This window comes from Terrapene carolina, unplaced genomic scaffold, assembly GCF_002925995.2.
Source record: "Terrapene carolina triunguis isolate 2854851 unplaced genomic scaffold, T_m_triunguis-2.0 Scaffold33715, whole genome shotgun sequence".
Taxonomy (NCBI): domain Eukaryota; kingdom Metazoa; phylum Chordata; order Testudines; family Emydidae; genus Terrapene; species Terrapene triunguis.
Window position 1 is genome coordinate 4,173,527 of NW_020698066.1, and position 71,216 is coordinate 4,244,742.

Sequence of the window (71,216 nt, forward strand, 5' to 3'; positions counted from 1 at the left end):
TTTCCTGTAGTCCATGCTGGTTTGGTACTTGGAAGCTGCTCATTAAGTTTGAAGCATCTGGTTCATGGGGGATAAGGTTAAACTAACAGCAAAAGAAAATCAAAGGGACAGTGTAAATATTGCTAAGCCCCCAATCTGAAATATTAATATAGGTGCAAATGCTAAACATTAATACTGGATAGAAACTGGTTTATATTTATGTTCTATAGCATGACCTTGAACCACAAGATGATAGTTGTAACCACAGATGCTGGAATTTGAATTTTAACACCAACATTTTAAGAAGCATATCTTGTTTCATGAATGGCTGGAAGAGTCAAGTTACTCTACTGTACCAAAAAACGTACACAGGCAATGTAACCAAAATGGAACTGTTGCTATTAGAATGCATATGTTACTTCTTGAAATTTATACCTTTATTTCTAATTCTACTTATGAAAATCAAGGAGTCTGTCCCCTGACAGTGGGACTTCTGACTTAGCATATTATGGAGATTGTTCCACACTTTTCCTTCTTACGTTTGATAAGCATTATATGGTAATTTGGTGTAAGTAGACATGAATTTACTAATCTCAAATATGTCATCAAGCTGAACTTCCAGTTTCACTGAACAAGTACAGCTTTCAAACATGCATGTCTCATAACTTATCTTAACAGCCCTTAAACAAGCTAACTTACTATCACCAAGCAAACTGCTGAAAAGTAGAGGAATTCATAGCTATACTCTTTCCCACCACAAAGCACACCAAAACTCATTTAGATTCAGTCTTTTTTTAATAAATTAATGTCATTCAAAATACAGTGCCAGAACATGATGCAGCTGAACATGCTAGTAAGGTTGTCATGAAGCACCTGTGTTCATGTTAGATTGGCGGCGCCCCGCTACTGCTAGTGGTTCCTGGGATTAATGCCAGAGCAGCACTAGTCATCTGCTCTCCTGCACACAGCGTACAGAATATTCCTGAACAATTCGCTCCCCCCCCCAAAAAAGTAAAAAACCTGATAGCTAAGGGATATCTATACACAATCACACTACAGTAATGCTTGTTATTAAATTAACAAAAAATAAAGACCTGGTTAATCCACACTAAAACTTTGTTTTACATTGGAAAAATACATCAGCAGCAGGAAGTATTATACATGAGCCAATGTTACTGTAATACAGAATGTGGAGGCATTTATTGATTAAAGCTCCACACAGACCCGCACTATGAGTGGCTAGCAATTCCTATTGCAAGCCCAGCAATTTAAGTCCACATCTGGTAAACCACCAGCTGCTTGGAAGACCTGTATTCTAAACAGACAGGTATAAGTTAGTGAAAATAGAATACATGCACTTAATACACCTTGACTGAACCTGCAGTCATTTTGCCCTGCATGTTACCATACAAAGGAAGATCTACCCTTCCTACCACAGGTAGATCCATGGGATTTGTTTATTTTTCTTTTAAATGGCGTTACTATACCAATACGGATATTGGTGTTAAGTGCAGCACATTCCATTACTTAGGCCACACTGAAAATTATATAACGAGCACTAAAGTAGAATATCCAGAAATAGTTCAAATATAACTGGAAGATATTTTCAGAACAATTGTGACATACCATCCTAGCAACAATAACTGCTTTTGTGATTTTTCTTGAACTGAAAGACTTCATAGAACTAGAAATTAATTCTTCAGACAGTAGTCAGATGCTTAAGCTCATGATATACATATAGGTTTCTCTCAATTATCAGATAGTATCTCAGATTATGGAAGCATATCTGCTTGTAAAAGTCACTGATTCATACTGAATGACTGCAAATGCTAAGTAGGGCATAAAAATACAATTATGAAAGACAGGTTTAATGTTTCAGTTTCCAGCCCTGTTCTTTCATTAAAGTTTCTATTTCAAGGTAATTGAGCCCAGAAGCAGGTGTGCAGTCTCCAATTTGGGAGCTATACGGGTGGCAGGGTAACCATCTCCCCATCCAGCTCAAACTCATCAGCCCCATCTGGTGAAAAGAGATATGTTGGAGGTTTCCATGGGGACTCTTCAAGGCAAGATGGATACAGCTTTCCTACAGTGCATCGGAAGTCTTTTCCTAAGTCCCAGAGCACACGTTCTGATATATGCTGTCGTAGAGACCACCGATCAAGCTCCAGATCATATTGGTAGGTGGCATACTTGGCTCTCTCATTCATGTGGGTTTCTCGTATGAAGACACACAAAGAATTGGAGATTACAACAGCTCTAACACAAGGGTCAGAATATCGCTTGGCAGGGATATTAGCTGCCATCCTCCATTCATTTTTATTCACATCATAGACTTCCACAGTTACGGAAGACCCATCTACAGTGCTAGTTGGGAGTCTTATACCAGAATTGCTGCCAATATGCAATCCTCCAATATAGAATATTTTGTCACCAAAAGCGGCAGCAGAAGCAAAGCATCTACTAGTTTGTCTCATAGCCATTTCTATCCAAGCATCCGACCTGGGAAAATAACAGTACATCAAGTTGTGGGCCATTACATAAATGCAGTTATGAACCGCTACTGCTGTACTCCACTGCCACGCACAAGGCAATGGGCTTACCATGGTCCATTCATCTTTCTCAGTATCATATCTTTCCACAGTTCTTCTGTTGAGTTCTCCACCTACGCTATCTCCTCCAATTGCATAGATGTATCCTTCACAGCAGACCAAGGATGGCTTTATACGAACAAACAGCATTGGAGTCTTTGGAAACCAAGTGTTTTGCTGTGCATCAAACCAGTAAAAGCAATTCACAGTTCTGAAGGCAGCCTGAAGTTTGCTAGTTTTACTGTGATTGGTTTTTGTGTTTTTCAGAGGAACTTGCCCACCTGCTATATAGATATCATTATCAGGAGTTACAAGTGTTCCAACCTTATGCAAGTCGGCAGGAGGATTGCAAAGCTTGTAAACTTTTTCTGCCTGGGGGCTGTAACAGACAGAAGAGTAAAGACTACCAGGGTTTTCAGCAGCAGCTTCAATGAATATCATCATCTCCTCTTTAGTCATACCAAGTCTTGGTTTGAAAAATTTGGGCATAGATTTGTATAATCCTTGCACTACCACCGATTTATCATTAGGTGGTAATCCTTGAAACCAGGCTCGCTGTGTTACTTCTGAAAGTGCATCAATTCTGATTTGGCTAAGAACAGAGGACAAATACTGTGATCGTGATTCTGTGTTGTATTCCAGCCATAACATAGCAGCTTCACGAACTGTCTCCTCTTTTTCCACATTTAAGTTGTCACTGCTTAAAATATCTACCAGTAGATCATGTGACAGTTGCATGAAAGCATCTTGGTGGTACACAGCAGTGAACTTGTGCTCTACCATTCTCTTAGCACTTTGTTTTAACTCTTCACAGCTGAAGAGATCAGCAAAACTTAATAACCGCACACAGTTCTCTGCATTTATTTTTTTAATTAAATATTCTCGACATCGCTGTAACACATCTTCTACCTGTAATGCAAAAAAAAAAAAAAAAAAAAGAAAAAAGACGACTTAAGTACAGTAGACAAAGACCTATTCCTTTACCTATAAACAAGATGCAAAAAATACAAAAAAAAGGAAGAATACTGCACTGACACTGCTAGTCACAGCAGGTTTGAGCGCCAAGAACATGTCATTCTACCCAGAAAGATACATGAAATTTGACTACACAAAAGTAAAGTGATAGAAATTGTGTTTAAATTCCACTCCTTCAGAAATCATAAAAATAGGTTGGCTGTGGGATTATTCTGGTAATGGCTGTCCACACTAATATGAACAAACTTGATAGTAATTTTTAAAATTATTCTATCTTTTTTAAAAAAGGAGACAGAAATGGGTATGTAATTGAAATTTAAGGAAAAAATTAGAACCAGATATTTTGGTACAGAGATTGAGCAGTTATCAAGCATTTTTACTCAAAATATACATGAAGTTCCTACCTGTAAGAAGCAAGCAGTCTCATAAAGCTGTTCTACCGTGCTGTCACTTATTGCCAAGTTACCCGTGTATGCATAAGTTATTATAATTTGTAAAGTGGCTGCATCCACATTCCTCAGATGTACATGTGTTTGTTTACTTTCACTTAGCCCACTCATGAACATGGCCCTGAAGAGAAAAATACTACATTAAGACTGACAAGGACACATACTGTAATCTTAAGTAACTGCTTTTGGTTATTTAGCCACTCCAACCACAAAAGAGAAAGACACCTAAACATTTGTCGTCATTTCATTTAACTTTAAAAATTCCTAATGTGATTTTCCATTTACATTCATGTAGTACTTACCTTAGATCACACAGCATTTAACAAACGTTTTAACAAAGTTTTTTCAATTATATTAGTAACTTCAGTGTTCTCTATACATGAAAATATAGTGCTCAATATTTATGTAAGCTACCACCCCATTTTTACTCCTGGGGGAATTCTGCACCCAAAAAATTCTGCAAAATTTATATTTTGTCAAAACAACAATAGAATCACATCAGTTTCAATTATTTTTGGTCATTTCAAAATGTTTTTTGATAAATAGATTTCTTACTAGGCATATTAATACAGAACTGAGTAATAATTCATTTAAACTACAATACAGAACCATATTTTCCCCACCCCTCAGAAGCAGTGCAAAGGCTTGAGGGAGTAAGGGAGGAGCTGAGGGAGAAGGAAGTAAATTGCTGGGAAGGAGCCTGGGTGTGAACTTGGAGGATTGTTGGGTGTCGGTGGGAAAAGTATGGAACAGATTTTTTTGAGAGGGGGCGGGGAGGGATTGTTAAGGAGCTTCCCCTGCAAACCCTGGCTAACCCCTAGCCTCTCCCATTCAGTCCAGGCACATCTGCCCGTCCCCATGTGTTCCTGCACCCCCATCCACGTGTCTCTCCATCCGCACTCAGACACCTATTCCCTCCATCCACATTTGGCCCTTCATTCCCCCTCCCCCGTTCCCATGTGTCTCTGTGCCCCCACCCAGCCACTCCCCTGTCCCTATGTGGCTCTTATCCCCTCCCCATGTCTCTGGTCCCCTACTCAGCCACCACCTATCCCTATGTAGCTCTGCACCCCCTCCCCCATCACCATGTGGCCTGGCACCTCCCTCCCCCGTGCCTCCACTCCCATTCAGCCACTGACCCAGTCTGTCCTCCTCCACTAGCCCTTATGAGCCCCTGACTGACACCTCCCCCACCCCCCACCAGCATCCCACGCTCTCTCCATAGCCCATGGCCTGACAGGCACTGGGAAGGCAGGCAGGCTCTCTCTCTTTCCTAGCTGGCCAGGAGCTGCTGCTGTGTTCTATTGCCACAGCACCCTCTGGTGGGCAAAAGGGTGAACTGCAGCAACATTTCGGCAGAAGCTTTTTTTCGCCCCAAAAAAATTAAAAATATGCATGGCTCATTAATTATGTTCATGCGCAGTAGTGCAGAATTCCCCCAGGAGTACATTTTAAACCATAAGCAGAGACTGACGTGACATGGTTGCATACTTGGCCAGAAAAATGGAGAAATATTTTACACTGTCATCTTACAACAAGGACAGACGTGTTCTCCAGCAGAAGTTGCTAGAAACAAATGCAGAAAATGCTTCCTGAAAAATACATGTGGTTCTGATTTTGTTTTTTAAAGAAACTCATATGGTTCTACCTTTTGCATCTTATGTAGGATACAAAAGAACTTACGTTAGGTCAGGGGCACAGAGGGTGGTTGGGTTGATAGAAGGGTATAATTGCCTTCCATGTAAGTCTTTACCATTTGTTAAATACAGTGGACTCTTCAGATTTGGAAGTCTGGCATACATTTTTTCTGCCATTTCCCCCCCCCAGAAATCAATAACTGCATAAGTCCCTTCCCTAAGGCTGGAAGGTCAGCTTTAAAGTTTTAAAAAAGTGAAATACAATCACAAAAGAGGATGATTTTGTATCTTTCTTTACATATATAATACATACCACTTACATTACTTGCCTAATTTAATTCTGACCAGTGTTGTAAGCACCACAAGTGCTATGCTTTGTTATTGTATGCACTGGCAGCTGATGAGACAAGAACTTAAGAGTACTTTTATTAAATCAATATTTACAACAAAAGTGTATAATTTTGCTTATGCACAGTTTAGCATTAAGGGTAGTATTGAAAACTTGAATATGTGACTGTTTCTTGTCTTTAATGTTTAGATCAACCTTATCTTTGCATTACAAAGATTTGATTTAAGAGACTATTTAAAATGAAAGCCAAGAAGAAGAAAATAGGGAAAGAGTGACACCACCACAAAATGTGACACCCCTTCCATACCCAGTGTCCAACTTCCCATTCTAATATACAAACCAACCACATCTTAGAAAGAGGTCTGACGGCATATTCTAATCTAATACTTTGAGGGCTTTCATAGTTTCCAACACTGGCATCTTGTGATTACTAGCCATCCACAATTTGTGTCTGACCAAATTTAATGGCTTATTTCTAGAATTGCTGGAACTCTGGAGCCAGTTACAAATACCATCTGAAAACAGACAGAAGCATTATTAGTAGGGCTGTCAAGCGATTAAAAAAAATTAATCGTGTGATTAATCACACTGTTAAACAATAACAGAATATCATTTATTTAAATATTGTTGGATATTTCCTACATTTTCAAATATACTGATTTAGGACTACCAGTACGGTAGTCCTAAATCTGCAAATCAAAAATCTGCCTTTCCTCCTCCACTAATAGCAGGCAATGGGTGGGGTGTGATGAGCCCCCAATCTTTCAGAAGCCAGAGAGATTCTAGGGATTTAAGTATCTAAACAACCAGAAACTGAGTCCATGAGCAAGTCTCAAGGACAGCACCTTGTTATAATTTCCTTTTCCAGCAACTTCACTATGAGAAAGAGAAAAAAAGATTTCTCATATGCAGATTCCCCATCAATTTTTGGATAGTAAATTTAGTCCTTTTAGGTAACTAAGCTTTTTGAATCCTGCATGTGACTGAACAGCTCTCAAGGAAAGGAAAGATCAGAAGTTACAAAACAAAACCCATTATATTCTGCAGGTGTAAAATAGTTGATCTAGAAGTTAAAGGGGTACAAGTAAACAATGGGAGGACGTAGAAGACATTGCAGGAAAAAGGCAGACATATGAAAGATAAGATTGGTGGTATATTGCATTTAAAAATATTTATAAATTAGGTAAAATGTACATATATTTTACCCCTTAAAATTGTTGTGCCTCCTTAAGACATTTCCCTTGCAACCAGTAATTTTCACTGTGGATAATAAGCTTGTTTTTCAGGCTAGAGGCGGTTTTATTCAAGACAATCTTAATTTCAAGACTAGGGTCTGTTTCCTAATCACTTAGAAAAATATCACTGTACTTTATTCCAGTGGACAAAAAACCTCCCACACCACTTTTCCCCCTTCATAAATCAGCTAGCTGAGCAATAGGGGTTGGGGAAGAAGTGGAAGACACTCCTTTAGAGTAGTTTGGGATCTGATATTCCCATTTTGTTAGGAAATATAAGCCAAGATAAAACCATGTCAGGCTGAGTATGAGAGAGAGCCAAACACTTTACAACTCACCAAGACTGCCTCTGACTCCCACAAAGAGAGGGAAGCAGTCACCAGCAGATTTTGTTGCGGCCATGACAGCCTCCAAAGCATAGGCAGAGATCACAAGGAGCAAAGCAGCAGCTCCTTCCTGCAGTGCCCAGCTGTTGTGCCTGAATAGTTGTTACCAAGGGCAGTGAAATGGGCTGCCTTGGTGTTTACACTGGGGGCTCTGGGCAGCTCCTCTGGAGACATGTGGGGCCAGTGTGCGTGGCACAGGAGGCAGCTCGTCAGTGGAGGCAGTTGCGGCATTCAGTTGCCAAGGCATTCCCCTGGGCAGCTCCCCTGCTCCCGACTGGCCAGGGCATGAGGAGCTTGGGACTCCACAGGTGGCTGGTAAGTTCCCGACCCCCAGGGCAGGCTCTCGTGAAGGGCCACGGGAGGCAGTGACAGAGAGAGAGTTGTCAGACCGGCCACCAGCAAGGGTTGGTGGCCGCACGTTAAGGCCACCAAAAATTTTGTTATGAGAACCCCTACGCTATAGAATACTCCAGAAGCACATCTTCAGAGATCACTGCCATCTTTGCCTCAAGTGCCAAATGTATAGAACAGTGGGTTTTTGGGGAAACCCAATTCTAGCAAGCTATAAAGAAAGGAAGGATGCTTGTGACCCCCATGTTGGGAACCAGTGATACAGAAGATCCAAGTTCATTACTAACTTATCAATCAGTTCCAGACTCTAGTTTCAAGGCTTTCACTTCCAGGGCCAGACAGGCAGAAAAATGTTTCAGTGGCATCAACATGCATGACTAAGCCCTGCTCCAAAACCCCAGTATAGATTAGTTTTCTAAAACTAGGCATGGAGAAATCCACAAAGATAGTATGAGAACTAACAAATGCACCTAAGAGAAACCCCTTTTAAGAGGGTAAACACAACAGGACCTAGTGGATTTAAAAGTTCACTAGCACCACAGTAAAGAATTGGATAGCACTGGCACAGTAAGAATCTCAGGATTAAAACAATGCTTAATCCTCCATCCTGGTGGGGGCCCTCTTTGAAACCCAAAGCAGAGGTTCTGGCTTCTGCAGTGCCTATTTTTATTATCCAGCTCAAAACATGAAGTTGTAAGATTCCTCAGAAATCCCTGCATTTAAAAGGAGAAGATACTTGTTCAAGGAGCAAAGAGAACGAGGAGCATGTTGGGGGAGGTGATATGGGGACTGTTTCCTCTCAGTAGGGAATCCCTACTCACCTGAGCCTATTTTAGAACCATGTCAACAGAAAGGACATACTAAATGTCTTGCTTATCTGGAAAAAGCTGTTCCACATGCTGGAGACAGGAAATGAACTGCATTACACAGCCTGAACTAACCCCAGAATGGGGCTGTTGATCATAAAAAATTATTTCCTTTCTCCAAATGCTGGATGGCAATGCAGTGTCTTTGGCTGGAATAAGTCATAAAATGCAAGAAAACCCTACTTTGACCTTTCAATGTTACTATTACTTGAAATATTTAAGAGCTATACTATTCACTTCAGATTTCCAGCACTAAATCTTTAAATTGTTGGGCTGTACATTCATTTTTAACTATGTACATCTAGCATTGCTTACAAAACAGTACAATATGTCTTTACCTGAATGAATGAATCGTGATTTGAACACTTACCTGAAATAAGAGCTGCATGTTGCAAGAACCATCTTATGGCAGGGGAATTCAGTGCCCTCAACAATCAACACAATGTCAGTTAGCAATTGCTGTTCATAGAACAATTTTAACTGCTCCAGCAAGGATACAGCATATTCGGCATTGATCTGCCTTTCATCCTGAGTAGACATGACTGTATTCCATTAATATTTCCAGGACTAGATTAGAGAGGCAAGGATCTTTCTGCAGGAGAAAGGTCAAATGAATGTTTCTGGCGTAACAAGAAGAAGAAACTGCAGGAGCTGTTTGTAGCCTTTAGAAATTATATCGATACATTAGGCAGTGTTATCTTGGACTGCTGCATCAAGAATGTTTCAGACTTCAACCTACTACTAGGTCATCACGCATTGATTTGGTGTCACAATCTGTTCTCTCGAGACTTTTTCAAGAGTGTTTGCAGAGCTCCTGCTGAGATTTGAAATGGCGCAGCACATTAATGAGCAAAAGTGAGGTCTGAGGTAGATTTCGTGGAAACATCTCATGATCAGTGGCTGCAAGCAAGAAAATAAAATTGGTTCACAAATTAGTACCTTTTAAAAGCACAATTTCTTCTTTCACAGTTCTCCTGCCTAAAATGGTTGCCTTGAGTACACATTATTTGAAATACAATTTTAAACATATCACACATTTCTAGAAAGATACTGAAACAAGTGCAAAAATATCTAAAGGTTAAAAATAAAGAGAGAAAGGCAGAACAGTTTATACATGATTTTTCTTCAAGTTAAGGATCCTAGATCTATGAAATAGAACAGAAAAAATAAATTTTACGTCAATACAACTCTACAGCTGAGAAGTGAAAATCAAAGTCAGACGACAAAGTTAAGGTTCACTTGGCAACATTGCATATTTATGACTATATTCCTCTCTCAGAAGTACCTTACATTTTTTTTTTTTTTTAAGTGGTAGGAACTCCTTTATTTACTCCAGCGAATAGTAAAGATAGCTACCATCTATAAATTTAGGATTTGTATTCCATCCCAGCATTAACAAAATTCTTTTGTCTGCATTACGTGCTTCAAACTAACCTATCAATATTTTAACATTAGAGATGCCTTTCCATAGTTAAGAAACTAGCTTCCTATTATTACTAGTCATATTTCCCATATCCCACCCAACCTTCAACAAAACCACACCTGTCTACCTATTTTGCATGCCAGATCAAATCTTTTCAGAAAAAAAATTCTACTATAGGACAAGTGGAACTTGGGACATGGGGTTAAAATATATTTTCTTATTTTTTTCTAATTTTTGTTTGGGTCACTACATATCTCCAAAATGGCTTCACCTAACTTTACACTTGACTTATCTTGCTAGATTTCAAGAAGTGTCTCACTATATGAAGAAAAAAGTTTTAAAGAGCGGTTCAAGGCAAAAAAGTTTCTTAAAGGTATCTCAGGGGAAAAAAATTCAAATTAAGGTTTGAAGAATCACTTCAGTTAAGATGTCATAAGAATGCTATTATTCACAAGAACTTCTCATATTAAAGAGCCTGGAAATACTAAGTTAAGACTTCATTTCACATAAAGAATGTAATTGTATCATTAAGGTCACCTAAATACCCTTAGTATCAGCCTTCCAAATCCCTTATAATCTACAATTTTAAGAAGATGTGTACAGTTTTCAGGTAGAATACTGAAAATGAAAAGCACTGGTTGAATATATGCATCTCCAATACCAAGATGATGCTTTGTCACTACATTAAGTGCTATAATTTTCAGATCTGGGCTTAGAAAGTTTGTATACATAGCCAGCTGCTCAGATGCTATGGTGATGGTCATTACAAAAAATGAAGCTATACAAAGTCAAACCACTAAACTCATGGAAGTCACTGACTAATCCCTGCAACCAAAGTTAGTTGAAGTGTTAAACTAGTTTTTGACAGCAGTAGCGTCTCCTCTGCAGATGCAGAGTGAATATTTATTCAACTAGTTCAGTTCAATGACTAGTTTATAATTCCCAATTGATTTCTTAACTTTGAATGAAAAAGAAAGCTTGTTTTCCTCTTACAGCTTATAAATAAAAACTAGGTGTGAAAGGATATCTACTACTTTATACTTTAAAATCGTGAAGGACATGGTTCAATTCACTAACTACAGATAACACTTTGTTTAAACAGATTTTCAGCTTGCTCATTTAAATCATGATAAATCACAAATTTTAAAATTGCTTTGATTTAAATCAATCCACCTTGCTCAAGTGACAATTGTTAGTATCACTATTTGTGAACAGTCAGACATTGCCTTCAGCAAGTTGTTAGTGTTAAAAATCAGAGTTTTGGAACCTGGAAACAATAAGTGGCTTGAACTGCTCAACCCTGGATTCTTTTAAACCAGGTTGAAGCTTTGCAGAACTTGAAAATTTGTGCTTCAAACATATTAGTAGACTACATAATAAGTGCTGGGATGGTTTTTGTTTTGCTTTTTAAATGCCACAACTGGTAAGTTGTATTTGAATCTTACAAAACTCGTACAAACAAAATATGAAGAATTAAGGCCCCGATGCCGCAGACACTTAATGATATGAACAGTTCTGCTGATATCATGTTAAGCATGGTGCATCAGGGGCTAAAATTGTATTTTTACTGATTTTTGATACCATAAAGTCTTCATCACTTCAAAAAGAAGTGCTTCAGCATTAAGAGTAAAAATTTAGATTTTCAGTAACCTAGGTCATGAACTTTATATACATACGCCAAAATCAGGAGCCAAATTTTAAGCCCCCCAAGCACATGTTTAGGCATGGGGGGGGGGGGGGTTTCAAAAATATCTAATGAACTTAGGAGCACAAGTCCCATTGACTTGAAACTGCAAACCTTGATGGAAAATAGCCTGGTTGAAGCATTTCAGCTTTCTTGATGTTTTGATGTTCAATATACACACAGGTGGTGTTGGCTGCAAATATAGAACTATTTGCTAATCCTCAATTTTGTGTTTTCATTGTTTTCACGGTAAGAATTTTAGTGAGGCTCTGGATTTGTCTCTCTCAGAGATGAGCATTTAAGCCTGAAATTTTAGAAAGTTATTTGAGAGTCTACTTATAATTAGGAAACTAAAGACAGCCATATAGGACAGCCACTGTAAAACTATAAAATAAAAAGACAGTAAAAAACTAGCAATGTAAATATAAAATCTGATTTAATAAATTTACCCATGTTGATCAAGTGAAACATATGTACAGACAAGAAGTTGATGGGTTAAGACAAAAATAAGAAACAAAGATTTGGGGAGCAGTGAAAGTAAAAAATATAGCTAGACAAAAAGTTTCAAAGACTTCAAACAAATACATCTCTACCCCGATATAACGCGACCTGATATAACACAAATTCGGATATAACGCGGTAAAGCAGTGCTCTGGGGGGATGGGGCTGCGCACCCCAGCAGATCAAAGCAAGTTCGATATAACGCGGTTTCACCTATAATGCGGTAAGATTTTTTGGCTCCCAAGGACAGCGTAATATCGAGGTAGAGGTGTATTTCAAACAAAAACTAGGGGAAAATATTGGAAATTTTCCATTTTCCAAACATTTTGCAAGAAATGAGAAGGAAACGGTAAACTGTAGTATAGGAAAGACAGAAGGGGTGAGAGGAGAGAAAGGAAAGAGTAAACATGGACAGTGCATCTTTACTTGGATTGATATGAACTTTTATATGAAAACAGAAGTGGAAGGAAGCCAGAAAGGAAAAGGAGGTATAAGAAAAGCACGGTAATTTATTTTGCATAAAGAGTGGATTGTCAAAAAAGTGTTACAATTTAAATTTCATACACAACAGACAATACACAACCAGAGGAGACATGGTGGCATAGGATTTTTACTCTGGCAAGCAGACGCAGTCTTTGAGCTATTAGGTGCTGGAAAAATTATTCAAGTACCTGCTTGTAAGTAACACCTTGATAATGAGTGATACATAACTGGAAAAAATAACACATTGAGGCTATGTTTACACTATACACCACTGGTGGCAGTTACATGTCAGTGAAAGACTCTGGTAAAGGTAGGCAGCAGGGAAAGATTTCCTCAGTTCCCCAATGCTGGAGCCTTTCACTGCTGCCAGGAAAGGCTGGGGGGAGGAGGATTTGAGGGAGCTGGGAAAGGTTGGGCCTTTTTTTGCTGCCTGAGTCTTCCCTGCTATGGGGAGAGGCTCCAGCAGCAGGGAGTTGGCAGATCCGGTGGGGGAAAGGCTCTGGCAGTAGGACACTATACTGCTATTATGAGGAGATATGACTTGGAGAAGTAGACACACATACAGGGTACATACTCAAATACATACCCACACCCTTCAGGCATGTCTTTACTCACCTAAATCATGTCTTATGCTCTTCACTGCTATTTACAACCATACTGGGGAGAGGATGGACGGGGAGGGGAGCTACACAGGTATGTATACAACACGCTGCTGAAAGCAGCATGCAGCATAGCCATACCTTTAGATTATACCATTAACACACATCAACAGAAACTAACTTTGGAATTAACATGCATTTCTGAATCTACCTAAGGCTGTTATAGTTTAAGTGTCACTCAAATACCAAAGCAAGGTGTGGTGATGTTTTTGTTTGGGGTGAGGGGGGTGGGGAGAGAGACAGGAGACAGAGAAGGGTAAGAGAAGAACTGCTGTACTAACTACCTCCTGTGCTCCTAGACACTAACATGAACTGCTAACTTGATACAGACTTTCAAGTTTCTAGTGAACTTAAATGTGGAAGTCACCAACAGATGTAAAAGCATAGCAGGGTTCTGGGTCAAAAAGCAAAGGCGTTTCATGTCAAGTCACAGCTTACATTATACCAAATCAATATACCCTACTGCTGTATCAACCTAATGAGACTTCTACCCCAGTAGCTAATGTATAGTATGTCTTAATGCACAGCCTAATCCTTTTGAAAAATCTTCCTGCGTTTCAGGGCTGGGGAAAGCTCTTCACACAGTTCCTGGAAAGTGGCCTTACACATTCGAGAGTTCTGCAGCCACTGCTTCTCATACCATAGCTGCATAACGATGTGGTCTCACCAGTCAGTGCTTGTTTCCTGGGCCCAGAAATGGCGCTCAACCATGTCAAGGTGATGCACGACTGTTGCCAGCAACTGTGAACTGCTCCGCTCTATGTCCTCAAGCAGGGCTGCTTGCATGGCATCACATTGTTCCGTGCAGTGCCTCCTGTATCAGCTGTGTAAATACTGCAGGATGAGGCGCAAGGTGTTTGTAATGCTTACAACAACAACAGTGTACAGCTGATCGAGGTCTATGCTTATCGTGCTATGGCATCAGAGCAGGTAACCCACGCTTATGAAAAAAAGGCATGAAAAAGGCTTGGTTTGTTTGCCATTGCTTTCAGGCAGGGAGGGAGGGAGGAAGTACATTATGGGATGCTAACGCCATGTTCCCATAGCCACCTGCGCCATTGCAAGTCCAATCCAAAATTCCACTCAGCTACGTGCACTGTAGGATAGCTACCCACAGTGCAGTGCTCCATGCGTCGATGCAAGTCCTGTTAGTGAGGATGCACTCCGCTGACAAAATAAGCATAGTGTGGCCACGCAAGACAGAGGCTCTATGCTAATTTACATGAAGTAGACTTAACTTTGTAGTGTAGACGTGGCCTTAGATCTATCCAAATAACTCAAAGCCCTACTGACATTTAGTGTCTAGAGCCTAGTTAAAACCCTGGCTAAGAAATAAAGTTTTGATGAGAACACCGACAGATGGAACAGTCTGATTCAGGTGAGAAACTCCAGTACCACCTCTGTTATAAGTCTGAATGAGAACAGATGACAACTTTTTCCATTCCCACGGACGGTGGTGAAAGAAACAACTAGCCTTTAAAATAATACAACTCACTATTCTAATATATTTTAATTTAAAATATCTTTAACAGGCAGAACAAATCATGTTTTTAAGGACTCAAAAGTCAAGTCTGTTAACTTTCACATCACTAGGTTAAGGTTCCATGAAAGAACTGGTTGTGTGCCAAGTAGTAAGATTTCTGAAAGGTCTAGTTGAGGGTGGATGATTGAAAGCCAAACCTATGCAGTGGCAGAAGATACATCGGCAGACCGGTGAACCTGGGAGAAAAACACTTAAACAACATAACCTTGATCACTGTCAGAAATGATCTGAAGATACTTTAGAGGTCAGTTGCAGAAAACGTATATGAAGACTGTGAACCACCTATGAAATATCAGATCAACATTGGGCTCCCCGGTTTAGAGCAGATGGTCAGTCTGAAATTAACTCCCTTCAACACTGTGTGGGAGTTCCTTCCAGAGGGCCATGAGAATCTCTGAAGTACTCAGCCCCCATGTTGTCCACATCTGGACTGAATTTTACTGCCAATGTTGGCAGTTTCACGCTGAGATGTGCATAAAATGTTATATTTGTGGAAGAGGCCAGGAGTCCCACTATCCTCTGGTGGGATCACACAAGCTTAGAATTCTTCTTCGGGAGGACAACTCATTAAGAGTCCATGAATTTCAAGAAAGTGCCCATGACCATGGGAAAACCAGGATAGCATATGTAAAGAAGATGCTTTACATAAGTCAGGACACGCATAAGCATCATGTTTATTGATTAACATCTCATGGCCAGTCATCTAATAATATGGTAGCTCTCAATTTGGCACAGTATCATTATCCCTATTTTACAGATGGGGAAACTGAGGAACAGAGTGATGCAGCGCCTTGCTCAAGATCATCCAGCAAGCCAGTGGCAGAGGTCTCCTGAGTTCCAGTCCAGTGCTCTATTCACTAGGCTACACTGCCTCCCTATGCATGAAGGCCTTTAGAGGTAAAGCAGCCACACCTGATAGGCCGGTGTAACTAAGATCAAAAAGACTGATAGTGGACATTCCCTAGGAAAAAAAGTATTTTCCATAATTTTTTCCAATAGCTATATAGAAATAGATATCTTAAGTCTGAACGGGAAATGGGCATGGATGATGGAAGCTAGCACTACAATATGTGGAACTTGACCTTTCTGAAAAAGCTGCTCTGATTTTGGAGAGACAATGGGACAAAAAATCTTTTTCAGTAGAAGGACAATGAATAAGATTATCCCCTATGTCCAACTGGGACACCTGAATGGCCCAACTCCTTTAATGAGGAGTCTTTTTCTGATCTGCGTCTCTGTGGTCTCATGACAGGAATACCTAAAGAGGCACTGGTGGGGAAGAGTTGAGAGGCTGGAGTGGACTGGATAGCATATTCAAGCAGAATTATCTCAGTTATCCACTGATCCACAGCAGTACCACATCAAGCTGCAACAAAACCAACCAAGTGACAGGATGTATTAAAAATAAGTGATTTTTTAATTTAAAAAATCTATTACACTTTTCTTTTAAAAACTGCTTAACTTTGAAGTTATGACAACCTATGTTAAGACCTAATTTATTAAAATCATTTAAATTAAAGACAGGTTGCATCAGTGACCTCTCAAACTTTAATGAGTTAAAGGGTACTGCTTTTTTAATTATATCCAGAACCAGGGGAAGATAGTTAACTTTTGGTGATCAACTCAAGTTATATAAACACGTCACACTGTTATGGATGGCAGTAAGTGTCTGTTATTTTCAATCTTTATAATGGACCAAGTGCTGTGTTGAACAGAAAAATATTTGAATTTATTACTTTTGGTTTCAGTTTAGGTAGCAGATGCAGAGAAAATATTCTCTTTGTTTGGACAAGTTCAGTTAAAGTTGAGTAATAGATTGGGAGTTGAAAGAGCAGGAAAGCTTGTTTTCCCTCTTCTAATGTATGAATAAAAACCAGGTGGGAGAGGATGAGATCTACTAATTCTAATAACTTGAAAAACATGGAGAGCCAGATTTTTAAAGGTATTCTAGGTGCCTTAAACATCCGCATAGGCGATTTCTCAAAAGCACTTATTCATATCTTTAGGCACCTAGACACCTTTGAAAATCTGGTCCAGGGCGACCAGGAACAGTCAATTCACTAACTACAATGAATACCTCCTCTTCTGCTTAATAAATCAGTTTTAAAAGCAAAATATGTTTTGATCAGCTTAGTTTTTCTTATTATCCAGCACAAATGAAATAATTAAAATAAATTTCAGTTTTCCATTTTTAATAGAATTCCAATTTTCATCCAAATGCAGCTCACAAATAAGCAAAAAAAATCTAGTAAATAAGTATGTCATTTGCCATCTTCTAACAAAATTTAAGAGTTATGTGAATGAATGTTGAGCTACATAACTGCTTAAATAAGCCTGTATAGATACTGTATCCCCCTAGTACACAAAGTACCACCAAATTTGGTATAAAAGCTATATTTAGTTTCAAATCAACATGCTTTAATATAGTTATACCAACCAATAAGAATGAACCTCTCAAGGAAAATACCTGAAAAATGCAAATGCTAAATAAGATTAAAATAGATCATTTAAATTAATCAACCATCCCAAGGGATCTCCACGACAAAAAATTGAACATAGGGAGAAGCAGAAGTTAGAACTAGCTCTGGACTCTTGGGCAACATGTCAAACATGCAGCCTCGCCACTGAAAAATAAATAGGTGATTGATGAAGCAGTTCCATTTCTTAGATGTTTTCCTCTGCCAGTTCTGATGCTGCCATGGCATCAGTTCTTGTAGAACTGAGTCCTGAAACCTGAAGACACTAGGTAGATTCTGATACTGAAGGAGGAGGACATGGAGTTCCAAAGACCTAATATTGGACTTTTGAGACGTCATGAGAGCCAGAATATCTGAAATATTATACACACTGCTCTTAAGACATACTTGGACATTACACAGTGGTTGCCAGTTTCTTCGCTGTCTTTCTTCTCCTCCTGGAGGAGGTTTACTAGAGAAAATATATCTTCACAAACATGAAAACAGGAGAAAACTGACAGCTTGGCGACTGGCCACAGAGACTACATCAAGAGGAGACTTTCTATCTCCAAAAGTGAATCTTCTTAGCATTCTTATCCATGGCTAGATCCAACCTGCCTAGGGACTTATTTCACAGACTGCTGAACACCACAGAGTCAGGGATGTCCTTAGTCAGATCTGGCAGCCCATCATTAATGGGGGAAATTAATTTCTCTTTCCTCAAGCTCTAGGATATTAACAGCCAGTCTCTTCTTGGCTAGATGAAGTTTTCAATTCCAGAACCTCCATCATAGATCTTAACTTCCGGAACTGTCTGAAACAGTATGGTGGTGAGACAAGAAATCCAAACATCTGAGTACAGAAATTCATTAAGATCACTGAGGGCAAAGTTTAAGGTAATGTCCTGGAAAAGTAAGAAGATTGAAAACTGTATCTTACCCTCCCCACAAATGACCTCAGATTGTAAGAGCTAAAATAATTTAACAGCAACTGCACCAACTCAGGTCTTCTTCACGGTCATACAGCCCAAATTAAAAAACTCACCTTAGCAGAGTGGAGTTTGCTATTTGTTTAGTGGCCCAATCTTGTAAGGTACTGAGGGTAGTACTCAGCATCTTGCAAAATTGGGCCTTGTGAGTCCATGAACCGAACAATTATCCAAGTATGATTAGACAAGAACTAAAGTGTCTCCATAAGCATGCCTTCTATAACCAGATCAGGTTATATGACTTGCAGAGATAAGGTAATTTTAATACTTAATATGGAATTGTCAAATGCTTGTTTCTTGATAATTAACATTCAGTATAAATTTCCTGACTTTTTAATGATGATCTAACTGCTTAACTACAACATTCTTGTAAGGCTCTTTACCCTCTCATATCCTCTCAGTCTTAATGTAGTTTGAATAGGAATAACCCTACTTGCTCTCCAGTGGAGCCTTCCCAAGTACATTTCTGAAGTAAAGAGACCAGTGGAAATTTTAAAAATAAATCTTTTGGGCTTTCATTATATCACAAAGCAGCAAAAAAAAAAAAAAAAACTTTTTTTTGGCTTTGCAGCTCACTTTATAAAAATATAAGAATTAGAAAAACAGATATTGTTATAAATCATAACCAAGTTTCAATTTTTTCAAAAGCAGTTAGTACATGTGTCCAATCATTTTCTGTCTGCTAAAGGGAAAACTCAAAAGCCAAATACTTAAGATGGGGAAATAATTTGCACATGATGGAAAACATCAAAACTAGTCTACATCTTGTACTAGGCATATTGTATGTTTAAGCTGTGTAGCCACATCAGAAAAGGAAGCAGTATGTTATATTAAACAGCAATCAATAGAAGCCCAGTTAAAGCTGAAAACTACTAGTAATCCCTCAAGTTATCCTACACTTGAGCACTGAGGGAGGCTAGAAGTCACCGCAAGCAGCAGAGCTGTGCATTGATGCCTTTCGATGTAATGCCGACTCCAGGATCCTTTGGACAAGAAAGTAGCGCCATTACCTCCAAGCGCCCTTCGCCCCAAAGGCTCCTATCACAACTTTACATCCAAGAGGTTCTACAACCAGAGTTTCACACCCTCCCCACCCGCTCCGGACAATGGGCATCAAGTGCAGGGCACCCTGCTGCGCCCGGCCCAGTGCGACGCTGGGGGTTGCGCAGGCACCGCGGAGCCCATCCGTCGTGAACCTACAGCCGACCCGCTAATGGCAAGGATCCCCCGAGGGGCCGGTGCCGTCTCTGGGCGCAGCGGCGGCAGAAGGGGAAGACACACGGAGGCCCGACACACACTCCGCCCCCCGGGGCCCGCCGCGCTGGGAGCCGGGCGGACGCGGCCCCCTGTCTCCCCCGAGCTGGCTGCTGTTACTGCCGGACTGTCCCGGTGCCCCTCGCAGCCGCAGCGCCGGGCGGGGACACACCGAGACTCTCGGGGGCCGCACCCAGCCACAGGCCGCACAGAGCCGACACGGCAGCGGCGCGGGGAGCATCGCCAGAGGGCCCGGGGAAGGAGAGGGGAGGGCCCTGGGCAGAGCCCGCGGGTTACTCCCCGGCACCCAGGAGCCGCTCGCACTGCACAGGCCGCGGCGGAGCGGACGCTGCCCGAGGGCTGGGGGGGGGCTCGGTGCTGCGCGGCGGCAGGTCTGCAGCCTCCTTTCTCCTTCCCTCCCGTGGTAGGGGAGGGGGACAAACGCAGCCGCCGCCGCGTCCCCCTCCCCGCCATTTGCCCGGACAAACCTCCGGCTGCCGATTCCTCTTCAGCCTCAGCGCCCGCGGGGAAGGATCCGGACAAACCCGGGCTGCGGACGGAGGCGGTCGCGCGCGCGTTCGTTCTCACCGCCTCCCTCAACGTCCCTTAAGATCGGCGGCGGCGCGCGCCCCCGCCATCATGCGCGCGCTCGGATGTGGGCGGCAGGGAACTCGAGCCGCGCTCCCCCTGTCCCGCCCTTCCGTTCCTCGTGCACATGCGCGAGAGAACGTCCTCCTCCCATCCCTTTCGCGCAGGCGCTGTTTCTCATGCGCGCCGGGCTGGGACCCAGGCGACTGACGCTGCTGTTGACCTCCGGAAACCGACTGCTTTGGGAGAGTGTGCAGAAGCAGGGAGATACGGGCAGTTCATTGCGGGGGTTGCTGGGACGGGGGAGGTCACGAGAAGGGACGAGTGCGCCTGCGCTCAAATCAAACCGGCGGGCGGGGTAGAGCGGAGAGCGGAGGGCGCCCCCTGCCGGCACACAGCGCTCACTGTAGCCCTGTAGCAAGCGCGTGACGCTGAGGTTCCCGCCTGCCAGCCTCCAGGCTCCCCATCTTCCAGCCCTGCCTGGGCGTCTGGCTGCGCCGCTCCTACCTCCCCTCGCTGGTCTGGCGCGGTCACATGATGCGCAGCGGGAAGGCGGGAACCTGCAGGGGGAGCAGGGGAGTGATAACTGGGGTGGCCTGGAGAGAAGAGGAAAGTCCCCTACAGTGATGGCCCAAGGATGAAAAGATCATGAGCTGGGCTTTAAAACCATCCGATTTTTCAAAATAATACATGTTCAGTGCTCTGTGTCTGCCCTCTAGGGTTTGAGCCTTCAGGTTTCGCATTTTCCAGCTTTCCTTTCTACCCAGAGGAGAGCCAGCAATTAATTTACTTTGGAAAAGAAAATGGAAGCTGAGAGTCTTGCATGATCACACGACTCCAGGAGTTGGGGCTTAAAAAATATCCTGAGACTTGTGGTCAAAACAGCTGGAAACACTGCAACTAAGGGAGAGAGCAATCCAATGGGGAGGTGTGAGCAGAGTGAAATCATAGCTCCTGCCCATACAGAGCTCATTTCATGACTGGGGCCTCTATAGGGGAAACAGCTGACCACCATAGCGTGAGAAGACAAGTGAAAAAATTAGGGAGAAAGTTCCCTACTTAGATATAGGCTTTGTCTACACTGGAACCTGAACAATTTTGTCGTTCAGAGGTGTGGAAACTCCCCCTCCCCCCGAACAACAAAAGTTTTGCTGGCGAAAAGGGCTGGTGTGAACAGTGCTTTGTTGGCAGGAGAGCTCTCCTGCCGACAAAACTACTGCCGCTCTTTGGGGGTGGAAGTTTTTTGTTGGCGGGAGAGCTCTCTCCTGCTGACAAACAGTGCCTACACTGTGTGCCTTTTAGCAGCACTGCTGTGTCATCAAAAGGTGCTTAGTGTAGACATAGCCATAGAGATTCCAATTCATCCACATCTCTCTCTCTCTTCCCATGTGAGTTAATCTCTCCATCCTCACATCATGCTTCTCTTTTTCCTCTCTGTCCCTGCCAAGAATGATAGGTGCTCTGTGATTCATTGAGATGTCTCAATGAAGTGACAGTTAGAATCCCCACATTTTTTAAAGACCCATGGCTGGATTGGGATCCCAATCATTTTTCTATCATTAATTTTCATACATTTCAAGAGTTGGAGTATATTTTGTTGGAGCAGACACACCTCCTTGCTTAAGCAGGTGGGATGTGAATTTCAGCTGTCTAATTCCCTGTGTTGACATATAAAATCATTAGTCTCTTACTTTTGTTAGTATTAACAGTGACCAATAAAATCAATAAATAAAATTTGACAAACTTTTTTTATGCTTTCTGAGGATTTTTTTCACAAAAAGATTCTGTTTTGAACTGCAACTTTAAGTTCAGGACTGATCATATTTTGTTTTTGCCTGCGATCTACATGAGTTAGGTCACAATTCTTATACAGATTGAAAATAAAATGCATGGACGTGTTTGCAGGATTGGGGTACCCGTTTCCTGGAATCTCCTGCCTGGGTGTTGGAACACTTGCCGCTCTTCCTGCTCCCTCCATTGGCTACCACTCCCATTGATTGAAGGAAAAGGTCCCTGGATCACTATTAAATGAGCCGCAGGTGGAGAAGGGAGTGGAAAGTGGTAGTTCTGTTCCATAAACAAGGTGAGATGAAGGCGTGGCTAGTCTCTTGCTGGGCTGCAAGCAGCAGCATGGACCTTAGTTTTGGGAGGACTTTGATGGGGGAGGAATAGCTTACCTTTGTAGGGCTTGCTTTCTTCAAAGGTCAAACAAGCCTTTTGGGTGTCTGGTCTAGAAGAGTGGGTGCAGTAAGAAGAGCATGTAGGTTCATGGTGGCTAGTTAATCTGTGTTGAAACTGTGTTCTAGATGGAATCTGAAGGAAAGAGGACTGTGCCCTGAGTGCTTTTCTTTCTCCTGAGGAGTGAGCTGTGTACCAATCTGTAACAGGTTATTGGTTCAACTTTTGTCATTTACTTTTATGAAGTCTTTAGCTCATCAAAATGTCTGCCTCACTTCATACCAGCTAGTGCCAACTGTTTTACTTTCTAACCCCTCTTTTACCGCTTTGTAAGTTAATTGTGGACAGTAAGGTGCTTCTTGTGCAGGTTGTTTCAGAGGGGCTTGGTGGTATATAGTTTATAAAAAAAAGTTTAACTCTGCTCATCTAGAAAAGAGAAAAATTCTGTTGTGGTTTTGTTTTTGTTTAAAAAAAACAACACCCCAGAATCTAGAGAAGAATGGATGAAGTTGGTGGGTTTTTTGTTATATGCTCATAAGTGGTGTGCATAAAGACTGTCTTGCTTTTTGTCATGTGGCTGCCTAGTGAGACAAATGACAGCTGAGTGCCAAACTTCTTGGCTTGATAGAAAAATCAGGTTTACTATCTCTAGATATTACCGTGGACTTCATATCTTCTCTCCTAATGGGGGCAGAAATGAACGGCAGTGAAAATTTTCAAGATGGAGTCAGTTGCATGGGTGTGGGAGAATGTTTTATTTTTTTAACTTGGACGCTTTTTAGTCTGTTCATCCCTGCAATACTATGATTTGTTTAGAAATGTGATCTGTCATCTCCCTGGGTAGTTTTAAAATGGCAAATCCTGATAACTTTTTGTCTTTCAGCTTAAAAAATGAACACTGCTCCAGCTTCAGAAAATGGACCATATTCCACAAACCACACAAGACCCTTTTTTTATGCGCAGCCAACAGCACAACAACCTTTCCCAAATCCATGGTACCTTAGTCATCTATATAATCCATACTGTGTACCTGCCCCAGGTAAGGCAAAATACAGCCATCTGAGGAAAACATGCTTTTTGAATTACTACCTGAGTGAAGGAAATGCAGACTTTATATTAAAGCTCCTTTTATCTGTTGTGTAACTTTTGTATTTCCCCAATATCATGAAGCCTAGAATTAGTGTATAAACTGAAGGCATCTCTCTTAAAATGTGCTCTCCTTGTCTATTTGTTCAGCTATATTGTAAACTGGTGTTTGATGTCTGTTTCATGAGTGGGGCAACACCAACTGAACTGGACAAGAAGAGTAAGTTTCTAGGAAGAGTTTGGAAACAGAAGCAGGCAGTTTCAGCAACTGGCAACAATAGGAAAGCACATGTATAAAGGGGATCACTACTATATCCTTTGCCTATGAGGAATGTTGAGTAAAATCAGTTTGGCTAACTTCAGTCAAGGCAGAAACCTTGATGTAACTCAGTGCTGAACTGTAAGATAGTGCTGGTTTTGACACCTTAACAGATATGGAATGAGTACCCTTGTGTGGTAAGTGCCTGTTCATATTTACAGTTTGTGGAGAATGGGCATTGATGAACAGACTGACTTGCCCGAGGTTCTACAGGAACAGTGTGGCAGTTTCTATTTCAGCTCTATCAGTCAACTTCCAGTCTCCAACCAGTTTCATGTTTGGGACTCTTCTCTCACTGTGGTGCCTGTTAAAAGGTTCCATGCCAAAGCCTGCATTGTCAGGGATATTAAGTGGAGGAAAATGTCACTTGAGCATTGTCTGGCAGTGGCTACAAAGATTTTTTAGCTAAAAACTAAACTACTGCTTTGACATCATATCAGAAGTATGACATCATAATGCACATTCTCCCTAATAGGCGCAGGGACTACTGTGGTAGGGTTGCTGCTGGAACAACTTCGGGTTCAAGAGAAACTGCAAATGCTTCATTGAATTGTACAGCAAAATCCTCCAAACTCCCATTGCCTTAAGGCAATGAACGATGGGGGGAGGGACTATATGGAGGTTTCTAAAAATTGAGTGGCATTTTTTTAAATAGCCCGTGTACTGTAATAGCAGGGCAAAGGCAGAGTTGAGAACGTTATGCCTGAAGCTTAACTAAATGCACAAGGCAAGTAAAGCTATTTCAATCTTGTTTCTAGCAATATAAATTCTAGCAAGTATAAATCTGACTCCATAATAGGCTTTCAATTGCTTTTTTTATTGGTATTGATGGCTTTCTGATTAGTCTTGGCTAATATGAGACTGCATAGTATCGGAGGGGTAGCCGTGTTAGTCTGGATCTGTAAAAAGCGACAGAGTCCTGTGGCACCTTATAGACTAACAGACGTATTGGAGCATAAGCTTTCGTGGGTGAATATTTATGCTTATGCTCCAATACGTCTGTTAGTCTATAAGGTGCCACAGGACTCTTTATGAGGCTGCATAGTTTCAAGTAGAAACTTCTAGTGAACATCAGATGATCTTATTAAAATGCTCATAACACACCTTAAGAGTACATACTATTGCTCAATAAGTGCTTGCCAATGCATATATTAATTGAATTTCTAACTGTAGTTAGAGCTGTTCTTTAAAAGGCATTCTAATAGACAATAACTTAATAGATAAAAGCTCCAGCAGTTTGGATGGCAAATTAAATCTCATGCTTCAGGAATTAGGAAGAAATGTAACCTATAGGCATATTACCCTGTAATTGCCAACCTATGGAGTTCTTGCACTCTCCTCTTAAGTATTTGGTACTAGACAATGTTGGAGGTGGGATATTTAACTAGATAGCCCACTGGTGTGAGCTAGCATGGAAGTTCCTATGTACGTAATGGATTCTGATGACTTTCAGCTTTTATTTCAGAAGATAGTGCTGTTTATATAGACAAATGCATATCTCTCTCCTTTCCCTCTTCAATATCTCTAGGTTTCAGAAGTGGAAATCCATATTTTCCATTTTATTCTGTTGCACTACATGAGTACCCTGGATATCTTGTTCCACAACATCCCATGCACACAAGAGTTAACAGAAGACCTTATTTTAATGTTCCCCCACCCTCTCCTCTGTTTTATCATGCAACAAGGTTTAGACATTATAGTGGACCTGGGAAAAGAACAGTGACTAAAGAAACACAGACTGATCCTAGACAGCCTGAAAACAAACCAAAAAAGCATCAGGATCTCCGTACAGAAACTAAAGGCTGTGAAGCAGGAAATATAGGCTGTGTTTCTTCTGGTATGGGTACAGAAACTGAAAGTACTTCAGTGAAACAAGATTCATCTGGATCGTCTCTTGTGCCAGAAAGAGACTTTCAAAATAAGGGGTCTTCCAGCTCTTCACAGTATAGAAACATTCCTTCAGGAAGCTATGCTTTTGAGAAAGAAGAGGTCCGAATAGAGTATGGAAATGGCTCACCTGCAATTCAGCTATGGAAGTCCTTTAAGGAAACTATTCCTCTGTATGATGTGGCAAGTGGTAAACCAGTCCCAGAGAATATCGTGCAACGTGACTTATTTTCTGTTAGCTCTTGTGAAGGGGTAATATATAGCCCTCATGAAGGGGAGGAATTGGTGTCATGCGCTTCTTATTCAGATGAACGAAAAACTGCTCTTTCTTTGAAGCAGAGTGGTGAAGATGGGCAGGAAAAAGAGGTCCAAAATAATGAAGTAAAACTAGATGCAGAAAAGCCGGGAAATGCAAGCCAAAGGGCAAAATCTCCTCTAGGTGAAGCCAGGGCAATGCAAATTGCTGAGATAACCAGAACTGTTCGTAATGATCAGCTAGTGGCAAGGCAGGACACATCGTTTAAAAAATCTAGTTTGAAAAGATCTGCTGCTTCAAAAACTTCTGAAGAGGAGTCCAACCTTGATCAGCAAGCAGGATTATTTCCATCCAGTACGGAAATAACACATGACTCAAGTCCACTGCAGAAAAAGCTAAATCAGAGCCACAGTCCAACCAACGTAAGTCAGATAACGGATAAAAGCTTATGGTGTGAAGAATCTGTGGAGAAGTATGTTCCTTCTAACAGCTGGCTAGCTTGCGTGGATGACATGGACGCTAACTACAACTATAATATGTGTTTGCCACAAAGGAAATGTCAAAGTGTACTCAGTCTGTCTTCTGATGAAATGTCTTCTAAAGATGAAGGATCATCGACTGATGATGTACCAGTGTCTTATTTTGTCCCTGATTATGTGCTTCAGAAGAGCATGTACGCTTTCCAAAAAAGTACAGAGGGCTCAGAGAAAGAGAAAATTAGAAGTGGTGGCTCCCTTAATGAAGATGAAGTGGTAGGAAGGGAGCAGACCAATGTTGTCAATAGCCAGAACTTCAAAAGCTGTTCAAAAGTGAAGATTAAAAAGATGGCCAGCAGAGGTAGAAAGATTGGGGTCCTCCCTAGATCTTCTGGTCAGAAGAAAATCTACTCCCTAAAGAAAAAAGCTGCTAAGAGTTTGTCTCTGTCAGAGGCTGAAGACTCTGAAGAATACTTTGTGGCAGAGGAAGAGGGTGACAACGAGGATGAAGATGATGAAGTTGAATATTTCTTTCAAGAAGCCACTCCATATGGACACTTCACCTCTGGTAAAGGCAGTTTCTACAGACCGATTGGCCAGAGGGTGCTTTGGAAACCACCTAAAAATGCCATACCAGCTCACTTGATTAGCTGGCCTGCTCGGGAGAAAATAAAAACAAAGAGTGGGTTCTGTGAACGCACTGGTCTGGCTTATAAGTCAAGTGAGAAGGAACAGGATGAGGTTGTGTACAGTGATTATGGGTACTATGGAAAAAAGAGGCTTATAGCAAAACAAGAGGGATCTGACCATAAGAGAACTTCACAGAAGTCTTCAAGAGGTGAGTTAATATGACTGGGATAAAAGTGCGGTGGGATCATAATTTGGAATACTTTGCAGCATGTGTTAACTCTCTAATTCCAAGTGCTAGCTGTATTCCCTAAAACTGCAAAAGCTAAGAGAGAGAATGCAGTAGCTTTCCTAAGTGACTCTTAAAGAATTGTAGCACTTCTTCTGGTCTTTAGTTAAAGAACTATAGTGAACCTACTACAACAAAAGGAAGTCTTTTTTTTTTTTTTTTTTTTTTTTTCACACAACGCACAGTCAGTCTGTGGAACTCTTTGCCAGAGGATGTTGTTCTGAAGGCCAAGACTATAACAGGGTTCAAAAAAGAACTAGATAAGTTCATGGAGGATACGCCCATAAATGGGTATTCGCCAGGATGGGCAGGGATGGTGTCCCAAGCCCAGTGGTGGGCAACCTGCAGGCTGCACATGACCCATCAGGGTAATCCACTGGTGGGCCGCCAGACAGTTTGTTTACATTTTCACGGCCGCCCGCAGCTCCCAGTGGCCACAGTTTGCCATTCCCGGCCAATGGGAGCTGTGGGCGGCCATGCAAATTTAAGCAAACAGTCTGGTGGCCTGCCAGCGGATTACCCTGACGGGCCATGTGCAGCCTGCAGGCCACAGGTTGCTCACCACTGCCCTAGCCTCTGTTTGCCAGAAGGTGGGAATGGGTGACAAGGGATGGATCATTTGATGACTAACTGTTCTGTTCGTTCCCTCTGGGCCTTGGCATTGGCTACTGTCAGAATACAGGATACTGGGTTAGATGGACCTTTGGTCTGACCCAGTGTGGCCGCTCTTGTGTTCTATTTTTGCCTTGTGTATAGCCAGCAAACTTTTGACTAAGGCTAAATATGAAGTCTTTAATATTAGTAGACAAGGTAGAACTTTTTTTTACCCAAGGTTGAGCTTCAAGTGATGTCGGCTACTAAACAACTTACACTGTGGATTGATCCTCATTTAATCTTTTTGACTTGGATAATACACTTGTTCATTTATTTAACAAGTTAAATTTATTGGAAGTCACTCTTGTTTGCCACTGTCAAATGGCATCTTGGCAATATAATCTCTTAAATTTGTGTAAACACTGGCTACTATACCATACCCCCATGTTACAAAATGGGCTCAGCTACGGTGGGGGAACTTTCTTATAAACTGATGACGCTAGCTGATATAAACCATGTTTCCTGTATCTATAGTAGGGGAGTAGAGGCCACTCAAGTCAGTGTGCTGCCCCTCAAACTTGGCCCAACTATTCCTCTGTGATGACTACAGTTGAGGGGTGGAGAATGGCCAGGCCAGATTTGAGTGAGTGGTGTTGTAACTTGGCACATGGGTTTATAATGCAACTCAGGTTTGGCCCAGCCACCCCCTCCGTTATGACAGAGGAGTGGCTGGGCCAAGTCTGCTGCCCTCAGCAGTTGCTTAGCTTGCTTAAAACTAGAGGAACCTCTGCAGGAGAACCAAAATATTGAAACTTCAGATAAACTACTGCTTCCTTTTAATCTAACTTGTTGAAGACAATTAAACAGTTCTAGCACAATTTAGTTTAAAGTTGTGCTAAACTCCTCTTGGCCTGGGAGAGAATATTTCCTTTAGTTAGAAACAAAGACAAGCAAAGTCAACTTCAGATAACTGAGTTCCTGTGACACTAGCTAGTTAGTGTCACAGGAACTCAGTTATCTGATCAGTCTATTAATTACAGTAATTCTGCTCTTTCTTCAAAAGCACTGCCATAAATTGCCATGATATACTAGTATAATCAAGCAGTAATTGGTTCCATGTGAGGTTTTGCAGCCTTTTCACAATATCTATCAAATTTGGTAATACATAAAGGTACAATATGATAAACATGCATATTGAGTCTAATAAACAACATTAAAAAAACCATGAACTGGGGCCCAGCTACCAGTGATTGGTATCCATATAAATATTAGATTTAAAAAAAAAATCTTCAAATATTGGCCTCAGTGGACTACACGTTTTGCCTCTGTATTGTAGGTCAGCTGTAACAAGTCAGTATGGTAATGTTGCTTACAGTAGATGCTTATTGATATTCTTCCAATGTCTTACTATGTTTTAATTAGTAAGGTTACTAAAGGAAAACATGGGGCTGACAGCTGATGAGTACTGGATTAGAAGTGGTGCTAAACCCAAGTTTGCCAGCTTGATATGTGGTAGCCTATCATCCCCAACCAAAAGCAAAGAACAAGGTACAGCTGATTTCTTGTCACACCTCAGATCCTCTTCCCTTAAATCTTCAAAGAAACTGTTTTCAGCAGAATACTTTGCCATTTTGGTGGGATATTTAACCTATTGCTTTGAAGGAAATACATGTTGGTTGTGGTCTTGCTACTCCATGATGTGGCTCAGATAATCTATAAATCTGGCTGCTCTGCAGGGGAGGGAGTCTGCATATATAGAGAGAGTTGGGGTGGTTGTGGTGGACAAAACTTTTATTTTAAAGCTACAGCAGTATATCTTAATGTGGCAAGAAATGATGCCTTGTATCAATGCAGTCTTTACTAGGACGATGTATTGCTACATAGTTAAGATACTTGAACCCTGTCCTAGCTAGGGACATAACTCTTCTGTGCACCCTCAGCAGCAGTTCATTACTCTCTTGACAAGTGAATTCTACAGCTAAACCTCATGTTAGCACCTATGCAGGTACTGCTTTTAGAAAATGTTGGTTATAGCTGTTGATCCACACTAATTGTATAGAGTGGCAGAACAGTGTGTGGGGAAGAGAGAGAATCCTTGCTTCAGGAAAGAGAGTAAAAGTTATTAAATACTATAAACTTAAGTGAGAGCCTGTTTTAAGTGAAAGCTAAATATTCTGAATTGCTTGAAAAAGTAATAATGCTACTTTTATTTGGTCATTCAGGTAATCTGCTTTTGGATAAACCAAAAAGGAAAAGGATAGGCAAACCCCCTTACAAACGTAGAGACACAAGATGTGAGGCAGAAGACATTGAAGTATGGGAAATGCCTAAACCCAGTGCACACAAAGGTTAGCATACTATTATATGCCATGAACACTAGATATGTTCTAGCAGTAACTGTAAGTTTACTGCTGTGTTTTTTTGTTTGTTGTTTTTTCTTTCCCCTCTTGGATTATCTACATTCCAAACATGAGTACCTTTTTAGATACTCCTTTACTCCTTGGTCATAAAAGAACTTTTTGACCCCGTCACTCTCTACTACAAAGCATCTTTCCGTCCTTAAACTATAGGCTTCCAAATTTTTATTTTTAAAAAACAATGGTTGGCATTTCATATCACACTAATGGTACTAGTTTGTTTTTTAATTTTGTTTGTTTTTTAATGCACTGTATGCTCTGGAGCAGGGTCTTTTATTGTTAAAGACAAAATAGAGATGTAACAAACTCAAGTGATTGAACAATTAAGTTTGCACATGTCTTAATTCCAAGGTCTTTAATCTTATACTAATTAATATGTTCTAATGTGACTTTATGAAAGCATTGTGAGTTAAGAGTAGAGATCCATGGTTGTTAGAAGCTAGCTCAAAGAGGTGAGGCTCTCCTATGGGACATTTGGTGAGGGAGAGCACAGTTGCTTGACCAAATGGAGGAAGAAGACTGTTCATGTGTAGGGAATATCATGAAGGAAAAAACTCTCTCCCACCTGAAACTGGTTTTCCACAATAAACCCTCCTAACATGAACAGTATAAACCAATGGCATGTTTGAAACTGTCTGCAGTCTGAAAGAGTAGTTTAGAGGAGCAAGTGCCTGACTAATCAAAATCATTGTGGTCCCAAAGCCTAACTATGACTTAAGATGTGCACAGTGATGACATTTCACTCCTGATCCTTTTTAGGAGGAGTATTCAGTCAGCTTGTACATTCCAAACTGCCTCCTGTATTTCCCTGCTAATGCCAAAAATGGCCCATGTTTCCAGCCTGCCGCCTTCAGTTTCTGCAATGCATTTATGTATTCCTGATAGTCCTGCACCAAAATTAAGGAACGAAATAAGATAACTTAATATCAAACCAGTAATGCAAGGAATTTTATACTAACTGGTTCAACAAACCATCTTTAAAATAATCGATTTCTAATCTTCTGTACTAGTGTTACACAATCCAGAATCTGTGCTGCAGAACCGAGGTCTGCAGAGCTGGTGGGACTTCAGTATGTCTCAAACTCCTAGTTTACTTCCTGCAATAGTATAGCTCACTTGCTAGTTGCCTATTTTAAAGGAAGACTTTACAACAAGCATCAGTGAAGGGAAAATGCATATGTTTAAAAACTAAATCTCTTAATTTTTCTCTTTTCTTTTAGGGTGTGGATCAAAGAGGTCTCTCTACAAAAGAAGATAATCTGACTATTGCAAATGCAAGGGGAAAATCTGATTACAAATGCTGGGGGAAGAACACAAACATACTGAGGTTGCATGTCTCTTAATCTTTAAAATGAGTCCATAAGTAACTTTTTTGTTTTGTATAAATCTTTCTAAGCTACTATGCACAGTTAAAGGATAAGAAGTAACACTGTAAAGAGTTGGAGTACACCATATAAAATATTAAATGAAAGGAACACTTGAAATAAAGCACTCTAAATTGTAAATAAGTACACTCACTTATTGCTTAAAAGCAATAAAGTTAACAGAATTGCACTGATGTGTGGGTTTTCTTTCCTGAAAACTGTACTGAAGCACAAATCTAATGTAGGGATAGGTTATCTGTACTAGTAAACACCTAAGCAACTGGACTTACTTTCCTACCTTCCTACCATATTGTTCTAAACTCTGTGCTAACTTCAAAGCTTGTTTTTTGTAACCCCAACTTCAATGCTTCTTTTCAGAGGTCAAGACTTCAGGAAACTAAATTTCTCTATCTTCAGAGAATAGAACAGTGGGGATGATTGTCAGAGTGTCCGGAGTGTCTTTCAGGAGTCCAGCCATGACTTTCCCTGAGGTCCCCTCTCCTGTAGGAAAACTAGGTCTAGGATAGTTGAAAGATTAATCCTCAGTGGAGAATACTAATGACAAAACAACTCTTCAGAATTCAGATTTTTTCCAGTTCCTGAACCAAAGAATTTAATATACAGTAAAAAATAACTCAATATCCACTTGCTGCTTTATGTAATGATAGCTTGACAGATGTGGAGACTGTAGTGCTCTATCCAGAGAGCACATATAGTTCTAACAGTTAAATGATCCCCAGCTCTCTGGTTTTAAGGGACAACTTCTGCAGATGTCTTGCTGTCCCTGCTGCTGCAGCTACCGGTCTCATACATCCAATACATTTAACTCTGAATTTGGGTACACCTGACCTGAGCCTAACACCACTTTAACTGTTAAATTCTCTTCTGTTATCCTAAAAACCACTTAATCCTGGCATGGCTGTAAAATGCCATGTCACTACACATGTACTCCAAGTTAAAATACCTCTCTCTGAACTGTCTTGGTGGCAGTGTGTATGGGAATAGAACAAATTACTGGGGTACTTCAAAACATCTCCGATGCAGTAGATTCTGGGAGCTGAGCAGAGACACGTGGAAGAGAGATGCAGAGGGCATTTCAATTTAAATGGCTCGGAACTGTGCTAGTGTGGCTATGGGCCAAAATTGCAGTGGTTCAGAATACAAGTCAGCGTGAAATAGACCCTGCCTACACTAGATCTGCCTCTGCAGCTTTCTGAAGTGTATTTGATTCAGCTAGGTACTTAACCAGCTTGACGTGTCTAAGTTAAATCACATTGTTGACTCCATAGTGTCAGAAAATCAGTTGAACAGTCTGTTTGTACAGACTTCTCTATACTGCCATTTTAGGCAGTAGTGATTCAGATACAGGCTTATAACTATCGCTTTGTTGCATTTTACTTTTGGGGACTTCAACAGACTATGCAAGAAACCCTACACGTGTAGGACAGCTGAAGGAAAAAAATTCCCTTTTTTGGCAAAGGAGGTTCAAACAGACCCCTGAGATTCCAACACTGGATGTTTCGTTGGACAGTTTTGTTGCCTCTGACTCAAATTCTAAAAGATACGTGTTGCTAGCTAAATCTTCTTCTGTCAGAGGGTGGGTTGGGTATAATCACCAAATCTTATGCCAATGGGGGCTTGGCATGTCAAATTTTAATTCTGCATTTTCACATTCGGAGTGCAGAATTCTATGTATGTTTGGTGTTATATAATTTCTCCCACTTCAATGTTGATTTAAGAATTGTTTGTTCTTAGCTTCTGGGTGGAAAAGATCAAATTACAGCTGTTTCCATTAAATGAAGAGAATGTAAGAACCACTTACAAAAATACTCTGTGTGTGCTAACTATGGATCTGCTAAGGAAAGACAGGTGTAGTGCAAGACACAAACTTCTTCCACAGCACATATTCCCTGTAGCTGGTTGGCTATTAATCAATGACTTTGGAATGTCAAAGTCATCTCTGACCTCTCACTGAATTTTAAGTAGCTTGTTATGCTCAGACTTTGTCAGTGCATACAGAACATAGATCTCCCTGCTCCAAACACCTTTGTCTTCTCTAGAGCTCTCTGGTAGTGCCACAACAGTTCAGGAGGAAAAAATATTTAACTAGATAATCAGACCCAAGAAGTTTGCTAGGATAACTCATAGCTCTATGAGCTGGTAGACTTGTTATAGCTACACCCCTCTTGATTTGTATAGTCATGTGAATGTTTCATCATTCTAGCACTCATAAGTAACATGATAAACCAGAATCTACATGCACTGGAGGCAAGAAACTTGTTAAAAGCTTCAGTCTCTGAAGTAAATAATTACCAAGATGTCAAGTGCCTTAAATAAGTAAATGGCTAATCAGAGGTAGATGCCCATTGCTCAATTTAACACTTTATGGAACAGCTCAAATGTGGTGTGTGTGGTGTTTTGCTTTTCTTCTCCTCCTGAGGCTAGAAAGGACCATTAGTTATCTATTCTGACCTGCATCCCAAACCATAGCACTTAATTCAGGAATTCCTGCCTTTTGCCCAACTTGTGATTGAATAGACATCCCATTTTGATTTTTAAAACTCTAAAATTTACCACATACCTTGCCAATTATAATATAAAATTATAAGTGTGTGTGTGTGTGTGTGTGTATGTGTATGTATATATATATATATATATATATATATATATAGCCTACTTATGCTGTTTTCAGTTTGAATTTGCATGACTTAATTTTTCAGCCATTAGATTTCATGTGCTAAAGGCCTATCTAACATCTCCCTGTATAGGTACATAAAAAATGCACTCAAGCTCCCTCTTAACTTTGTATTCAATAAACTGATTGTGCTGCTGTAGCCTCTTGCATTGTGTTTCCTGGACAAGAATTTAGTCTTCTAAGCCTGCTCCAAATTATCCTCATTATCATCATTTTTGGAAGCACAGACACTATAGTCCAGAAAGTAGTATTAGTCATGTTGTCTACGGCAGTCTGTTTACCCTGTCAGAGTATCACACTGGAAGCTCATGTTTGGTTTATGTACAGTGGCTCCTATATCCTTAACTGAGCCACTGTTTTTGAGAATACAGTTCCCTATCTTGTAAATACTATGTTCTCTCTTCCTATAGGTTTCAGAGGGGTAGCCGTGTTAGTCTGTGTCAGCAAAAACAATGAGGAGTCCTTGTGGCACCTTGGAGACTAACATTTATTTGGTCATAAGCTTTCATGGGTTATAACCCACTTCATCAGATGCATGGTGTGACATATAGTAGGCAGGTATAAATACACAGCACATGAAAAGATGGGAGTTGCCTTACCAAGTGGGGGGGTCAATGGTAACAAGCCCAATTCAATCAGGGTGGATGTGGCCCATTCACAACAGTTGACAAGAAGGTGTGAGTATCAACAGAGGGGAAAAGTTACTTTTTGTAGTGACCCAGCCACTCCCAGTCTTTATTCAGGCCTAATGTGATGGTGTCAACTTTGCAAATTAATTCCAGTTTTGCAGTTTCTTGTTGAAGTCTGTTTTTGAAGGGGTTTTTTTGTTGAACTTTTAAGTCTGGCCACTTTTAAGTCTGTTACTGAATGTCCAGGGAGATTGAAGTGCTTTCCTGCTGGTTTTTGAATGTTACAATTCTTCACGTCTGATTTGTGTCCATTTATTCTTTTGCATAGAAACTGTCCAGTTTGGCCAATGTACATGGCCGAGGGGCAGTGCTGGCACATGATGGCATATATCACAGTGGTAGATGTGCAGGTGAATGAGCCCTTGATTGTGTGGCTGATGTGGTTAGGTCCTATGATGGTGTTCCTTGAATAGATATGCGGACAGAGTTGGCAACAAGGTTTGTTGCAGGATTGGTTCCTGGGTTAGTGTTTCTGTTGTGGGGTGTGTAGTTGCTGGTGAATATTTGCTTCAGGTTGGGGGGGGCTATCTCCTAAGGTCTGTGAGAGTGAGATTGTCATCCAGGATAAGTTGTAGATCCTTGATGATGCGCTGGAGAGGTTTTAGTTGGGGGGGGATGTAGGTGATGGCTAGTGGCGTTCTGTTACTTTCTTTGTTAGGCCTGTCCTGTAGTAGGTGACTTCTGGGTACCCTTCTGGCTCTGTCAATGTGTTTCTTCACTTCAGCAGGTGGGTACTGTAGTTTTAAGAATGCTTGATAGAGATCCTGTAGGTGTACAACCAAAAGTAATTTTCCCTCTGTTAATATTCACCCTTTCTTACCAACTGTTGGGAATGGGCCACATCCACCCCGATTGAATTTGCCTCGTTAGCACTGACCTTCTCTCTCTTTTCCCCCCCCCCCCCCCCATTTAGTAAGGCAACTCCCATCTTTTCATGTGCTGTATATTTATACCTGCCTACTGTATTTTTCACTCCATGCATCTGATGAAGTGAGTTATAGCCCATGAAAGCTTATGCCCAAATATATTTTCTTTTAGTCTCCAAAGTGCCACAAGGACTCCTCATTGTTTTTTCTATTCCTATAGGTCAGTGGTTCCCAAACTTTAACAACCTGTGAACCCCTTTCACTAAAATGTCAAGTCTTGTGAACCCCTTCCTAAAAACGAATATTGCCAGGGATTTTCTCCTTTGAGTATAAATTATAAAAGCAGTGATCCTGGAAATATAAATTTTTTGACATGATTATTACACATTTATTACAGTATTTTTATTACACTACGAAAACAGCACCACTTCCACAATCTCACTTTCATAGCTTGTATCACTCTGAATAAGCCTGTTTATAAGACAAGGCTCCTATGTTTCATCAAGGTGTATCAGATGTGAAACAGCATGAAGGTATTTAAGAAGCCAACTCCAAGTTGCTCCTACACAAGCATTCAGGTCTTGAGCAGTCCAGGCAAACAACACCCGTTACAATAAAGCCTAAACTTGTTCTTCATAATAATTTTAAAAACAATACTAGCTGCCTATTTAATTTTAAAAACAGCAAAAAATATCTACCTCCCTTTCCCTTTCTTATAAGGAGTCTTGAAGTTTAAATCGCCTCACGGTGATAGATATGCTTGCTTTGATCTGCTTAGCTCTTAGAAGTCCACGGGCTGCTGGCCGGGGTCCCTAGGGACAGGTCTGTCTGCCATCAGGGAATTTTTTTCCCAAGAACCCTCTGTAACGATTCACAAACCCCAGTTTGAGAACCACTGCTCTAGGTAAAGCTTTCTCTCTTGACTGTATTAAAACATGTCTGAGTCACATCACTCTGTAGCAGTGACTTGTCATCCTCATTATTTACTTCTGTATTGTATGAACTTTTTATCAGTAGTGATGATATATTCAAGGTCACTGATTAAAACCGTAAATAGTAGTGGGTTGACAACCCATCCATAGGGCAAAATTACATTAGAAACTACCACCTGTTGATTCCTAGTAACAATTGTTTGGTCAGTGAGCTGCCACTTTTCCATCACGAGTAAGTGTTCCACAGCGATGTACAGGGAGAATATTCTCACTTGCATACAGAACAATAATTATTCTGCTGAGTTTATATGGCCATGTTTTTGTTTTTTTTTAAAGAGTGAGTGTAGTGAGGTTAAAATTTTTCTAAAGACTGTATTTTAAGGAAAAAATATTAAAAAAAAGTTTAACAAAGCTTAACCCTTATAGTAGAAGAAAGGCAACCACCATCAGCTCTATGAAAGATAAACACCCAAGGAGGTAGCAGAAAGGGATGGGGCCATTAACAATTAATGGGATGAAGTTTTATAGACACCTTAATATGGCTTTCAGGATAGACTTTCAAGCAAAAACTGTAAGGAAAGATGCAATAACCCACATGAAGCCTCTGTTACATTTTAAAGATTGGCTTTGCTGTAGCCACTGGTAGGAAGTTATGGAGTTGTTGCAAGACATCTCTCAGAACCTATTTCCTACCCACCTTCCTTCAACCATGCTGCAAACAAGCAAGCAACCGGATGCTCTGATGACAATACTTATATCTCCACTGCAGCGCTGTAAAGAAGGAGATCAATCAAGCCAAATTTCAGGCAGTTCCAACTGCCAAGGCTACCGCCAAAGAAACTGCAGTTGTAGCCAGCTGTCAGTTACCCTACCATTGAGCATTCCTGAACTTCTGATAGTCACTAATAAGTAATGTTAATTTTGCATATAAACAACTTGTTTACTAAATACTATAAGAGAAGATACCCTGTAGCTCAGGGGTTCTCAATCTTTTGTACTGGTGACCCCTTTCACACAGCAAGCCTCTGAGTGCGACACCCTCCCCCTTATTCATTAAAAACACTTAATATATTTAACACCATTATAAATGCTGGAGGCAAAGCGGGGTTTGGGGTGGAGGGTGACAGCCCATGACCCCCCATGTAATAACCTCATGACCCCCTGAGGGGTCCCGACCCCCAGTTTGAGAACCCCCCTGCTGTAGCTGTTTTTGGAACATTCACTTTTGGGCCTTAAGACAGAATACAGATAACATCATCTAAAAAGTTACATTGCTGTGATTCAATAGAGGATTATGCACAGTTGTGATGACGGTGACTACATGGTCTGTGCTTTAGATTTGGAGGATATCTTGTAAAGGAGAAGAAATGGATTTGTCCCCCTTTTTATTCCCTTTGCTTCTGTCGATATAAAAATCTAGCAAGGAAAAAAGAACAGGCCTCTTCTAAGTAGGGCTTTTTGACCCTACTTCCAGTCATCCACAGTATCTTTCTGGAAGAATGGTAATAGCAGGTTTATGCAGACTTCACCTACTAAGTGTACTTCCCCTCTCAATATTTATTCAGATTGTTTAAACTATTAACTCCAATACCTGAAAATTATGCAGCAGGGGAAAAAAGGTATTTTGTTAAAAGTTCACCATTCCCACCCCCCTTCCATTATAGGATCAGAAAGCTTTCATGCCAAGAAGTAGTAGTAGTGCAGGTTTAACCTGTACTAAAATGTTAGGGTGAAATCCAACCATCACCAAAGTCAACAGTCAGGATTTCACGCTTGCCACAAACAAGGCAATTGTAGCTTTACCCTGTGATAGCTGTTCAGTGTAAGCCCTAATGGGGAGCCTATGTTTGGGTTTACCTCGACCAGCTACAACTGCCTTGTTTAAGCTCAGATTTTAAACACACCTTTTTCCTCCCAGTGAAGGAAAACTCCAATTCTATATCTGAGGTATCTCACAAAACAAAGAAAAACCAGCTTTGACATTTCTGATATTTTCAATGTAAAAAAATTTTCAGAGCTTCTTTCGTTGTCATAAAGCAGTTTCAAAGAGTCCACAGGACAAACCCCTTTTTCCCTTGCAGGTTACTTTTAAACACCTAGACTCCCTGCAACCGTAGGTTCACATCACAGTGAGATCAGTTTAGCCATTCATCTTGCAGGGGCAGATATATCTGGTATTTTACTGTTGTACAGATCTTTCCAGTCCTGTCTGCCCTGGGAGATTATTAGAGATCCCATGGACCCTTTTTGTAAAAGTAGGCATTTGTCCTCATGTCCTTGACCAAAGTATCCTTGTTTCTAACCTGCTTTTTCTTTGCTACATTTCTATAGTACTATGTGTACTGTATACACTTGTAAAACATTTGGGATTCCTTCTATATACACTTTTACCCCAATATAATGCGACCCGATATAACACGAATTTGGATATAACGCGGTAAAGCAGTGCTCCGGGGGGGCGGGGCTGCGCACTCCGGCGGATCAAAGCAAGTTCGCTATAACGCGGTTTCACCTATAACGCGGTAAGATTTGTTGGCTCCTGAGGACAGCGTTATATCGGGGTAGAGGTGTATTGCTACAAGAATATTCTTTGTATTTTCCATATTCACAATGATTCACAAAATATTACTGTATTAAATATTTTACTAAATATGTAAAATTAAAACACGTTTAAAGTTACTTCCCCAAACCTTTTTAGAAACAAACATGTATCAATACAATATAGATAGTAAACAATGCTCAGAAGAACATTGTTACCCATTCCATTTCAAACAAGAAAACACTTTTCCAAGCAACTAACATGCTAGCTTTTGTCAGCAAAATTAGTGGGGGAGTTTTATTATTATTTAGCAAGAGATTTTCACACATAGAGCCCAATTTTGCAGTTCAGAGGATTACTTCAACGAGTAGGTGCTGGTCAATGTTGTAGAGTGAGGCTCAGAAATAGTGTTGAAATTTCAGAACTGAGCTTTTCTTCAAGTAAATAAAAATAAACCCTGCTAACAATATATTTTTGCCTTAAAGTAAAACCTCTTCATTAACATTAATAGGTTTTTCCTTATGTCACACATTTAAAGCGGTGCCAGCTGCCAATCGTGGGATGATCCGAGTGACCATCAGCATGCAGGGAAGATACAGTACAGCCTGATTACACTTAGCTTGGACGTAGCAACATTCACTGTTGTTTGCTATAAATGGGAAGTCCTAACATGGTTCAATGCTTTGCACAGTACAAACTGCCATTCCCATTACAGTGAGGCTCTCTGTGTAATTAAATTGTTTTATGGGGTAAACATTACCTCACTAGAGGGCTCCGCTGAAATCTGTAAGCAGTCCCTTAGGTGGTGGCTGTTTTAACAGGTGGCAGCATAACAGTGAGGTTTTATCAACCATCGAGTTAGATGATCATTAGCCCATGTTTCACAGTACATAGGTATGCTCAAGTAAAATCATTCCTTGTTAAACAGCCATAATTGAGCTCATCCCTTGCTTGGGGCACCACTGCAGAGAGGCAGAAAAGGATGGCACAAATGGGACATTAGACGTACCCGTTTGTATGTTCTCCTAGACTATTACAAAGCCCTTTTTGGTTGTTTCTTTCTCATTCTTTGGATGTTTCCTTCAGTTCACAATCTGGGGTCAAGAAGCACTTAGCAGGTGACTGCTGTCAGTCAGATTCTGACCTCTCATTTGATTTAGAAGATTTGTGCTTTCTTTTCTTTTTCTTCTTTTTTTCCTTTTTCTTTTTCTCCTTCTTTTTCTTCTTCTTGTGTTTCTCTTTACATTCTGAGGAACTGGAGCTGCCACTACTTCCATCTTCATCTGAAGAAGAGTCTTCCAGCAGTTGCTTCAATTGCTGTATCCTAAATACACAAAAATTAATATGAATGAGAATCCTTTCTCCATGTGTGCAGCGGTATGCCCACCCCAAAAAAAGTGAATGATGTAATAGACTTGTGAGAACTGGTCACCAGAGTTCTCTTTGGGGAGGATCCCTGGCTATGCAAATCACTCCAGTCAGAGTCCAAGTTATGGCTTTCTGTGCTTTCTGTGCTCCTTTCAGCCAGGCATTTGTCCAACTCAAGTGTTTTTCCATCCTGTAGGTGGGGTCATTTATAAGGGGAGGGCCTCTACTACTACCCAGCAAAAGCAGTTATTTGATGTTTTTATTTTAATATGTATACAGTGTACTCAGAATCAACAGCCATCAGTATGCCCCCAAACCAATTTTTATACTACTACTAACTGACATGCAGGTGAATCCGGGATGAATAAATTATGAGGTTTTGTTACAATGATGAAGAGGGGGGGAGTCACTGGTATCACTGACATAAAAAGCAGGTTCTCCTTTAGCAAAACAGGTAATTTCTGATGCAAAAGTCCCCCCCCCCCTGTTTAGTTCTATGCTAGAATTGATTCTTAACAGATAAGGAAAGTTTCCTTACTAGCTTGATTACTTCTATTTGGTACCATCCATTTCAACTTGGTGTGTATTTTTTTTTAAACACATGCAACTGGTCACCTACAACTACAATGCACCCTATCCCTTAAGCTCAAATGTTGATTGGACATTGCTCATCAGTGATGCTTCCCAGTGCAAGGAACAAGGAAGAGAATTAAACGCTTCTGCCCTATTTACTGAATAACGATTTAATAATAGGAATAAAGGCCACATTTTTCAAACATGGGTATCTAAAGCTAGCTTCCTAAATCCTTACAGAGGTATCTAAATAAAACCAACCTGGTTTTCAGAACTGCTTAGAAATCTCACTGGAGTCAATTGGAGCTGTGAGTGCCCAGCACCTTTGAAAATCAGATCACTTTTACTAAAGACGTAAAAAAATAGATTTAGGAGCCTTCCAGGTTTGAAAATGTTGACAAAAATGAACATGTCTACTTTTTGAACAGGCAGTTCTAGGAATCATTAAATATAAATCACTTCAATTTATGAGCAACAAGTAAAATAGCAAATATTTATTAAGAAGGGACAAATGACACCTCGTCTTCTGCATTAGCTGTTTATTAAAATATAAAGATTACCATTAAAAATTAACTTTTGTTTGGAGGTGATGAGTTGAACGGTGAGGGAAATTTTGCCCATAATATCTAATTTTCACAGAATAATACAAATTAAAGGCTTACATTAAAAAAAAAAAAAAATTTACTACAGAGATACACTTACCTCATTTCCTTTTCATGGCGTTTATTTTCCCTTATTACATCATACATGGGGTCTTCATGTGCCTTTGAAAAAGAGGAAAGGGAAAGCCCAGTATCAGTAAAAGAGACTACCACTGGCGCATATATTTATGACACTTTCCTACCATTAAAATATCCAATCCAACAATAAACGTTTATTCCAATAGAAGAGTCCCAAGCTCTCAATTCACAAGGATGCACTGACATTATTGCAAACCTTTTGGTGAACTTGGGCTGATTTTTGGCATCAGGAAAGGTGTATGCAACTCTGATCCAAAGACTATGTAGCTGACTGCATAGAGCTCTCCTTGCCCACAACACGTCTCCTCCTATAGCTGGGGACTATCTCCTATAGGTGCTCAAATATTATGGTGATATGAGACATAAAACTGGTTATAAATAAATTAGAACTGCTGCTGAAGTCCTGAAATAATCTTAAATATGCCTCTAACATATTTGAACCTTCCCTCTCCATTACTTCCTTTTTCACTCACTGGGGACAACACTGACATCCTGTCTGTGAGCCAGAACCATAACCTGGGCATCATCCTCTACTCAGACCTCTCTCTAGGTCCTCATAGCCATGCAATGTCTAAATCTTGCAGATCTCTTTTCTCTAAAACATGACGTTTCCGATCCAGCCACATAGCTATAATTCTTGTTCAGGCTCTTTTTAATCTCACATCTTGATTACTGCAACATCCTTTCCTCTGGCCTTGACAAAGGCAATCTTGCCCCACTAATATCCATTCAGAATGCTGCTGCAAAGATAATTCTCCTAGCTCATTGCGTTGACCATGTCACCTCCCTCTTTGAATCCCTCCACTGGCTCCTTCTTTTTTACTGCTTCAAACATAAGCTGCTTGTCTTCCCTTTCAAGACGCTCTTCCAACCTACTTCTATCATCTCTCATTCACTGTCGAGATGTCAGTTCCCGTCTCTGATTAGCCCACGATGCCAGCCTCCACTGCCCACCTGTTAAATTTGCAAACAAACACCATTACCCTTTCTCCCAGGCTGCCTTTCATACTCATGAGATGCTCCCCGTAAACATCTGCAAAACTTCCTCATTATCCTCTTTCAAAACCCTTTTTTTCTGTGATGCCTCAGACAACCTGACCACAGTTAGTACACTGGTGTGCTTAAACCACTGCCTCCCATGTTGAACAATATCGTCTCATTGTTTCCTCGTACTCCATCTGTCAGTATTGTATCCTCTGTCTCTTGGCTAAGCTCCTGGAGGCAGGTGTTTGTACAGCGCCAAGCACAATGGAGTCCTGGTCTATAAATAGGATTCCTAGGCCCTATGGTAATAAAAATAATCTTCCAATTTTTTCTCTACCACTATTTCTATGGTCAAGCTGTATTGCAGAGACACCTGTACATTAGCATAAAGAAGAATACCTACTGAGCACCAACACTCAAATCCCATATATGGAAGGCATTTTGTCCGTCCATAGTTAAGGAAGAAGCTAGTTTCCTATTTTAAGTTTGATTCCCAACCCCTCCCCTTACTAATTCTACCTAAACAATCCCCCTGAAATTTTACATACGCTATCTCATCCCCAGGATAGAATTTTTCTGTGAAATGTAAGACAAATCACATGGGAGTTTTACAGATAAGGTACTTCTAAAATTTCTGCATCATTCACTCTTTGAACATCTTCCTAACTTTCTTGTGGCTCCTCATAGCTTGGCCTACAAACTCATTTGATGCGAGGTAATCCAAATCTCTTGATGGCAAATCTGGGCAACTCACCACTGATTATTTGTTCACAGAGTTTTTAGTACATTGATATTTAATCATAAATAACTGATGTTGAAAAGATTAAAGATTTATAATTTATATGCAAATTATTATCTTCCATTTAAAGAGTGGGTTTTCTGCAAATTAATAATACATTCAATCACATCTGTGTATGAAGAGAGACATTTTTCTCTAATAAGAGGACTATGGTCAGGTTTCAACATCAATATGATACTAGACACAGCGGAAAATCCTTTATAGACCATAACCTAATAGACTTCTTTTCACTTGCAAGATTAGCCATCATCATTATTAATGAAAAATACAACCAATACTACAATATTTTTACTTACTACTCTGAACTGTTCCAATTTCTGATTGCCTTTAATAAAGAATGGGCATTCTTTATCTCCTGTTCTGTGTCCATAACGTTTACATCTCCAACCTTTAGTAAAACAGAAGCAAACTGAATCTTTGAGTCAGCTCACAACCAATTACAAACATTAATGGAAAACATCTTTACGTAGCTGAAGCACAGCAAAGAGAAACAAACCATTAAATTCAGTCTGCAAATCTACAAAAGCCTTCAAGATACTGGCTGCTATTATATCAATATGAAGTCAATATATCTGGAATTCATCTTTTATACCGCATAGTCACTTATCGCCAAGATTTTTTTGTTTAAAGTCAAAAGATTTATAAAAGAAAAAAAAAAGTGAAATTTGGACGCTTCTTGCACTTACACTGCATAACTTTGACTTCTTTTCCTAATGGCATCCAGAGTCCTTTAGTTGGGGCATGAGCCAGGAATTCTCGGGCATGTTCATTGCCTGGTACATCAGGTATGCAGTCTTCAGGCTTAGTTTCATCTTCCTATAGAAATGGTAAGCAAAACAAAACCCCTATTTCATCTAGCTTATTTTAAAACAAATAACCCAAGTGTATAAGTATATATCATCATTTACTAATGGACCTACTTTCTCCCTGATATTCCTTTCCTCCTTTATACCCATAAAGTTATACCCTTTTTTAGTAGCATTAACTTTTTTTGCTACCCTTAACTTTTCCCTTCAAGCCTGAATTGCTATCCTCCTGTTCCATTTAGTCCAACACTTAATTAAATTAAAAGAATTAAATACTTTTCAACTTTTATTGATTTTTCTCTTCTCTGTAATTGAATATAGTGATTACAATAGCCTTTATATGCGGCAGTTTTTGTTTAAGTTGCAAACACTAAATTATGACTCTTTGAATCTGGTAAGAGGAATTTCACAAAAGATCACATGCTAATTTAATGTGATGTTAATGGCAAGGAGAGAGGGAATCATACAAGGTGGATCTGATCCCCCCCAAAGCCAATGGAAAAACTCCTATTGACTTTAATGAACCCAGGATTCCAACCAGTGTTTACAGTTTCTTTTAAATACAAAACATTTATTACACTTTACTAACCTTAATTAGCCCTGGAGGAGGTTTCTCATAGCTGGAAAACAATAAAAATATAGTTGTATTAACATTATTTTCTACAACGTAGCATCAGACTTATATACATGGACAAAACAAAGCCGTTTAAATTATATGAAATTTTTAATTTTATAACATTGAACGTACTTAGCCTAAAGCTTTATTTAATTACACTCCTTAAGAAGTGTAGCAACCACAGTGCAACACACGGATGCAAACAGAGTGAAGTGATGCTTGTGGTGTTTCTAAACAGCCAAAAAAAAAAATGTCTTCTGCAAATAACACAATCCACTCTAATCTGCAAACATGCTTTGGTTTTGTGTTTGCTTGGAAATGACAACTTCATTATGCTGCTTTATAGTGATGTTTCGTGCATCCAACTGAGCCCTAGCTGCCAGAAATTCACAACTCTTTCATCTTGAAAGTCTAGCTATGGTAAGGAAAATGACATCTTGCTACTCCATATTTATTTTTTCCAACACTGAGTCATAAATACACCTCTACCCCGATATAACACTCTCCTTGGGAGCCAAAAAATCTTACCGCGTTATAGGTGAAACCGCGTTATATTGAACTTGCTTTGATCCTCTGGAGCGCGCAGCCCCTTCCCCCTCGGAGCGCTGCTTTACCGCGTTATATCTGAATTCGTGTTATATCGGGTCGCGTTATATCGGGGTAGAGGTGTATGCTCAACTGACAATGTCAAAGCAAGAATTTTCTTACTGCCAGCACTACAAGCTCAACCTAGTACAGGATAATCAAACTGTCTCTCTAGTACATTCAACATCACCAATGACTAATCTGAAGACAGCATCAATGATAGTTTTGTTGATGACTCAGGAGGCTGTTCTGCAGCCATGCTGGATCAGCAGCGTTGACAATAGAAAGAGAGACTTGTTTTTGTCCATACAGTGGGCAGATCTGACTTGGAAGACACCAATGGAGACAATGTACACACGGGTGTTCCATGCCAAGGTATCATTTGATCATCTCCTTAACAATAGCAACACTTAGAGCACTGTCTGGAGTAATTCACAACAAGAAATCCCTACTCCCACCGTGAAGGAATTAGCATCAAATTATGGTTGCAGCCCATGGTATTTCCACCCGTTTCAACCCCCTTTTCATAAATTAAGGCACACACATATTTTACAGCATCAGAGGAATCATTCAGCACATCTTAAGCCTTTTACATTGAACATTTTTTCATTCACTCCAAAGGGATCCTGCTGATCATGCTTTGCTGCCAAACTACAGGTCCCACGCTTTCTTCGAAATGTTACTTAAAAAACAAACAGGACAGATACAAAATCAGGGAAGGAGTTGGGGGAAGGACACTTTTTTAAAAGGCAGGGCCGGTTCCAGGCACCAGCTGAGCAAGCTGGTGCTTGGGGCGGCAGCTTGTAGGATCAGGGCCGGCTCTAGGCACCAGCAAAACAAGCTGGTGCTTGGGGCGGCACATTTTTAGGGGCGGCATGGCCGGCACCAGAATGCCGTCCCTAAAATGTGCCCTGGCCGCCCTAGCTCACCTCCGCTGCTGCTGCCGCTCGCACGCCGCTAATCGCCCTCCCTCCCAGGCTCTCAAACCTGGGAGGGAGGGAGGGGGAGATCCCGAGCGGCCGCGGGGCGCGAAACAGGTGTTTCGCGCGCCGCTGCTCCCCCTCCCTCCCAGGCTTGAGAGCCTGGGAGGGAGGGGGAGACTCCGAGTGGCCGCAGCGTGGGTACCGCTTCTCCCCCTCCCTCCTAGGCTTGAGAGCCTGGGGGGAGGAGGCAGGGCTGGGGATTTGGGGAAGGGGAGGAGTTGAGGCGGGGCGGGGGGTGGAGTAATTAAAAAACGGGGGGCGGGGGCGGCCAAAATTGTTTTTGCTTTGAGCGGCAAAAATCGTAGAGCCGGCCCTGTGTAGGAGGCAGCATTCCGCCCAATCCTAGGGTGGCACGGCCACGTTTTTCTTCTTTTTTTTTGTGTTGTTACGCTCCGGCCACAAGTGCCCTGCAGTAAACCCGGCAGGGCAGCCCGCGTCCTTCTCTCCCAGCTGACCGGAGCGGCGCAGAGCCCTCCCGGCAGGCGGCGGGAGGGGCCGCGTGGCAGCAAGCCCTGGCCGCCCTTCTCTCTCTCCCTCCCACTGCACCCTGGCTCTGGCCGCGCCGCAGGTGTTTTGTTTTTTTTTTTTTGCTTGGGGCGGCCAAAAAGCCAGAGCCGGCCCTGCTTGGGGCGGCCACTTCGGAGAGGGGCGGCACGTCCAGCTGTTCGGCAGATGGTCCCTCACTCCTGCTCGTTTTGTTTGTTTGTTTGTTTGGCTGCTTGGGGCGGCCAAAACCCTGGAGCCGGCCCTGTTAAAAGGCACTGGGTGACAGAAATTTTTTTTACTTATCTTCACTTGGACAGGTATATAGAGAATGGACAGACTGGCTGCCTTCTGTAAATGTTCAGAGAAATTGGTGGGCATAGCAACAATAACAAATCCTGGACCTATTTCTATGCAAAATGGGCCACATTGGAAGGTCACTGCACACAGGTGCCCACCAGAAGACTTGTGCACAGCAGGTGAAACACTAGCTACATGTTTTCCCCTCTGCTTCAAGTTCCCTGACCCTAAAGAGACCAGAGAGGCTGCACTACAGCCAACAATAGCCAGTGGTATACCTCTCACTCTGCAAAGGCCCAAATGTAAGACACAAAGTGTGACAGTGGCCCAAATTGAGGCCATCAAAATATTATTCATACAATGAAGTTAAAAAGCGATGGGACTGATTCCTCAGTGTAGAGATCTCTATAGCATCAGTTTAATGATTCTGCATTTCTAATGTATACAGTATAACTTTCAATGATAAAAGTGAAGGGACACCGATTTTGGGGAGAACTTAGGTAACTTTGGAACTACGCTGAGTGACATTCCTCAAAAAGAGGGACATATGAGAAGCATTTTCTGGGATAGGTCCTACTGGATTTTGTAAATAAAACTCCTGCTCTGGCTTCATACACTGATTATTCCTGTCAGGAACAAAGGTAACCAGTACAGGGTCTGCCCCTGCGCATGGGGTTACTTCCAGACAGGATTTGGGAGAAAATGAACATTGCTTTTGCAACATGTGCATGCACATGTTTAGACGCCCTATTTCCATGCAGCAGTAGAGCATGGCCCATTGCCTCTAAAGAAAACCCAGATCAAACTTTTGAAGCACCACATTGGCAATGATTAGCCAGAATTAGAAGGGAGCCAGTAGCAGGTGACATAATAAAATGATCCCATTCCCATAACTCTGGCGCTTCCACCCCCTTTGTAATTTTCATTTATAAAATAAAATCATGAGTGTATTTTAATTATCTATAAAGGTCAAATACATCAGCTAACAACAAATGCCGCCCCTAAGTTTTAATCCGGATTTCCAGCGCCCTTCCGGGGACCCAGTTCAGCAGAGTGTTATGATCCATTTGCAAACGCACAGGGGAGACGCTCAGATACCAGGGGGGTGGGCTAGCGAGAGTGCGGGGTTTGGGTTCAGCCTGTCACAGAAGCAGGGGCTAGCCGTAAAACAGAGCTGCCCGCTGGACAGGCCCATCTCTGCAATGACGGCTCAGCAACGGGTGGGGGCACTGGCGGGCAGCTCCCCAGCCACAGAGGGGCTTGTCCCAGGGACTCTCCGTCTGCTCCCCCCCCCCTCCGAACCCCTTACAAGGACTCCAGGTGCTGGATTTGCTGGATCTGCTGCACCTCCCGCTTCTTCCTCTTCTGCTCATGCCGCTCCAGCTCCCTGCAGCCCCCGCTGCTGCCTGCCAGGGGCTCGCGCTGGCTCCTGGGCCGCTTGTGGCTGCGCCTCTCGGCGGGGGCGGCCTCCGCCTTCTCCCGCGCTCCCCGCCTGTGGGACATGGGGGCCCCGGGCTCGGGCGGCCAGCGGGAAGGGGAGGCACAGAGCCGAGCAGCTGCAGCTCCTGCACCGACCAGCGCCTCCCCTCCCCCCCTGACTGATTTCACTTTCACTTGACTTCCCATCCCTGCACCCGCTGCAGGCAAAGCAGGGACTTCCTCTGGGCGGCTGGGCCTGGCTAATCCCAGGCAGCGCCCCCTCCTTCTCCAGCGCTCGCGAAGGCAGAGGGGCTCCCAGCCCTCCGCGGGGCATAGAGCGGCCCTGCTAAGCTCAGCCCCTTGCCAAGGGGCCACCGGCTTAAAGGGTTTTCAGGGGGGGAAATGGTGAAAGCTGCCTGAGGTGAAGGGGAGTCGAACTATTCCTTCTGCATTAGTAAGCATCAAAGCAATGAGCTAGTGTAGGAGCACCAAGAAGGGGGAACTGACCCTACAGAAAAAGCCACGCAGCCCAGTCTGAGGCCCTGCCCCTGCAATCCCAGCTGTGCAGGTGCACCCCAGCAAATCAGGAGCCATAGGTGCTGGAACTAGGGGTGCTGCTGCTGCACCCCCTGGCTTGAAGTTGTTTCCATCATATACAGGGTTCAATGGCTCTCAGCAGCCCCACTATACAAATTGTTCCAAGACCTGTCAGGAGCCCTCCCCTCCCCCTGTCCCCTTAGGATCAGGTTTGAGATAATGGTTACCTGCTCATAGTGCCTGCGCTCCTCTCATTTTCTTTTATATTCTTTGGTCTGCTTTATATTTTAAAAGCCACAAAGGCGCGCGACCCCAGCAGAGTTCATAATAACTAATAACACTTAGCTCTTATATAGCACTTTTCATCCACTGTCTCCTGGCATCTTACAGAGGGGCACAAGGATCATTATCCTCATTTGACATAGGAGGAAACTGAAGCAAAGAGCAGTGAAGTGACTTGCCCCAGGTCAGAAGCAGGTCCGTGGTGAAGCCAAGAATAGAAAGCAGGGGCCCAAATGGAGGAGGCTCAGGCTAAGCCCTGGCACAGAACTTTGCCACCTCTGCAGCATTCTGAGTGCAGCTGGGATGCTGGAGGCAAGGGGACATGTTGGTGGCAGGAGAGGGCACGGCCACAGGCTAGGGCAGGCCTGCATCCCATTACTTTTTCATTCCTGAAAGGCCCTGAGTGTGTGCTGAGGCTTGAAATCCGCCCCCCCGCTCTCCCATAGCTTTTGAATAACCACCTCTCTTCTCTCCCTGTACCAGTGTCGACACCAGTGCAGGGATGAATCTGCCCCTAGGCTTCCTGATTCCAAGCCCCAGCCACGGCCTGTCCATCGCATCATACTGAGGATAAGATATAGGCTGGAGCCATGAAGGTTGGATCTAGATCACAACTGTTCCCACACCCCAAAGTTCTTGGATTTGGGGGAGTGATTGTAAATCAGTGAAATGCAAAAACTAAACAAATGTAAGTAGAGAAAGATGAGGTAGCATTTTAAAGTAATTGCAGTTTTAATAATTTAAGATGGTGTTAAATAGGTGCACTAGGTGAGGGGAGCTGTTCATTGATAATAGTTAGTAAAACACCACACAGTGCCAAATTTATATAAGAATAACACGCTTCTGAGAAAACATATATAGGCAAATATTTGTTTCTTAGATCAGTTTTCCACTGTATGTGATCTTGACCTTGACACTACTTGACTTGTGCTGCTGTAGTGTTTCAGTGAAGACACTACTACACTGATGGGAGAGCTTTTCCCATCAGTGTAATTAATCCACCTCCACGAGAGGTGTTGATGGGAGAAGCCCTCCCGTCAATGTAGCGCTGTCTAGATTGGGGGTTAGGTCAGTATAACTGCATCGCCTGGGAGTGTGGATTTTTCACACCTGAGCCATGTAATTATACTGATATAAATTTACAGTGTAGACCAGGCCTCAGTCACTGCACTTGATAAAGGAAGTGCTGCTTGTCCTATCAGGCATGGTAACAACTTCATTAATGTAAACATTCCTGAAAAGGGAGTGTACATTTCATTCCACATTATTTTAGGCTCTCTTGGGCAAAGTCTGAAGTCTTTGGTGCCAAAGATCATGTGCTCTGTTTTTCCACATGCATCCAGTGAATGATCACCATTGTAGCTCTGGGCGGTGGGTATTCATTTATTATCCAGTTACTTCTGCCATGGTATATTGAAAGGATTTAGAGGCAAATTTAACTTTTAACAAAATAATCTAGCTTGTTGCATATCCTGCCTCTGGAGGCATAATTTCCATAATCATGCTTAACTTGGAGAATTATAGAATTTTTAGGTTTGTTAGCAATGAAAAGACTACAATGACCATTCTACTGCAAAGCCAACACCTGGACTCATGATCTTGCAGAAATAGTTCTTGAGAACCCAACTTCAGATCTGCATAAACTGATTCCAGGATAGACCACAAGCATTGGATGGACAGGTGAGGGGTGGGAAAACCTTTCAAGTGCCCTGAGGTATATAGTTTGTCAGCTCAGGGGAGAGGTCTCTTGTGAGTTTTATTCACACGCATTTAATAGGCCTAAACTGAGGGACTTGACTGAGTGGTTAGTAAGTATGTTCCATCCCTTCTCTTTCAGTCACAGAGTGCACCAGCCCACTGCGGTCAATTAGATGAAGGCACCAGTATAAGTAGGACAAACGTTCTGAGGTGGGGCAATTACAGTAAAGATATCTCGAAGAATTTAGACTAGAGACAATATCAACTTTTCATTATATTTATTTGTACACAGAATCAGGTGTCGTGGATAAGCAGCTGATTAATGATAATAGCTAAAAGAGACGTAGTAGCTACGCTGATGCTCACCAGATGGAGATCTGCTATTTGCATTAGTTTTGCTGCCTTGTTTAGTGCTGGGATTGAATGGGACTCAAGTGGTGGTTTGGGCTTTGTGCAGGTCCTATTCATTTTGATGAATTTCACCCTTAGGAAAAGGTACCAACATTTTGCTAATTTTAAGTGTCTTTATATATATAAGGGCCAGCTCCTCAGTTGGTATAAATTGTCATAGCTCCATTGACTTCAATTGAGGATCTGGCCTAAAATATGTAGGGTCAGATTCTGCACTCCGTACTTTACAATATCAAGAGACATGCATGGGTATAAGTGAGGACAGAAGAGAGACCATGGTAAAGGGTCCCATTCCTGCTCCCATTAAAGTCAATGGGAGTTCTGTCATTGACTTCAGTGGAAGTAAGATCAAGCTAAATATATGTGGCATGTACCAACATACATGTATTTAAATATGAGTTTTGACTATGGCCCTTACGTGCTAAATAGTGCTGACACCGGCACACAATCCCCATAAAACAAATTGAACAATCCCCATAAAACAAAATCAATGGCAGCAGCCTGTTGAAAAAGATGATATTTTTGACAATGAGAGCTACTGCCTTAATGTCTTCCTTGCTCGCTGCAGCAGGCACAAAATCCAGACAGAGACTCCTACCTCAAAGGCTGCTAATCCAAGTTCTGCTGAGTCCACTCTGTAGGCTAGTGCCAATCTTTCAGGCTAGAACCAAAATAGAAAATGATTTTTAATGCATCTCTTTATCCTTGTTTCATTGTATACGCTAATTGGCAACAGGGCCCTTGTCATAACTATAAAGGGAAGGGTAACAGCTCTCCTGTGTACAGTACTATAAAATCCCTTCTGGCCAGAGACTCCAAAATCCTTTTACCTGTAACGGGTTAAGAAGCTCAGGTAACCTGGCTGACACCTGACCCAAAGGACCAATAAGGGGACAAGATACTTTCAAATCTTGGGGGGGGGGAAGGTTTTTGTTTGTGCTCTTTGTTTTGGGGGTTGTTCGCTCTTGGGACTGAGAGGGACCAGACATCAATCCAGGTTCTCCACATCTTTCTGAACAAGTCTCTCATATTTCAAACTTGTAAGTAAACAGCCAGGCAAGGAGTGTTAGTTTATCTTTGTTTTCTCAACTTGTAAATGTACCTTTTACTAGCGTGTTTATCTCTGTTTGCTGTACTTTGAACCTAAGGCTAGAGGCGGGTCCTCTGAGCTCTTTAAGTTTGATTACCCTGTAAAGTTATTTTCCATCCTGATTTTACAGAGATGATTTTTACCTTTTTCTTTAATTAAAAGCCTTCTTTTTAAGAACCTGATTGATTTTTCCTTGTTTTCAGATCCAAGGGGGTTGGATCTTGATCCACCAGGAGTTGGTGGGAGGAAGGAGGGGGGATGGTTAATTTCTCCTTGTTTTAAGATCCAAGGGGTTTGGATCTGTATTAACCAGGGAATTGGTGAAAAGTTTCTCAAGGCTTCCCAGGGAAGGGAATTAGCTTTGGGAATGGTAGCAGCGGACCAGATCTAAGCTGGTAGTTAAGCTTAGAAGTTTTCATGCAGGGCCCCACATTTGTACCCTAAAGTTCAGAGTGGGGAAGCAGCCTTGACAGCCCTACAGAATCATATACTGATGTTTCTCCAAAACGGACAGAGACCGAGAATGCTTTGAGGATGACAGATAAATGCTGAAAGCACTATCCTCTACAGGGCCAGGTTAGACTAATAACATTCATCTAAATCACACAGGATGGTAGAATTATGACACCCCTGGGGATAACATAACATGTAGGCAAAATGGTAGTGGGTCAATGCTTGCCATGGAAATAATTTAAAATTTTCTGGTGGCCTGGGTGAAATGAATTGTTAATTTCACGTCAGTTCCTAGTGAGCAGGTGTGTGCCTCACCAGACCTATCAATTAATTAGCATCCTTCTCTCCTCCCCCCCCCCCATGTCAGAGATCAAAGATTCAGTCTTGCAAGGTGCTGAACGCTCCGTCCAAACCAGTAAAGCATTTAAGCACATGCTTAACTTTAAATACGTGAATAACTCCATAGGCATTATTTAATCTCAGTGCTTTGTAAACAAATATTTTTACTTAAGCAAAGATGTTTAATAAAATGTGAAAGGAAAAATACAGTTAATAAAATATTAAAGTAAAATAGAAGGAACTTACATCACTGGTGTCATGAGGAAAGGGGCTCTGAGGCGATCTAATCAAAGCAAACTCCAGAGAATAATAAATTGTTCCAGCCACTGCTGTTGTTATGCTCAATATTATAGTGACAAAGGCGCATTTTTCCTATAGACAGAAACATATTGTATATTAATGAAATGTTAGTGACTATTTTAATGCATTTATTTAGTGTTTTTCATTAGAGGATCTCAACATGCATTATCAGCATTAATTAACTAAGCCACATAATGCCCGGTGAGGCAAATATTATTATATCCATTTTACTGATGGATAAATTGAGGGATAGAACAATTAAGTGATATGCCTCAGGGAGCGTCAGAAATAGAACCAAGTAGCGTTTATTCCTTTAATTAATGACAGGTATTTGTGTAGCCATTTATTCAAACTGTTGAACAAACTGATTGGAAAGCAGTGTTAATAATGGTCTGAAATTCTAAGATTATAAAATGTTTTATGAACTTCAGCTGGTACCTCACATTTGCCTATACTCAGCTGGGCTAAGTATGTCCTTAATGTCTGATCTAAAGTCCTCTTTCAGTATTGACTTCAGTGGACTCTAGATCAAGTCCTAGGTTCAGTCTGGACCAGACAATGAACACTTTTTTTCTTTTTTTATCACGGGTCCTTGGTTGTACTACCTCTATTCCAAAGAAGGTTCACAGAAACCATGACTGGCTGCCTGTAGTGTCCATTGATTTTGGAGGAGTTTTCCTTGACATGCTTTTGGATCCCCTCCTCTGTTTCTTTGTTTTTTGTAATTGATCTGGCTTCTTTGTGATTTCTAAGAACTGATCTTTGTCATCAGTAAAGTGTTTTACTTGAGAGCCATAGAATTTGTCCTTGTGCAACATCCTTGGATTCTGATAGGTTGTAAGTATAGGCAATGATCCTGCAAAGGCCATGGCACTTGCTTAACTTTGTACCCTGTGAGTACTCAGTATGTAAAATTAAGTATATGCGTAAGTCTATGCAGGATGGGGCCTTAGACTAGTTGTTTCTTCAATTTGATTTGAATAGTTTTCTACTGGGTTTGTTCATAGATGTCTTATAAATATTTAAATACATTGTTTTTATTTCATCACACTGAAGCGCCATTCAGAAATACATAGATGTGAAGAGAGACTCCCTCCCCAAAACTTCTATTTAAAATTTCACATTCTTTTTTTTCAGGTTTTCTTTTTCTCCTTTGCTGAAAAAGCCCTGGATTCCTCTGGTACTGTGATCATTACACTCACCCAAGGAACTGAGTGTTTTTTCACCAGTATAAGTAGGGACAATCCAGATATAAGGAACTGTGAAAAACAAGACAACAGAAAATGTGCAAAGATTACTTTTATTGCTATCCATTTTGGAGCCAGATTCTCAGCTACTAAATCAGGTAGCTTCATTAGCTTCAGTTGATTTACACTAGCTGAGGATGTGGTCCTTCTGAGCTAATTTCTTTCATTGCTATATAATAAAACAAACAATTAAGGATTCTTAGTTTTTATGTAATGTTATTGTTGTTTTACCATAATTGCGCACCACCATGGTGCTCCAATTCCTGCTTCACCAAAACACCCAAGTATAAACATTGCAATTGCAGCTGCAACTTGAAAAACCTAGAAGAGAAATACTATATTTGTCAGTTGTGGAACTGGGATTGGAAGCTAAAGCCATTAAATAGGAGATGCTTCACAACCATCTTTACTTAAAAAAAAAAAAAAAAAACAACAACTGAATTTTTCAGCCATAAGTTATAGGATAAGGGCCAAGGGCTTCATTGTGATTCCAGTAAATTCAGCGCAAAACTCTCCTTGATTTAAATGGGATTAGAATTGAGCTCAAATCCTGCCTCAAATGTCTGGGAGCAAGCAACTCCTATTGAACTTAATGGAAATTGCATGAGCATATCGGAGGCCAAAATTTGTCTGATTGTGTATATGGACTGGCCCAAATTCAGCTATAGCTTTGCAATCCCAAAGAAATTGATAGGATTGCATGGAGATAATTGAGGGTGGAATGTGAGCCAGTGGAATTACACCGGGGTGAATCTGTTTCCCTGCGTATATTTCTGGCTGGATAGAGCTCTGGACTGGTATCTGACTCAGATTATTATGTGGCAAATACTAAACACACACATCTAAAACAGATTCTGATTTTGTATGCAATCATTTTGTTTCTATGGCTGTTCAGACAAGTACATTCTAACCATATTTTTAAAAATTCAGATTATGGGTTAACTATTCTTGTAGTCAGTACGTGGACTTACAAGGTAATCTTTAATTATTATTAGGGCTGTCAAGCGATTAAAAAAAATAATTGCAATTAATCACGCAATTAAAAAAAGTAATCTCGATTAATTGCACTGTTAAACAATAATAGAATACCATTTATTGAAATATTTTTGGATGTTTTCTACGATTTCAAATATTGATTTCAATTACAACACAGAATATAAACTGTACAGTGTTCATTTTATATTTATTTTTTATTACAAATATTTGCACTGTAAAAAACAAAAGAAATAGTATTTTTCAATTCACCTAATACAAGTACTGTAGTGCAATCTCTTTATCATGAAAGTTGAACTTACAAATGTAGAATTATGTACAATAAAAACCTGTATTAAAAAATAAAACAATGTAAAACTTTAGAGCCTACAAGTCTTTGTTCAGCCAATCACTCAGACAAACAAGTTTGTTTACTTTTACAGAAGATAATGCTGCCCGCTTCTTGTTTACAATGACACTTGAAAGTGAGAACAGGCATTTGCATGACATGTAAAATTTTAGAGCCTACAAGTCCACTCAGTCCTACTTCTTGTTCAGCCGATCGCTCAGACACACAAGTTTTTTTACATTTACAAGAGATACTGCTGCCCACTTCTTAATTACAGTATCACCTGAAAGTGAGAACAGGCGTTTGCATGGCAATGTTGTAGCCAGTGTCGCAAGATATTTACATGCCAGATGCGCTAAGATTCATATATCCTTGATGCTTCAGCCACTATTCCAGAGGACATGCATCCATGCTGATGACGGGTTCTGCTCGATAACGATCCAAAGCAGTGCAGACCGACGCATGTTCATTTTCGTCATCTGAGTCAGATGCCACAGGCAAAAGGTTGATTTTCTTATTTGGTGGTTTGGGTTCTGTAGTTTCTGCATCAGAGTGTTGCTCTTTTAAGACTTCTGAAAGCATGCGCCACACCTCATCCCTCTCAGATTTTGTAAAACACTTCAGATTCTTAAATTATGGGTCGAGTGCTGTAGCTATCTTTAGAAATTTCACATTGGTACCTTCTTTGCATTTTGTCAAATTTGCAGTGAAAGTGTTCTTAAAATGAACAACATGTGCTGCGTCATCATTCGAGACTGCAATAACATGAAATATATGGCAGAATGCGGGTAAAACAGAGCAGGAGACATACAATTCTCCCCCCAAGGAGTTCAGTCATTAATTTAATTAACGTATTATTTTTTTAACGAGCGTCATCAGCATGGAAGCATGTCCTCTGGATGATGGCCAAAGCATGAAGAGGCATATGAATCTTTAGCGCATCTGGCACGTAAATATCTTGCGACGCCAGCTACAACATTGCCATGCAAACGCCTGTTCTCACTTTCAGGTGATACTGTAATTAAGAAGTGGGCAGCAGTATCTCTTGTAAATGTAAAAAAACTTGTGTGTCTGAGCGATTGGCTGAACAAGAAGTAGGACTGAGTGGACTTGTAGGCTCTAAAATTTTACATTGTTTTGTTTGAGTGCAGTTATGTAACAAAAAACCCTACATTTGTAAGTTGCACTTTCATGATAAAGAGATTGCACTACAGTACTTTTATCATTTTTACATTGCAAATATTTGTAATAAAAAACAATATAAAGTGAGCATTTTACACTGTGTATTCTGTGTTGTAATTGAAATCGATATATTTGAAAATGAAGAAAAACATCCAAAAATATTTAATAAATTTCAATTTGTATTATATTGTTTAACAGTGCAATTAATCACGATTAATTTTTTAATAACCATTAATTTTTTTGAGTTAATTGCATGAGTTAACTGCGATTAATCGACAGCCCTAATTATTATGTAGTTCCTTAATATTTTATTAAACTGTACAAATTATTATACTGATGAGCCCAATTGGTAATACAGTGCTGACTAGCATTTGCAAATATAAACAAATACAAAAATATAATCTGCTGCTTTGGGGGCCTCATTCTCCCCTAGGTGGATTGCTCCTATATAGGAGAATGGAAACTGCAAATTTCCACCCAAATAATTTCTGCCATTAAGTGGGGCAATATGCCCCTTCCCTTTCCCCTCCACCTGTGAAAAAGCCAATGTGCCACTGCCTAGCCCTGTGAACCCACAAGATCCACGATAGTCTTGGGAATCCATCCAAGGCCTCTCACAATCCCAGTGCTGCTCAGCTCTTTCCTGCCCCTAATTCCCTGCAACTTCTGGATGGAGTGGCTCCTAATGGAGCCATGATGTCAGCAGCTCCCCTGACTGTAGCTGCCACCTAGCTTTGGTGGTGGGGTTCCATACTGTCCATGCATGTTGCTGTAGACTTTGTCCCCTAAGGTCTGGGGAGAGGGGAAAATCCAAACCTGTTCTCTGCACACAGATCTGGATACCAGTGTGCCCCACAGAGAGACTTCCTCAGGGTTGGAGTGAAATGGTGGAGCATATCATGAAAATGTTTCCCAGTCTCTCCATGCTTCCACTAGCTAGATCCATCATCTTGGCTTCCCTCTGCTTGCATGGAGGTTTTATTTAGAAGGCATGATAATAGACAAAGACTGTTCAACAGGTACTTACAACAGGTATGATTGGACGCAGTTTTGTAAATTCTGTCTTCCAGACTTTTGGTAGTTCATTGCTTGTGTATTCCCCCTCCATCTTTCTGTGGAGATATTGCCTCAGTAGTTATTTAGTACCTGTAGTGGTAGTATCAAAGGATCTATTCCAGATCAGAGCCAAAAAGCTCTCTGTTTCTGAATCTTTGTTAGTCATTTTAACCAAACTCTGAGGTTCTGAACCATCTAAATAACTGTTATTTCCATTTTTGTGAGCCTTTTCCCCTTAGGATTCTATTTTTATCATTAAATATAAATTACTATAATCAGTTCAAGTCATTCTATATAAAGTCTCACTCACATTATTCAGGAATAGTTGCTAGTCTAAAACTTCGTAATATTGTAATTGGTAGGACTATATCTATTTCTAACTCCCTTCCTGTTAATAGTAAGTCAAATATTGTAAGTATTTACTGAGGCAAAACTCCCTTTAACTTCAGTGCGAGTTTTCCCTCAGTAATGACGTTGTAGATTCCAAAGTGCTTCATAAACTCTCTGTATGCAACCGTAGCACTTAAATGTAGGGGCGGCAGGTTTGTAGAAATTTTGGTGGTGCCCAGAACCCGCCTCCCCCCAAACTCCACCCCCCCAACTCTGCCCCCCACCTGCCTAAGGCTCTGGGAGGAAGTTTGGGTGGGGGGGTCTGGGGTGCAGGCCCTGTGCTGGGGCAGGGGATTGGGGTGCAGGATGGGTGAGAGGTTGGGTTCTGGGAGGGAGTTTGGGTGGGGGAGAGGGTCTGGGGTGCAGATTCTGGGATGGAGTTTGGGTGCTGGGTGTAGGCTCTGGGCTGCAGCAGGGAGTGGGGGTGCAGGAGGGGGTGAGGGGTGCAGGCTCTGGGATGGAGTTTGGGTGCAAGCTCTGGGAGGGAGTGCGGAGGCAGGAGAGGGTGTGTGGGAAGGGCATGGGGGTGCAGGCTTTGGGACAGAGTTTGGGTGCTGGCTCTGGGCTGGGGGTGCAGGCTCTGGGAGGGAGTTTGGTGGCCGGAAGGGGGTGCAGGCTCTGGGAAGGGGTGGGAGGTGCGGCGCTTACCTGTGGCTCCTAGGCAGGGCTGGCCGGGAGTCTCCATGTGCTGCTACCCCCAGGCACTGCCCCTGCAGCTTCCCATTGGCCACAGGGAGGGGCTGGCAGCCACGTAGAGCAAGCAGGCCAGACACCGCTCAGCTCTGCTGCGCTGCTGGTGGTGAGTGGGGGCCCCGGGCTGTTTTAAATGGCCCAGGTGACGCGCAGGGGGGACGCCCAGGGGCGGAAGACGGGGCCGAGGGAGAGACCTGGCCTCACACAGTGCTGGAGCCAGGCCCGTAGAACTCACCGCCCATGCTGAAATGTTAGCCGAGGACAGTTGGGCAACCCCTGCCAATCTCTTATGAAATGTACCAAATGATCATTAGTGTTCATGCTGAGCAGACAAGACCTTAAAAGGTGTAGTCTTGCTCACAAAGTTAATGGGAGTTTTCCTATTGACTTTTTTGCTAGCCAGTCTTTTTTGCTAGCTAAATGACCAGTTTGCTAGCCAGTCTTTTACAGCTGCAGGAAATTCCTCCTGGGCTTTGGTAATTCTTACATCAGTGATCAATTTAAAAGATCTTTTCTTCTTGCAAAGGGGGATTTATAATTCCCTGAAAACATACCAGACAGTGGCTGATAAAGCACCTCAAGTTTAAGTCATGCCTAATGTGTTGGTTAAATGGGGCAAAATCCAACTTCAGTGCCTGCATCTGTAGTTGGTATGTCTCTTAACGAAGTGCCACTGTCTCTGACTGCAGCATAGAAACAGCAGTGGTGAGTAATATTATCTAAATGGTTTATAGCAGGGGTCCCCAACGCGGTGCCCGTGGGCGCCATGGCGCCCGCCGGGGCATCCATGTGTGCCCGCCTACTGGCCGCCGAAAAAGCAGCCGCCAAAATGCCGCCGAGAAGTGCCAACGTCAAGAAGCGCTACTGCCGAAATGCTGCCGAATTTCGGCGGCATTTCGGCGGCGACACCTCTTGATGACGCTGCTTCATGGCGGCATTTTGTCGGCGACGCCTCTTGATGTTGCCGCTTCACGGTGGCATTTCGGCGGCTGCTTGTCCGGTGGCCACAGTCCTCGGCAGGTAGTCGTCCGGCACCCGCCCCACGGAAAAGGTTGGGACCACTGGTTTATAGCATCCCCATTAAAACAGAGAAAATGGGTAATTGTTACAAGGTTTCTGTTCAGTTAGTTCCACGTATAAAAGTTGTACACATATAATAAATGTTGGTCCAAAAACCTATCTACAACAAGTTGTTCTTCTTCCTCACTCACGAAGGACACACCTAGAGTCTCTTTCCAGGAAGTTCTGTCTTCCTGAGATAGGCAAAATTAACAAAGCCAGTTCCTCAGCCCACCCTAGAGTACAGCTCCCAGGGGATTTCCTCTTTACCCCTCAGTCCTTCGTTCTTCAGGGCTTCCTGCAGGAATGTTCTGTGCTCTGGTCATTGAAGACCCGGCATCCCGGGCTTTCTCCCTGGAGTTCCCTTTTCCTCCAGCAGGTTCCCACTAGAACCTTGCAACCCAAGGGACCCAACTACAAGTGTCGGGTTTGGATCAGGTCTGACAACAATGCAACTCTCTCAGACTCAGCTCTGATCACCACCTCCTGCTCTGGCGCCATCATAGGGGCAGCTGTGTGTCCTGCTCCTGCCGGCCACCACTACCTTGGCGCTCTGTGTGCACTGCGGAGTGAGTGTGCTAGTGAGTCACAGCGCTTCTCACTCTGCAGCACACCTGGCGCAGTGGGGTGGCCGGCAGGAACAGGTCATTAGCTGCCGCTGCGCTGACCTCCCGGGGGAGGAGGCAGCCAGAGACGGTCCATGGGCTTGGAGCATGGGAAGCCCCCAACAGGCTGAGCCCCAAGGATGAGGAAGCAGCACTGACACAGGTTCAGGGGTAAGTGTTGGGTTTGGGTTGGGTCTGAAGTGACTCAGCACGCTTGGGTCAGGACAAGTTAACTGTGCTCCAGTTGGGTTAGATTTGGGTGCAGCTCAGGGATTAGAATTAGACCTCTAGTTCTCACTGCCTCTCCCTCCCCAAGGGACTTCCTGCTGGTCCTGATTTCTTGCAGCTCCTGGGCTCTGACTTACTGGATCTCTCTCAGCAGGCCCCCTTCCTAGGGGACTCTGGCAGTCACGAACTTCCTGATTCTGACCTGTCTCCTTATTCCCTGGGAGCCGGCAGCGAGAGCCCCACGTCTGCTCTCTTTGCCCCTTTCCTGATTGATTCTCTGGCCTCAGTCACCCAGGCTTCCCTTCTCTTATAGCTCAACTGCAGGGTTGGCAATTTCTCAGGAAAAACTGGTTTAGGACATCACGCTGGTAAATATTCACTTAAACCCAGAAGCTGGGAAAAATAATTGCATCAATGTCCAGTAAATTCAGCAAGCATAGAACAAATCTCTTCAAACTTTAGATCAATCCATTCAAAACTGAGGAATAGGCTCAGTCTATCCACGACATCCAAGTTGGTCTTCCCCCACCTCCACCCAGAATGTTGCATGGCCAAATGGACCTGGACTAGTAGTCTGCAACTCTGCACGTTTCTGATTGCTCAGTGCTTCAAGCCTACAACTCTGCCTTGTTGTTTTCATATAATCAAATGGTCTCAACTTTTATTTATATTATATTGAAAACTGAAACATGTCATGACATGTATAACTTCCTTGAGAAAATACCAAACCAAAATGTAGACAGACATTCTGATGTTCAGTATTATATATTAGTATTATGCCCACCTCAGTTTTACTTTTTATTTGTACAACCCAAATTAATGTACAAATCTACTGCCTTATGTAACAATAATTTAAATATGTAACTAAAACTAAGTGTAATGTAGCGGGGATTAATAAAACAGTTTTTAAAATAGAAAATGTCTTAAACTGGGATTAACTAGTTTTTCTGAGGATGGTAAAAACCATGATTTTACCTGATAAAAACCACCTCTTGTAAATATCCCCAGCTCCCTCTTAAAGGGACACTGTCCAAACCTAACACCTCTTAAGCATTACGTTAACGTACTTGCAATATGTCAAGTTACAGCAGCTGTTTCCCATGTATTGAAAAACAAATACACTGAAACTCACAGTTCTGTTGTTCTCTTTTTCTTTCTGTCTTCCAGGAAGAAAATTGTGAATGTTGAGCGCTGCAAAGCAGGGTGATGAAGAAAGTTCTTCACTGACCAAAGCAAATCTGTTACTGATTTACCAGGAAGTCTTATGATTAAGTAAGGAACACATATGTCATCGGTGTCGCATTTTTTTTTTTTACAGGTGTAAACAGAATCAGAATGATCTCTACCCTGACATCTGGTGGTGAGCTGTGGAAAAGGACTTCAGTGGCTGATCTCGTTTGCATGGGCATACCCACCCTGCCTAGCATGATGGACTGCTTGCCCAAATGGTCACTTTGGCTGCTGTGGGATCTCCAGTCTCTTTGTTATTGGGGCAGGAGTAATAAAGTGTTGTTATCCTGGCTATGTGAATCAAGGACAGTAGAACTGTACTTTGCATTTTATGATGGAGGGACTCGCCCTCAACATAAGTAGCACTCGCTAGGCAAGGGACATGGGTTCCAAAGCCCAGTGAATTGAGAGAGGCTGGGGACAGGTATGTGTACTGTGGGCCCCCAAACACCGCTTTGACCCCTCCTCTCTCCACTGTGTAATAACAGAGCTAATTTTGACTCCATTAGGAGTCTTGTTACATGCTGCAGAGCTGAAATCACTGATACCTAGGTCTAAGCATTAGACCTACTTTGGACTAGTGGTTCTGAGTGCACCAGCACTGAGGCTCCCCTATTACAGCTGAAATCACTAAAGAGCTGAAGTTACTAAGAGCTGAAATCACTGAGAGCTGTGTTATGTGGGGCGGGGGCCTGAAGACATATTGGTGAGTGGCTAGCAGGACGGCTGGTGGAGAGGCGCGGATAGTGGACAGGCACGGCTAGAGGAGAGGAGCGGCCAGCAGGATGGCTAGCAGAGAGGCGCAGCTGGTGGTGAAGACTGTAGCAGAACCCTATGGAGAGGCATGGTAATTGGCCGTCGACCCAAGCAGCAGAGCATGTAAGATGCCCCCATACCTTCCCCCACCTCCACCCAGGCTGGGAGGTAAACTTCTGAACTCTGGGGGCTGCACTGACCAAGGACAGAAACTGTGGGAGGGGTGACTTTCGGGTTGCTGGACTTAAGACCCTGAGGGGAAAAGGACACTGCCAAACTTACTTGGGGGTGGGTCTTTTGCTCATGGTTTGTGTTCCTTATCCTGTTTGTGGTGTTTCCCCAACATAATGCCGCATTGTTTCCCTCCTTTATTAAAAGGCTTTTGCTACACTTAGACTCTGTGCTTGTGAGAGGGGAAGTATTGCCTTTTAGAGGCGGCCAGTGTGGTGGTATGTAATTTTCCCAGGTCACTGGGTGGGGGGTTGAGCCGGTTTTGCATTGTGTTATTGAAACGGAACCCCTAGATACTGAACCCGGCCCTTGTTGCTGCCAACTCTGATGGGCAGAAGGGTTACACAAAAAATGCATATAGAGAACATATCTGAAGGGAAGGCTGAAAGCCACTTGCTTTTATTTGCCTTTTGAAAATTTCAGGGGTGGGCAAAGTTTTTGGCCTGAGGACCACATCTGGGTATAAAAATTGTATGGCGGGCCATGAATGCTCACGAAATTGGGGGTTAGGGTGTGGAGGGGGTGAGGGCTCCAGTTGGGGGTGCAGGCTCTGGGGTGGGGCCAGAAATGACGAGTTCAGGGTGTGGGAGGGTCTCTAGTCTGGGGCAGGGGGCTAGGAGGGAGCCAGCTGGGGGTATGGGCTCTGGGGTACGGCTGGGGATGAGGGGTTTGGGGTGCAGGAGGGTGCTCCGGGCTGGGACCGAGGGGTTCGGAGGGCAGGTGGGGGGCTCTGGGCTGAGGCAGGGAGTTGGTGTGCGGGGAGTGTTAGGGCTCTGGCTGGGGGTGTGGGGTTTGGGGTGCAGGAGGGTGTTCTGAGCTGGGACCGAGGGGTTCAGAGGGCGGGAGGGGGATTGGGGCTGGGGCACAGGGGGGTTGAGGGCTCCAGCTGGGGGTGCAGGCTTTGGGGTGCAAGCTCCAGGAAGCGCTTACCTCAAGCAGCTCCCAGAAGCAGCGGCATGTCCCTCCTCCGGCTCCACGTGGAGAAGCGGCCATGCGGCTCTGCGTGCTGCCCTGTCTGCAGGTGCCACCCCTGCAGCTCCCAGAAGCAGTGGCATGCCTGCCTACAGCTCCTACACAGAGACGTAGCACTGGCCATGTGGCTCTGCACACTGTCCCGTCCGCAGGCGCCGTACCTGCAGCTCCCATTGGCCGTGGTTCCCAGGCAATGGGAGCTGCGGGGGGCGGTGCTTGGGGCAGGGGCAGCGTGCGGAGAGCCCCCTGGCTGCCCCTACACGTAAGAGCTGAAGGGGGGACATGCTGCTGTTTCCAGGAGCTGCGTGGCAAGCCCCCGACCCCACTCCCCGGCTGGAGCGCCAGAGCAGGGCAAGCTCCAGACCCTGCTCCCTGGCGGGAGTTCAAGGCAGGGCCGGCAGCTGCTTTTTTGCCGCCCCAAGCGGCAAAAAAAAAGAAAAAAGAAAAACCCGATTGAGCTGCCACTGAAGTGCCGCTGAAGAGGAAGAGAGGGAGTGAAGGACCCGCCGCCGAATTGCCGCTGCAGACCCGGATGTGCCACCCAACAACGGACGGAGTGCCGCCCCTTTCTATTGGCCGCCCCAGGCACCTGCTTCCTTTGCTGGTGCCTGGAGCCGGCCCTGGCTCGAGGGCCAGATTAAAAGGCCTGACGAGCTGGATGTGGTTCGCGGGCCATAGTTTGCCCACACCTGCCTTAGAATGTTTATTCGTAATTACTTTTACATGAACATCAATAACATAATATCTTTTATTTCCATAGTATCTTTCACCTTAAAGGATTCCAATGCACTTTACAAACAGAACTGGGTTATAGCTGACACTTGCTCACCTATGCAAGAAGTCAGGGAAGGGCATAAGGAGTTTTTGATTTAGCTTTTCCCCCCAACATGGCTCTGATTCAGTCTGGTCCCAAGCCAAAAGCCGGTAAAGTAATTCAGCTGTGTAGTTCTCATGTGGCACTGGTGCGAGCTGCAAGTGCTTAGCACCTCTAAAAATGAGGCCACTTTTATGCTGAAACCCAACAGGAGTCTAACTTTGGAGGGAGGGATAGTTCAGTGGTTTGAGCATTGGCCTGCTAAACCCAGGGTTGTGAGTTCAATCCTTGAGGGGGCCACTTAGGGATCTGGGGCAAAATCAGTACTTGGTGCTGCTAGTGAAGGCAGGGGGCTGGACTCGATGACCTTTCAAGGTCCCTTCCAGTTCTAGGAGATGGGATATCTCCATTAATTTTAAGCACACACTGAAAATCTGAGCCTAAAGCTGTTATTCATCCTTTGTAAGGGAGCTGCTCTATAGATAAACACTGCTATGCTGAGCAAGCAGAAATATAGAGACGCTCATAAGATCCCATGATTTTGTTTCCTGAATATGACAGTTTGGGAGGATTAAACAGCAATCCCCAGTACAAATGGGTCACAAGACTTACTGTATATGTATGTACTATCAGGGTCTGCAATGACTACTGAAAATTTTAAATAATTAGTAATAACAAATTTATTCAGGCAAAAACTTTCATACGTAACATGGTTAATGCTGACTAGCCCTGATGACTGCAGTGATGCTAAGGTATTGTTTAGCATTATTTTATAATAAATTTATACACAGTGGGCCAGATTGTGAATGATCTTTGTATGAATGCTCAGAGAGGGAGAGGAAAGCGTGCAAGGAGTCCTCCCTCCCCACATGCTTGTGCAAGATTCACTTACAGTTATTATTCTTGCATGCTGAGAAGTGATTTGACTGTCCCCACCGGTCCCCGTTGGGAACAGACAGAATCTCAGGTCAGGTCTACAGTACCACTTACTTTGGTATAACTTTCGTCGCTCAAGGGTGTGAATAAGCCACCCCCACCCCAAGCGACATAGGTTACACTGACTTAAGCACTGGTGTTAACAGCACTATGTTGGTGGGAGAGCTTCTTCCGCCGACATAGCTACTACCTCTTGCGGAGGTGGATTTATTATGCCAACGGGAGAACGCTCTCCTGTCGGCGTAGAGCATCTTCACTAGATGTACTACAGCAGCGCAGCTGCATCGGTGCAGCTACTCAGATGTAGACTAGCTTTCAGAGGAGTCAGGGAAGAGCATAGGAGGTGGAACCAGGGGTGCTGGGGGAGCTGCCGCACCCCTTGGCTTGAAGTTTTCATCATATTCAGGGTTTACAGTTTGGTTCAATGGCTTTCAGCACCCCCACTATACAAATTGTTCCAGCACCCCTGGGGAAGAGGAGGGCCCGTAGCTTCACTCCATCCCTGGAGAAAGTTGGTTGTACTTGGGGGAGCAGACACTGATGGTAAAGCTTGCCCGGGCCCCTCACGCACTAGGCCAGTGGTTCTCAACCTGTGGCCCGCGGGCTGCTTGTGGCCCAATCAGCACCCAGCTACGGCCCACGTGACATTCTCAGGGACTTACAGGTAGTATATATATTGTGTGGATGCGGCCCACATAATACATAGAGAGCTGCATATACGCCCCACAATGGTAAATAGGTTGAGAACCACTGCACTAGGCTATTTGGGAAGGAATTGTACCACCATCAACACAGCGGCCATAATGCGTGTCCGTAGTCAAATGCCACAGTTTGACCTAATGTGAGTCCAGTTTTCACATAAGTGAAAAAGGAGAAGAAGGATGGTTGCTCTGGTGAAACTAGAAGATAATTTAGCCCAGTGAGTAATCAGCTGTCCTACTAGTACAGTATTATTTGTTTGTTTCCAATAATGCCCACTATCTGCTAGGGCTAAATGCAGTGTAAACACAAAAGAAAGCATGGTCCCTGCCCAAAGCGCTTACACTCTAAGCCTGATGTTTGGTTTCACATTGGAATTTCTATCCAATAAATGATCATAAAATCATATTTAATACTTAAAATCACTATTAATACTTTGCACCTCTATAGCTCCTTTCATCAGAAAATCGCAAAGTACTTTACAAACATTCTAAAGAAAGAAATTAATGTTGAGTATAATTTTTTTCTTTCCTTTCCCCTTTAAATTCAGCTCAGAACTGACAGAAACATAAACTAAAACTGTTCCCCAGAGTGCCTGTAGAAAAAAAGCAGGAAGAGTTTTAAAGATGAGTGGTATTTGAGATCTGTGGGAGAGACAAATAACTTGAGCCTCTTCCCACAAGCCATTTATTCGCCAAAGATTATCACAAATATGATCTTTCCGCACATTACTTTAGGTGATTAGGATACTTACAGATTTTTGATCTGGCGTTTATATCAGTTTAGAGGAAGTCATGTTTCTCGTTGCTCTAATTTTTTTTATGTACCTCACAAATATCTGGTATAGCTCTTAAGTAGTAATCCTTATCTAAATTTGTCTGCCACAGTTTATACTTATCTGCAGCATGCCAAGCTTGACATATCTTTTTTAAGAATGAAGGACTGCTTATGTTCTGCCAGGTCTGTAGATTACAGAGCATTCTGAAGACATTAAAAGCTCAGCCAGTGTTTTACTGTCTCCGCCACATTACCCATATAGCATACACTGCACACAAACTTCAGGCATCAGGGGAATCGCCACTCTTGTAATCTTTGCTATATGAAGGGTTATTAAGAACCACTGGTGGTTGAATGCTGGAGAAATCCACAAGTTATGCAGCAGAATAGCTCATAGATTCATCCCCCATCTTGCTGGTGTCAAACTCCCCTATACTTATCCATGCGATGTGTCATGGGCATTTTCATTTACACTAGGGTTACCATCTTATTATAGTCTTGTAGTTCATTTCAAGCATATTAAAAAAAAAACAGAACAAGATCTCAAGTAACACAAGAATGATATCTTTCCATACTTCAGACTCAAGCTGGGCATTTAGTTCCCTTTCCCATGCTAGCATAAATGATTCTTCATGCTGAGAGGATTCATCAACACAACACAACACCATCTGTAGTTTCCCTGAATGTTTCCAAACTCACTTTGTGTAAGTAGCATAAGGAGAGATTTTCAGAGAAGCAAATGGCAGTTAGGTGTCTAACTTCTTGCCAAATGTCCCTTTGAAAATCTGTCAACTCAAATGGTAACACTGCTCTCTGGTACATAGTTTGTGACAGTGGATTCAGTAACAAAGCTCCACATCTGTAACTATGAGAAGGGTAAATTATTTGGCTGTTTTACTTTCTTTCTTATCTCTTCCAAGGAAAGAACGCTTGCCTCTCAAAACAATCAGGGGCAATGTATCAGCCCTTTGAGCTCCATTTTGGTCCCTTGCCTACTATATTTGAAAATCAAAACCAGATATTGTGCCATATCATGGTGGATGGGCTTAGGTTAGCGTGAGCTTTACGTGGAACGCATATTATTTCCTAAGAAATGTGGGGCAAACCGTGGCTGGGGTGTGGTGGAGTGAATTTCCGCACGTTTCTGGACATTCTTTTCACCTAACAGCTTTAATTCTTCTACCCCTCTTACTCCTCATTCCATGTCTATCCACTGGCATTCTTGAAAGACAGTTCTCCAGGAGAGAATGCCCTCTAGCTGTGTGGTGTTTTGAAGTCTGGGAATGACAATCCTCCCTTTAGGACAGGTTTCTGTAGTAACTTTAGGCAGCAGGTCTGTGCTCATCTTCCCGCCCAAAGGAAATTAGTCATCATTGTGGTTTTCAGGTTGGTGAAGAATATGGAAGGCATTACCCAGAGTAGTGCCAGAGAAGCCAGTTAATTTGCAATGCATTTGTTCTTCCTAACCAGCATATAAGTGGGGGTTTCTAAATGTTTTCCCTTTGAGAAACTAGTTAAATGGTTAAGAATAATTTCCCTTACAAAGATACTGGACACTTTCTGTTCTGGTCTAGCCCCTTTATGCTGCCTGAGCAGCACCGAGGAGTCAGAGAGCAGCCAGATCTGTCCAGCTGAGAAATCCATTGATGTAGGGAGATGCCACTCCCTCTATTTGGCCTTGGCATAGGGCATGTCAGATGTGGGGAGGAATTGGGTTGGGGCATGGTCGAAGCATGTTGCTGGCTATGCTCAGCGGACACATTATCCTGTAGGGACCAATGCCAGCTAGTGTATGTTACAGCAGTTTGCAGGCTTCTTTAATGTACGCCATTGCACAGACCCTCCCTGAGAATCAGGGAGCAGTAACCATTTTCCTGTCCACCTTCCTCTCTGCTGCAGTGAACAGAAGCTGGGTCTTAGGCCTTGTCTGCCTAGCCAATTGGCAGCTCTTGTTTCCTAGCACTATGTCGATACCCTCAAAAATGTTGTACAGTTGTGCAGTATCTTTAAAGCATTTAATGTTTGTTTCACTTCTGTAGCTGAAATGATGGTGTTAACCCAGTACAGGGTATTATCCACAAGGAGCTAAGGATTTAACGACAAACCCCCCCCCCACACTACAGATCCATGCCCCCTCCCGTATCTGTCACCAGGGGTGATCGACACTTTAAGAATACTAAGAAGGCAGGTATAAAGAACAAACAGGTATTTATTAAACAGAACCCTACAACCAACAACAAACAAGTATAAACATATAACAAAAGCACTCAGCTGTTAACCCCATAGCTTGACTTGAAGCCAAGGACCTCAAAATAACACAGGTAGGTATACAAATAAATCAAGGCGATCAATACATCACCATATCTGATGCTCCTACAGAACAAGGACTACACACAGATTTGGGAGCACGACAAAACCACAGGGAACGCCAGGAGACAGGTACACAGGATCACACAGGAACAACGCAGGGGACCAGGAACGACAGGATCAGGAACAACGGGTAAGCAGATCTTCTCTTCTTTTCTTGACTCATAATCTTGGCTAGGACACAATAGGCACTGGGCTGCCACTGGGGCGGACAGCCCTGTGCACACAGTCCTTATATAGAGTCTTATCTCTGGACAGATTACATAGATCAGTGGTTTT

At 42.3% G+C, this 71,216-nt stretch overlaps 3 protein-coding genes and 1 long non-coding RNA gene across 5 annotated transcripts; 1 reads left to right on the forward strand and 3 right to left on the reverse strand.

Annotated features, from left to right (window-relative positions):
* Window positions 1-773: 773 nt before the first annotated feature.
* Window positions 774-20,388, reverse strand: LOC113405119 (kelch repeat and BTB domain-containing protein 2). 2 transcript variants are annotated; one of them, XM_026663486.1, is made up of 4 exons: window positions 20,295-20,388; window positions 9,186-9,715; window positions 3,947-4,112; window positions 774-3,476 (listed from the first exon to the last, which is right to left on the reverse strand). In XM_026663486.1, exons 2-4 carry the CDS (start codon window positions 9,353-9,355, stop codon window positions 1,941-1,943), a joined length of 1,872 nt encoding a protein of 623 aa, XP_026519271.1. In that variant the 5' UTR covers window positions 9,356-9,715; window positions 20,295-20,388; the 3' UTR covers window positions 774-1,940. The 2 variants fall into 2 exon arrangements, with proteins under 2 accessions (XP_026519271.1, XP_029770077.1); XM_029914217.1 differs by lacking the exon at window positions 20,295-20,388 and having other exon boundaries at window positions 9,186-10,188.
* A 1,957-nt stretch (window positions 20,389-22,345) lies between these two features.
* Window positions 22,346-31,932, forward strand: LOC112104946. Its single transcript, XM_026663472.1, has 7 exons — window positions 22,346-22,477; window positions 22,701-22,781; window positions 23,456-23,611; window positions 25,506-27,434; window positions 29,529-29,654; window positions 30,329-30,454; window positions 31,744-31,932. The coding sequence occupies exons 3-7, from the start codon at window positions 23,464-23,466 to the stop codon at window positions 31,779-31,781; spliced, it is 2,367 nt and encodes a 788-aa protein (XP_026519257.1). The 5' UTR covers window positions 22,346-22,477; window positions 22,701-22,781; window positions 23,456-23,463; the 3' UTR covers window positions 31,782-31,932.
* Window positions 31,933-40,700: 8,768 nt separating this feature from the next.
* On the reverse strand, window positions 40,701-49,465 carry LOC113409492 (retinitis pigmentosa 9 protein-like). The gene is made up of 6 exons (XM_026663477.1): window positions 49,155-49,465; window positions 45,468-45,498; window positions 44,759-44,888; window positions 44,369-44,460; window positions 42,252-42,313; window positions 40,701-40,932 (listed from the first exon to the last, which is right to left on the reverse strand). Exons 1-6 carry the CDS (start codon window positions 49,346-49,348, stop codon window positions 40,737-40,739), a joined length of 705 nt encoding a protein of 234 aa, XP_026519262.1. The 5' UTR covers window positions 49,349-49,465; the 3' UTR covers window positions 40,701-40,736.
* A 3,054-nt stretch (window positions 49,466-52,519) lies between these two features.
* LOC113409486 lies at window positions 52,520-59,236 on the reverse strand. Its single transcript, XR_003370545.1, has 4 exons — window positions 59,152-59,236; window positions 55,577-55,633; window positions 54,321-54,446; window positions 52,520-52,853 (listed from the first exon to the last, which is right to left on the reverse strand). It is a non-coding gene; the product is annotated as an uncharacterized LOC113409486 (long non-coding RNA).
* Window positions 59,237-71,216: the final 11,980 nt, after the last annotated feature.

Coding starts and splice junctions, on each gene's coding strand:
- LOC112104946 (XM_026663472.1), top strand. CDS start 23,464: ATGAACACTGCTCCAGCTTCAGAAAATGGACCATATTCCACAAACCAC. Junction 23,612..25,505: donor ATACTGTGTACCTGCCCCAG/GTAAGGCAAAAT, acceptor CAATATCTCTAG/GTTTCAGAAGTGGAAATCCA. Junction 29,655..30,328: donor AACCAAAAGCAAAGAACAAG/GTACAGCTGATT, acceptor TTGGTCATTCAG/GTAATCTGCTTTTGGATAAA.
- LOC113405119 (XM_026663486.1), bottom strand. CDS start 9,355: ATGTCTACTCAGGATGAAAGGCAGATCAATGCCGAATATGCTGTATCC. Junction 4,113..9,185: donor ACATGCAGCTCTTATTTCAG/GTAAGTGTTCAA, acceptor TTTTCTCTTCAG/GGCCATGTTCATGAGTGGGC. Junction 3,477..3,946: donor AGACTGCTTGCTTCTTACAG/GTAGGAACTTCA, acceptor TTTGCATTACAG/GTAGAAGATGTGTTACAGCG.
- LOC113409492 (XM_026663477.1), bottom strand. CDS start 49,348: ATGTCCCACAGGCGGGGAGCGCGGGAGAAGGCGGAGGCCGCCCCCGCC. Junction 45,499..49,154: donor ATCCAGCACCTGGAGTCCTT/GTAAGGGGTTCG, acceptor ATTGTTTTCCAG/CTATGAGAAACCTCCTCCAG. Junction 40,933..42,251: donor CGCCATGAAAAGGAAATGAG/GTAAGTGTATCT, acceptor TTGTGTATTTAG/GATACAGCAATTGAAGCAAC.